We start from the raw sequence: 72,089 nt of genomic DNA, 5'->3' as shown, positions 1-72,089 counted from the left end.
AGTTAGCATTTATCAAAAGACTTGTCTGTTATTAGCATCTAGGTGACATGATTTGGTTCAAGTTATCTTTCATTGTTTAGTCAGCCTGATCAGAAATCAACATGGACGCCAGTGGTGAAGCGCCAGCTTCCCAGGGTGTAAGTAATCATATATTAGACATATTTATTTTTGTTAAAATAACAATCTAAATTCATATATTGAATTAGGACATTTGTCTTAACATGCTGATGAAAAAAAAAAAAATCCATCTGTGTTTGTGGGTTTTTTAGCAGAATTTGAAATGTATGTATCCCCAGAGATACGTTGCCTGCTTAGGGGGTAGAAATGTGGTCAATGTTCATTATTCTGAATTTTATTTAAAACTTGAAAGCATGTTGATAATGACTGCAGAACCATATATTATCATGAACAGTTGTGCCCATTACAACATTATTACTGTATTTCACTTTTAAAATGATCTTTCTATATTTATGTATACTTAGGGCAGTGCTGCCTGGAAGGCCCTATCCCTAACCGTTGGGGGAGGGGAGTGCCTTCCAGGCACAAAACACAAACTTAACTGCCCAGGGATGGCCAAAGCCACTGGCAGGGAAAGTAAGCTGCTGTTAATTAAATATATAATTTCCAGCTGGTGGCTGCTGGTCGTTGTAGGCGCACAGTGTAGCATCATGCCTGCATCGGCTTCAGAGGAGCCTCTGACGCACCTGTGGCAGCTGTTTGAAAGGATCAGGGTGCAGTGACTAATAGTCAATCCTGCTTAGTTACAGTTTGGCCTGTCATCCATTGCTTTCCTTGGGCACTGCTTTCCACAAAGGGAGCCATTAAACTGGTACACAAGTAGGACACCGTGCCAGGTTCATGCACACGGCACCATAAAGTCCCTACATTCCTGTTGGACGGCCTCCATTTCACTGCCTTCGTGGACCACAAGCCGTATACTAAGCTGGTGGGTGTTACATTTGTCTGGCCCCGCCTCAGGAGTGATGTAAAGACCTGGGCTAGCTTCAGTTTGGCCTGTCAGCGTGTTCAAGGTACACATGATACCAAAGCCCCCTTGGCGCCGATTCTGGTCCCCGAGAGGCATTTCGACCAGGTCAAAAAGGACCTGGTGGGCCCCCTGCCTTCCTCCCGTAGGTTCACTGACCTCCTCACCTTGGTGGACAGCACCACCAGGTAGCCGGAAGCCATTCCTCTGCATTCGCTGAGGTGGATTGGGCGTTCCTCAGGTCATAGGTAGCCCGTTTTGGTATGCCGGCTGACCTCACCTTGTACAGAGGCCCACAGTTCACATCCGAGCTGCATGGCTAAAGGGTCGCAACTGGGTTGACTGCCTCCTGTGGTTGTTGGCTTGTTTGGCTCTCTGCCCCTAAGGAGGACCTGTAGTTTTCATCTGCTGAATTGGTTTACAGACAGCCACTGGTGGTCCCATGAAAGTTCCTTCAGAACGCTGCGGTTCTGTGGATGGGCGCGTCACATTGGACTTTTGCCCTGGGCAACTCCAGCCCCTTCACTCAGGTCCCCCTGAAGACTCCCCTATGATGGGCCCTTCTGTGTCCTGGAGGCGGGGACCAAGAACTTTGTGGTGGACATGGGGGATAAGCTAGAGCGGGTCACTATGGACCGTCTCAAGCCTGCCCATCTGGATGTGGCTGATCCAGTTTGATGAAACTAGATTGGTTAAACTGAATAAAATGTACTTAAAAAGTAGTATTTGTAATTTAAATGGACAAGATAAACAACAATTTATAATTTCTGTTCATCAAATTAAAAATTTATATTTTTACCATTTCAGCTTTTTTTATACCTTAATAGGGCAACGTATCCTGGGAGATACAACTCGTAAAACCCAAAATATACAAAGTATAAAAAAATTTGATGTGGAAATATTTTTCTTTGGTCTTGAAGAGATGAGTGATAACATGAAAATATTTTTAGAAACTCATTTTCCACTGTTGCCTGTTTAAGGGTTAATGTTGTGTCCAGAAGAACTGTTATTTAGAATGCCTGATATTTATTATTTAATTGTGAAATGAATGACAACCATTAAATGAGACACCATTTCACTTCTTATACAGTTTAAAACAATTATATGTTGAACACATAATTTATAAATTATAACGGTATTCATGATGCAAAACCACATTAATAAATGTCATGTAGCTATACTGTTAAATTAATTTTTATTTGTATTAATTACAGTTTTCCCATGAAAGCATAATCAGTAAACATGTAAAGTAAGAGCTTAGAATATGGTACAGAAGGTAAAGAAGGAATTTATAAATTAACCAAGTAAAAATTAGAGTGCACTCATAACAGCATACCTTCAAGTGTACCTGTTTAAATCCTTATATATTTAATTAAGAAACAATATTATCTGATTATAGATAAAATCACACACAATCTTCAGGTGATTGCCAGTACAATACTTTTACAAACAACACAACACTAAACTAGTAATCTTAACCTTGGTCTGTGGCCTAATCATTTAACATATGTAGTGAAAATCTATCTTGGATTTTTGGGATGTCTGACAAATAACGAGGGAGTATATGTGACCTAATGTAAACAATAAGATTAATTTTTGAGTAGTGATCTGACTTTATTTAGTCTAATAAAAATCTCTATCTGAAACTGAAAACCATATTGTGTGATTGAGTGACACTAATGTGTTGTGTGGAGCTATGACTGCCAGACGTGTTCCAGGCTGCTGCATCTTAAGGATCTTCTCACAGGTTCTGAAAATGCAGAAGGACCACAGTGCAGTGAAGAACCAGCTGGGCTCTCTCCTGCAGTCTTTAGTTATCTGGAGTCTGTCTCCCTGAGCGAGTCCTCCAGGGCCAAGGTGCTACATGACAGAAATCATGTAAAAATCTATTTAGTGATAATATAGTAACACATGATGTATAATATTTTGCGATTAGCTGAAGCTGCTCACTGTAACTGCGATGGCTTGACAGGGTGCCAGGATAACATTCTAGGTTCCTCTCATATTCCATTCATTTTTAAAATGCATGACAGCAAAGATGAGTCTGTGGAAAGGCAGATTGTGTATATCAAAAGTTGAACATATAAGTTATCCCTGACAAGAACAAACAGCATGTAAGCATTTGTAAAACATAATATACTGTGTGAAGTGAAACGCTGCCACAATGTGGAAGAAAATTACCATTAGCTGTTAAAATGAAAAAGTATGAAAATACAATTCAGGTTTGGATTGATTAAGATCACACAGATAAACACAACTGCAGTATTATGACAACATGTATTTAATTAACTTCTTAGGGGTTATCGTATTGTTAGTCTTTTTAAAAAAAAAGACTTGGTTGATGTTTTTCAGGCCTGAAACAGCAATACAAATCATTCTCATACAGTCATGTGCAACAGTTTGTGAACCCCTTGAACATTTTCGAATTTTATTTATTTTTACCATTAATAATTCATTTTTTTCCAAACCAGTATTTTTTATATGAAATAACATGTTTGTTTATCAATTGAACATTTTCCTTTCCCAGAAATCAATTGTTAAAACAGATAAAACAAATTATTTGACAAGTGTTGTATGTGCAAAAGTCTGTGAACCCTGAGCTGCATTGCTTACATCACAATCAGATCACAACACAATCCAGGGTTCCCGCGGATCCTTAAAAAGTCTTAAAAAGTCTTAAATCCATAAATCCAAAAAAAAGGCCTTAATTAGCATTAAAAAGTCTTAAATCCATCTTTCTCAAGTCTTAAATTTTAACACGTCGTGGTCAGTAGGATTTTGTGATTGCACTTTGTCTCAAATCTAAAAATAATGGGAAACATTTTTTTTTTTTTTATAAATTGCCGAATTTCAGTTATGTCGCAAAATCACGAGAGCGGAACCAACAATTTGCGGCCGTGACTCTGAGCAGGTGCACGTCGTTAAACTAGCAGTAGCAGCATGAGTAGCAGTCGGCCCGCATCATGGGAAAGTGTAAATTCAACGAGATGTGGCTATCCAACAATGATTTTTCTGCCTGGCTGAAACCGGTACCCGGCAATGTATATGAGGCACGGTGTATTTTGTGCAAGAAATGTTTCAAGCTCGGCACGATGGGAATCAAAGCAGTGGAGTCCCACATGCACAGCGCGAAACACAAAGCCTCAACCTCAAGCTGTCAACAAACGCCAGGTATTTCCCAGTTCTGTTCTGCTCTCGTCTCTACCGTGCCACCCCCACCCCCATCTCCGATATCAACAGCCGGGACAGCAGCACCAAGTCTCCGGACAACGTTTGGATGCACGCCGACCATGAAAGCAGAGTTACTATGGTGTCTGAACACCGTTACAAGACACCAATCATTTAAGTCAAATGAGGGAATTGGGGACTTGTTTCGGGCGATGTACCCAGATTCTGAAGTGGCCCACTCGTTCGCATGCGGTCCCGATAAAACGGCATACATTACAAAGTTTGGAATAGCCCCTTACATTTTCGAGCAGCTTGTTGCCGAGGCCAACAAGGATGCGTTTGTTTTAATGTTCGACGAGAGCCTCAACCGGACAACTAAAACCAAACAGCTGGATCTTCATGTCCGCTACTGGAGCAACGACCACGTCCAGTCCCGATATGCGGGGTCGCAGTTCCTGGGACATGGAACAGCCAAGGATTTAATACGCCATTTCAAAGTAAGTAGTCGACACAGCACACATAGAACCCTTTAGTGCATAATGTTGTTGAGGAAACAATTAATAATTTGTCTTTATCTCAATGTTAATAAAACGCTGTAAAATCTAATCCATATTTCACTGTTTAGTTGTAAGAAGAATCGGCTTTCACTTTAGTTTGAACAAATAGTTGATGACATTAAATGGCAAGGAAATCCTAGTCAGAAATATATTAACTGAACTGTTTTTATATTGGGTTATACACAGAAAATAGCCTAATAGTTGGATTTGTTAAGTCTTGTTTTCCAATCAAGTATTTTTTTTAGTACTCTGTGATTGTGCATATACTAAAAAGCCCCATTTGCAAGTTTTCTTGACCTTTTTTCCGAATATTTCCATTAATTTTAAGCAATACAAAAATCTAGTTTTATTCTATTAAAGTAGCCTAATAATTCATGCAATAGAGGGTTAAGGAAGCTGAAAATTAGAATAAATAATTCTGCCCATCGCATTTATGTAAATGTGGTGACCAAAACGTTCAATATAATGCAGTCCAGTTCAACACCACTGCTAATTATAACATCAGTAATTAGGTGAAAATATTTCTGACAGTGTCAATCAAAACGGAACATTATTATATTTGTTAAGGTACAAGTTATGGCACAGCTGTTGTATTGGATCACATTATATTGTACAAGTGTTCTGAATGAAGTGGCTGGCGAGTTTATATTGTACGGACTTCAGCTTTGACTTGTTAAGGTGTATAAATATTATTATTGATTCCTTTTCTGTGTCAGCCTTCCATCCACAAAGATAATATGCTGTATGACAGTTTGCTAAATTTGTACTATATTAATCCATCATGTTTCATTATTGTTTATTCTCAGCAAGGTGCCAAGGACCTGGATATGCGTAAGCTGTTGTCCGTCTCCATGGACGGCCCAAACGTAAATTGGAAGTTCCATGAGTTACTGCAGCAAGAACAGGCAGAGCAATATGGCGGCGCTCAACTGATTGTGGTAGGAAGCTGTGGCCTCCACACCTTACATAATGCTTGCAAAGGTGGCTTCATCATGTGGCAAATGGACAAAGTTCTGAGGTCCATGCACTATCTCTTCCATAACACACCTGCAAGGAGGGAGGACTTCACAGTTCTTACAAAAAACACAAAATTCCCACTGCCATTCTGTGGCCACCGTTGGCTTGAGAATTTACCAGCTGTGGAGAGGGCTATAGAGGTATGGCCTTCATTGACCATGTATGTGGATGCAGTCAGGGCCAAGGGCCTACCAAATCCAGGAACCTCATCTTTTGACACCCTTGAAGCGGCACAAAAAGATCCTCTCATCATGGCAAAACTGTACTTCTACATGTTTATCATCAGGACCTTCAGCCCCTTCCTGACCACATATCAGACAGATGTGCCAATGATGCCATTCCTTGCGAACGATTTGGCAGAATTGATGAAGGTAATTAAAGAGTTTTGTGTTTACTTCTTATTTATACGTCATATGATTTGACAATTATATTATATCATGTTGACAAAAATCTGAAAGAAGAAAGCAAAGCAGTGTTGACATTGTCCAGTCAATATGGTTGTAATTATATGGGTTATATTTTTAGCTTTTCTGTTCACAGTGTATTTTGAGGCATTTCATCAAGAGGGAGGTCCTTCAGGAAATCAGTCCACTCCAGTTAGCCAGACTGGATGTTGGTGACAAAAAGAATTGGGTCCGTCCTAAGGAAGTGAACGTCGGCTTGGGTGCAGAATCAACCCTGAAGGTAGTGAATTAGGTTATTGTTTAAAATATTACCAGGATCCAGAAAATGGATTTACTAGTTCTTACATAGGTCACTCTCATTATCCCTGTCAGGAACTTCAAAGACAGAAAAAGATAGGAGAACTCACAGTCCTAGAGTTTAAGATGGACTGCATCAAGGTGATGTCAACTATCCTGCAGAAAGTGCAAGACAAGAGCCCCTTAAAATATCCCACTGTGAGGCAGCTGGCGTGTTTGGACCCTAGAAAGATGTTCTCTGATCCAGAATGGTGCCAGGGAAAGCTAAGGATGCTCGTCCAGAGGTTTCTGCACGATAAGCAGTTGTCAGGAGGTGTAACAGCCGGTATGAGAGAATAGAGCAGTTAAAGTTTTCTTTTTGCATTCATTATGATGTCTGTCTCTAAATGTAAAATAAACTAAGAGTGATGTAAATAGTATCTAAAGAAGTGTTAGGTATTCAGAAAGCGTAGATTATTACTATGAATTTGCCTTGTTCTTATCTAGTACCTAGTGTGACTGTAAAATAAAGTGGTTGCTTTTTTAATTGAATTTTGCCTGTGGCTCTGTATTGTATCTTGCAGGTGACGTGATTACACAGCAGTTCTGTGATTTCTTAGCTGTTGAGGCTAGAAATGACACCTTCCTATCCTACCGACCCACTGTGACAAGGGTGGATGTCTTCCTCCATCAAGCTTTCCAGGGCAAATGCTACTCTGAGCTGTGGGAGTTTTGTAAGAAGCTTCTTCTCCTCTCACATGGCCAGGCAACAGTTGAGAGAGGCTTCTCAATAAACAAAGAGGTTGAAACTTGCAACATGCTAGAAGAAACAATGGTCTCCCAACGACTGATCTGTGACTATGTCACCGCTTGTGGGGGTGTCCTGAAGGTCCCCATCACCAAGGAGCTGCTGTCCTCAGTTGCATCGGCTAGGTCAAGGTATAGGATGTACCTAGATGAGGAAAAGAAAAAGAAAATGACTGAAATGGCAAGACAGAGCCAAAGGGCAGCTGTGGAGCACATTGAGGAACTTAAGAAGAAGAAAAAATGTCTGTCTGAGGTGGCAAAGGTTCTGCTGGATGATGCTGATCAGCTCGCCACACAAGCTGAGGGAAAGGCTGGCACCCTGATGGCACAGCTCATCACCAAATCCAACACGCTACGGAAGCGGTACAAAGACAAAATGGCAGAATTGCAACAGGTGGAGGAGGAACTGAAGTCGAAAGCCTGCAGCTCCATGCCATAGCTGGAAAGTTTTGTGTTTTTCAAAACTTTTTTCACTGGACCAAAAAGTCATGTTTTTATGTTCAAATACATTTTTCCATTTTTCTTTTTGTGTTGATGGTCTTAACTTTCATTTCAAGCGCCCTGATGAAATTAAGCTGTCCACTGTTGTTTACATTATTTATATTATCCTCTTGCATTTCATCATTTGTGTTTTACCAAATAGTCACCACAATGTGGCAGACTAAAGACAGTATTTTCTGTTGAGTTGTATCGGTTTCATCTTCCCTGTACTCTACAGCATAATGTGCGCAAGAGGTCATTTGTTTCTTTCCAAAAAGCCTACTGATAGTGGAAATATGTTTAAATAAATTTTCCATTTGTTTAACATATGTCATTGGTCTTAAATTTCATTTCAAGTGGCATTAAAAAGGTCTTAAAAAGTCTTAAATTTAACTTGCATTAAGCTGTAGGAACCATGCAATCAGATGGGCCAAATTGAGTCATGAAATGGACCAATGTAGTGAGAGATCTTTAGGGAAGAAATTGAGCAATACTAGATACAACAGAGATAAAACCAGGTCAGTTTAGGCTCACCAAAGTGATCTCTGGAAAAGAAAAATGTTGAATTGCTAAACAATCATCTGTTATTTCATATAAAAATACTGATATTGATAACAAAGAATTGATAATGGTTAAAATAAATACAATTCCAAAAGGCTCAAGGGGTACACAAACTTTCGCACAGCACTGTATATGATGGAGCACAATAGGCTATAGCCTATCTCATGTTAAAAACATATATTTCTTATCTGCTTTATGGGGAACTCATCTACGGGGTCTGTATTACCAACGACAACATGAAAACATGTCAGTGGACGTGCAGGGTCAATAGGTGCTCACAATTATTTATTTGGATCTTGATTATTTACTAGCAAGCAGAATATGCTACATACAGGTTCGAAACAGGCTAACATTACATCCTGATGTAACACTGGTAGGATGGTGATAATGTCCCAACATATAGAAATAGAGCCAAAGCGTGTGTGATGTCACTTTTTACTTCATGATTTATCAAAATATTTTGCAGACTAATTGTCCCCCGACACCGCAAATGGTTTAAACTGATTAACGGAAGGAGTTATTAGTCAGCCATTGTATTTGAGGTTAACAGTTAATTATTCCCATGCCGAATATTGCATTATGGCTTATGAAATGGCCCATTTAACAAAAAAGGATGCTAACAAACATCATTTCTCTGCCGCATATGAGGAGCCTCACAGAAACCGTGGAATACATTCCTTCAAAAGCTGGATTAGACTATAGCTCCCCTTTACTGAAATGTGACATAATGTAAAACTACAGAAAAAAATAAGAAGACACTAAATGTCACATATTCTACTGTCTGCTAAAAACTACTGCCTGGACGTGGATTAATTCACATTCAGTCAGTGTCAACCAAATGCAAAGTTATATTACGCGTTTTACGTGGGAGGTTAAAAAAAAACTAAAAAACCTGTGTAATATAGCCTGATACTTGACTTGTACATTGATTTTAAATGAGTACATGTCATTTCTTGTAATCTATTGCAATTTAACATGTGATTTGATTTTTCTCTGGACTAAGTAAAAAAACCCGAATGTGATTATATTCTGTTATTTCATAAAGAGGAAATGGTTGAATAATTCAGCACAATGTTTGATAATAACCTGTCATTTACTTTTTAACATTATACTTGCTATAAAAAAAAAAAAAACTTTTTTATCTTATAACCATTACTGAATCTGAAAAAAACACACAAATGGGTTTAGCTTGTCTGTCAGCTGTGGATATAAACCTAAACCCAACATATTGTGTTAACACAACATCCTGTAACCAACTTCTTTGGTTGCCTTCATCCAATCAATATATAGCATTAACCAACTGTTTTGTTTTATGTTTTTGGACAGTTGGGGAAAAAGTCTTGGAACAAAAATAATTTCCCTGGCTGTTTTACATTTTTCATACTTTTCAAATCCTGGAAAATACTAGAATTAAATTTCATACTGTGCAGGGACCTTGCTAAATGTAGACTAGATCACTAAAGCAGATTACATTTAATGAATATATCAATATTTCTCGCAACAAACTAGAACCTGAATCATTCATTGCAAATTGGAATATCTATGAAATTATTTAAATGACAGTATAATAAAAATAAGTGCATTTTAAAGATTTGAACATGAATTTTAATGAATAAACAAAAGTGAAAAAAACATAGATATAATATAAGAATATAATACTAAATTACAAGTTAAAATGACTGATACAATGACCGAATAAATGACTGTAAATTAGAGGAAAATATAAATTATAAAACTCCAAACAAGAATAAAATCAAGTAAAATATATATTTATGGTTAAATTAAATCAAAACTAAAAAACAGGTGTTATTTTACATATATAACCATATCTATGTTCTTAAGCACCATTTAGTAAATGGTGTGGGTATGTCAGTCTTATTGGCAAAGGCATTGTTACGTTCCTCAAGGGATAAAAAAAAAAGAAGACAAGTTACAGCAGTGACAAAAAATATTCAAAATGGCTTGTCTTAGTATAAAGCCCTATCACCGCGACAAGGTGCAAGCCACGAGAGGGAACATTTAAGACGGGACAAACATTGAAAAATTAAAAGCCCAAGACAAGACAAGACAATAAGACATACACAGCATCTCCTCCAATACAGCATGACCTTTAGGGACATAATAAGAACAACAACAAAAACAATAACAGTATGATTTTTTTGCAAAAAGTATAATGAGTACTTATACATGGGCCTGGTAGCAGCAGCAAGATTCCACAGGTACAATTCCAACCCAGCTAACCTATCAGGAAAAAAAGCAAAGAAAACAACTCCGGGGAAGAAGCAACGTTAAAATAAAAGTATTAATTGGACATTACATCGAAACTATCAACTCAAAGATATACTTGTATACAATCAACATTTTAATATCAACTAATACAAACCTGAAATCAAAAGCATACATATATTCATTATAAACACTTCAAATATAGATATACAAACCTGTTGACCTGTAAAAGGAAATTTCTGCTAAATAAATATAAACCCCTCTTGATGAAATTACTATAACGCCTGATTTCCAGTTATGACAGCCCAATGAGGAAAACGGACTAGTTCCATACTCAGAACAGACTGCCTAATATTAATAACTGGTAACTAAATGATATTACTATAAAGCCTGATTTCCAGTTATGACAGCCCAATGAGGAAAACGGACTAGTTCCATACTCAGAACAGACTGCCTAATATTAATAACTGGTAACTAAATGATATTACTATAAAGCCTGATTTCCAGTTATGACAGCCCAATGAGGAAAACGGACTAGTTCCATACTCAGAACAGACTGCCTAACGTTAACTGGTAACTAAATGAAAACTACTTTGAAACAACTATGACACCTACAAACCAGTTTGGCACCTCAACAGGATTTAGCCCCAGTCCTGTCCCAGTGCCTTACTCACCGAGTCTTCTACATTTAAAATGACAAGAAACACCCTCATGGTTGCTAAAATATGTTGGTACCACATTACTCTCTATATCATATGATACGGTTTTAACATAGACATGATCTATTAGTGTTCCCTTCTCTGTAGTAGCCTGGGTAACACATTGTACATACCCCTTGTCTGTAATGAATTTACAAATTGTTGATGATTTCAAAATATCATCATTGAAATCTCCCATGACAATAACCGTTTCACTTTTTGGATTAAGCCAATCAAGTAACTTACCAAGGTTATCTTTAAATAAACGCAACGGATATGACGGAGGCCGATAAATGACAGCTAACACTATGTCAAATGTTGTCCAGTGGTGAACTACACATTCTAAATCCACTTGTGGGATTTCAATAACATGGTCAGATGAACCCTCTACCGTATACAGGCCTACGCCACCATGTTGTTGACCTTGCAAAGCAACCAGCGCTGGGCTGTTGCTACTGTAAGCTACACTTCGTGGAAAACTATGAAAGCTATACCCATCTATCTTTACACTTTCCAATGAGGAATCTTCATGTAGCCAACTTTCTGTAACAGCAATACAGTTAAGCTGAAGGTGCTGTGTACACAATGTCAAGTCTGCCAAATGAGTAGTTAAACCCTGAACATTCATGAGAAACAAATTAAATGTATCCGGGTTCAACGGATGCCTTTCTATATCTTCAGTCAAGAATAGAGGCATTGTCTGTATTGCATCCTCAACACCATTCTTGCAATAAATCGCTTTATCTACAAAGTCTTTAATAACTAACCCTGACAAATTTGTAACACGACTTAACGCTACATATGCCTGTCCTGCAGCAAATATTTTCTCAAGGCAAACAACTGCGCTGTCTACTGTAATGCCTTGTACTTTATGAACAGTGCATGCCCATGCAAGTTTAAGAGGAAACTGTCTGCGCATTCCACCCTTCTTAACAACCCTGTCTTCTTCTGGCAATATTGCTGTAGAGTCAACTAAATTAGCTGCAACAGATGCAGATTGTCTTCTACGCTGGGCACCGACTAGCTTATCATCAAACTGTACATAAACTGTCTGAGGAAACGTCTTCCCTGTTGGAATAACTATGTGTGTCACAGTGCCACACGGCAACATCAACATTTTTAATTAACATTACGCGAGCACTTACTCCCAAAATCAACTTTTGAACCAAAGACGTATTGTAAGTCTTGGCGTGATGGCCAAGTTTTAACTCTAGCTTCCCTGTTTTTTTACTGTTAACATAATCCTGAGCATTGATTTCTACATAATCAGTGCATATCTTTACCAGCTGCTGAACATTATGCTCATTCACCTGTCTGTTTGTAGGAAATATGTGTAAGACTGAGCTGTCCTCACCTGTTTCACATTGTCTCAATGTCATTAAATCACTCTCTAGCAATGGGCTACCTTTAGAACGATTTCTTAACCTATTCAACAACTGTGCAAAAACAGCATCTTTCTGCCTAACAATAGTTTTCAGCTCTACAACCTTAAAAAGGCTTGACCACAAATCAAACCCTACATTTTCTTCATATAATGCTTTGCCCTTTACCGGAGGCAACTGGAAAAAATCACCGACGCAAACCAGACTAACGTTACCAAACGGGGAAAAGTCACCTGTCTGTTTAATCTGTCTCAACCTACCATGAATAGAAGCCAACAGTCTGTGATCTACCATAGATATCTCATCAATTATCAATAGTTTTAAACTGCTATATTTGGCACGCAAAGTGTTTAGCTTTTCTTCACCCAGGGGGGTGTACGGTAAACTTACATCTATACCAATGCTAAACGTACTGTGAATAGTTCCAGCATTTAAATTATATGCTGCAATCCCTGTTGGAGCTGTTAACAAGACACTAATGTCGTCAGGATGACGACACACTGGAGACAATACCCTCATTGCTTCATACTGAATAGCCTTAATTAAATGACTTTTACCTGTACCCGCACCACCTGTAATAAAAACATGAAACGGCTCTGGCTTTTTCCCTGTTGCCAACTCTAAACACCACTGTCTTATCCGGTAGAAAATGGACATCTGTGTCTCATTCAAAGACCTAACTAATGCTAAACCGTCGCTTCGGCACAGGATGTTATTCCTCTTTTCTATATGCACAACCTGTTGAGCATTAACCGCCAAATCCGGGATATTTCCTACATCTTCATCCGTATGAGTCGTTTCACTACGGAGCTCTTCACATTCTAACCGCTCCAATTCCTGCTCAGGACACAACTGACACCACGCATCCTCTAACACTTCATCTGTATTGATGCTATTTTGGATATTGTCCAATTCTTCCGCATCTATTTCAAAAAGGCGCCTGTTATTGCCAACTACTGCTTTGACTAAATGTGTTGACCCATCACTAAACCTAACATGCCCATTCATAGAGAACTGCTGAAAGGTTTCAAACCCTGCTGGTTTTAACTCGAGATCTATGCGGTACGGCAAAAACAACTGCATACCACTCTGATAATATAACTCTGGATTCTTGGTTTGAGAAAAACGCGCATAGCGAACGACTGCCGGTTGTGTTCTGGTTCTTTTTGTAACGAAACCAAAATCATTTTTTAACTTAATTTTGTTTCTAGCATTTTCATTTTTAGACACAATACGATATTGCGAAGCAAATGTAGCCAAACACATGTCACTGAAAACGTCATCTTCCGGTCTATTTTTATACCGATCAACTATACTTGTCATCCACATGTCTTCTGATGTAAGATCATGCGATGATGCTTTCTGCTTCAACACACACAGAGGCAAACTCATTCTAACGACGTTCTCACCTGTTGGTACAAATTGAACTTTCCGCGAACACTCCTTTAAATGTTTATTAGTTATCCTATAAACTGCCTCTTGAGCGCATACGTCCCTGTTGTGTAAATACACGCTTCCTAGTTTTTTCATTGCCTCTTTTGCACTAAGATTACCTTCTTTACTTGCTTCTCTCTGAGCATTCCCCAACAACAAACCCATCTCCCTTTCTGCCTTTGAAATATAGGAAATGATGTATACTACACATGTGTATGCGTCCACAACATACTGAATGTCCATGTTAGCATTCCAGCATTTCAACAACTTCTTACTATACTGATTAACCCACACCTCATCAAGCTGTCGTTTTAAGACAATGTGTGTATTCCGCGCCAAACGTTTGTATGCTTCCTCAAATGTTATCTGATGAAAGCTCATAGTCTCATCCGTCAGGGCTTTTTTAATGGCTGTCATGATGTCCGATGCATGCTCTTTTCTCATTGTATTGGGATCCTGTCCGAGAGCACAACTACATGGCACAGAGCCATCTGCCTTATCTACATTACAGACGCAAGTTTTGGCAACTTCCTCATGTTTACGAGAAATAAATGTCCGAGAAGACGGCGGTTTAGGAAAATCAAAGCGACAAACGGTGCTTTTCTTTCTACAAGTTTTTGAATGTCGTTTTGAATGCTGCTGCACAGATGTGACTATTTCTGATAAGGCTTCATCCTCTGAAGGCAATTCACATGTTACATACTTATCAATAAACTCAATTACCTCCTCATCTGTGTTTTTATCAATTAGAGGGGCGTCCTCAACCCAAAAAAGACAGTGTACATGTGGCGACCCCCTCTGCTGGAATTCTGTTCTAAAAAAATAGTCTTTTATCTTTCCAATCGGATTGGATGGAGACATAAGGACCTCCCTCAGAAAAACATGCCAGCGAAAGTCAAACATCAAAGCGGCACATACCGGATTTCTCCTTAACAAATTACACCTGTCTGCCCATTCAAGTTGTTCGGCTGTTTCTGTTCTGCCCTCGCGTTTCAATATACTACTCAGAAGGTTTTTCCAACGCAAATCAGCAGAGGAAAAGGAGCAAAACCACGTAGGAATAGATAATTGTCTAACGCACGACATTAAATCACGTTGAGCCGCCTGCCAGAACGCCGGTGTACCTCTAATAGGTCTAAGGAACCGATAGCCATCATCAGACTGTAACAAATTCCTCAAAGCATCCTCGTTATTTAAAACATCAGTACTAACTTGTTGAGATGCACCGCCTCCTTTACCTTTAGGCAAAGCTATAGAAACATTCGACACAACCTGTTGTACTTCCGACATATACTGAGCGAAAAAGATATACTCTACGTTGTGCGCGAATCTACCGTCAGCATGTAATATTCTGTTATTAAAATAACGTGACAAGGTTAACCTATGCGATCTGTCTTCATGATAAGTATTCAATCCCTGTGGAAACAATACTGGAAAGCATTTGGCTTCATTTGTATGATCTGAAAGCAACTGGACGGGACTATTTCCTTCAGCCGGTGCCAGATTCAAGGTACTATCACAATACTGATCCAGCGTTTCTTGACCAATATCTACAGGCATCAGACATGTATCTTGAAACATACAATGTTGCTGTCTGTCATGTAAAAGCTCATCCTCATTATCATCTATGGTTGTTTCACCACCCTCTACATTAGCGTCACTCTCCTCTGCGGAAGTAGCATTATCTTCTTCCCTACAAAGCTCATTTAGCCACTCTTTATTAAACTCTATATCCTTATAAAGCTCGTGATTTTGTTTTAACCATAGTAACGCCTGCCGTACATGCATTGTATCAACAAACTCATAATCATAATGACCTTTGTAAGTCAGTTTACGTTTAAGTTTGATAGGTAGCAAAGACCCTTCCATATTAGGCCGAGGCAGCAAATTAGTCGTTTGCACAATGTTGGCAGGCACGCAAGTCGTCGGACCGTGACATCCCGCTTGAGAACCCTTCGGTAGGGCCAACATCTTCATAAATGGAATATTTAAAGCAACTAAATGCTGTTCTAAAGTATTCAAACGTGCCAATTCCTCTGGAATGGGGTAAACTTGCAAATTATTTAGCGCACTCTCAGGTGGCATTTGACCTCTATTGATTTTATAATGACATGTGTAGCAGATCCACAACTTACTTCTGACTGTCAGCTGGCACGGCATAACACAGTCATCGCGACATTTATGCAAATAGTCTTCAGTAATGCATTTCTCAGCAATCGACGCAACTACCGCGCTCTTTTTGTCATAATACTCCCTCTTGCAATGTAGAACCTGATTTTTAAACAAGAGCCTATTGCAAACGCAACATACAAAGTCCGGCCCATCTTTAACCTTATCCAGGAACTTCTCCATTACAATATCAAACTCTTTTGTTTCATCCTTTATTTTCTGCCGTTTAAGTTTGTTATTAGCTGCAAGACGTTTTTTATACTCGCTGTCTTCTAGATACTTTCTTGTCATCATCGCATTTACATTTTGTCTATGCAAAGCATTTAATTTATATTTGGTTCTACTCGTTTGCTTTTTTCTTTCTTTAAGCAAAACATCATTTCTGTAATTCAACATACTCAATTGCTTCAATTTTTCTCTATAATTTATTTTATTTTTATACTTCTTGAATAACGATAGCTTCAATCTTTTTCTATGCTCTGGATTATTTTTGTATTTATTGATACTCAGTTGCTTCATTCTCTCTTTATGCTCTGAATTGTTTTTGTATTTATTGATACTCAGTTGCTTCATTCTCTCTTTATGCTCTGGATTATTTTTGTATTTACAGATACTCTGTTGCTTCTTTCTCTCTTTAAATTTTGGATTATTTTTGTACTTCAGGATATCAAGTTGCTTCGATCTTTGTTTGTTTTCATTATCAGAATAATTCTTCTGAGAAGCTTCGTTTATCTTTTGTTTATAACCAATATTTGTCTTATAAAGTATTTTCAAATGCGATGTCCAATTACTTTTAACAAACTTTGATGGTGAATTAATTGTACTTGAACTGCAACTATCCATCCCTGCCTCCACATCTAAATTATCCTCTCTTTTACGTTTACACCTCAACTGTGTAGGTAAAGAAGTACTGACCTTGCACAAACCAAAGCAACTCTGCTTAACATTACGAATGACACAAACAACTGGCTCAAAATTATTACTGTCCGACTGTTTCAAATAAATCCCTTCATTTGATATTAGTGATGTCTTGCTAGTATATTTAACCCATTTGTCAGCACCGTTTACATAAATGTCCACTCCGAAAGCATTAGCTGCTACTTGAATTTCTATTTTTGTGGCAGAATTGCCAACATACTTCATTTTACATTTCTGAACATAATCTGTCACTGAAACATATTTCTTGTCTAAATAAGTCATATGTTCGGCACTATGTTTTTCCATATGCTTTACAACAGCACGTCTAATTTTGATGTGACCTTTCTGAGAGCCACTGACAACCTGAGAAAATGATTTAAAAAAACTGTTCCCATCGTCTGCAATTGTCTCCGTTTTACACACAGCACCTGACGACTGATATACTTTGTGGACCTCTACATCCAGTTTCTCAAACTCCAGATTATTTTGACTACATAATGTTTTAGCGTTCTCTGTGCTTAGAGGGCTAAAGTTAAACAAGATTTTAGTCTCCTCACCTTTACTGGCAGCACCTTGCGTCTGTTGTTTGTTGGCATTTAAACGACTACTTTTTCTCTGCTTCTGCAGTTGGTCCTCTTTTAAACCACTACTTTTGCTCTGCTTCTGCAGTTGGTCATCTTTTAAACCACTACTTTTGCTCTGTTGGTCCTCTTTTAAACCACTACTTTTGCTCTGCTTCTGCAGTTGGTCATCTTTTAAACCACTACTTTTGCTCCTCTGTTGCCTTACATTGTAACCGCTGCTGGTAGATGTGTCCATTTTACAATAACCATAACAATTATTCAGCTCTGGCTGATTAACACAAACTACAGTTTCATAATGAATACCATTGCAATGCTCGAGGTAGATTCCCTGTTTTGATAAACCTGTATTTTTTTAACTATACTCTAGCCATCTGCCATTAGAATACGTAAAAATGCTGACTCCTAACAAATCAGCAGCGACCTGGATTTCTACTTCTGTTGCCCAATTACCAGTTAACCGCATTTTAGACTTGCTAACGTATTCCTCCACTGAAGAATATCCTCGCCTTAAATTGTTCTTATATCCCTCAGCATTATCTTTTAGATGTTTAACAACAGCATGTCTGAATTTAAGGTGATACTTCTGAGTACCACAGACAGCTTGAGAAACCGCTCTAAAGAAACAGTTGCCATCGCCCTCTATAGTGTCGTTTTTACATGGTGAACCCAAGTCACAATCAACTGTTGGCACCTCCACATCAGGTTTCTGAAACTCTAACTTTAATTTTTTACACAAACCTTGAGCAACCTCATTACATATAGGACTAAACGTCTGCTTTGTGGATGTATCACTTACAAACTCCACATCCGAGTTGCTTGCATCATCATTAATTTTAAATTTCTCAGAAGTGGAGGGTTGAGCTGGACTTGTCGGCTTTGGATCTATATTTACTGTCACATCAGAAGTGGAGGGTTGAGCTGAACTTGTAGGCTTTGAATCTGTATTTATTGTCACATCAGAATGACTTGGAGTGACACCTTTTTTAAATCTCTTTGGGACACCTTTTTTAGCCGTCTTTGATGTTCCTGTAGAACTTTTACGTTTTGAACCTCTGTAACCTGCACCTGCACTGCTGTTCGTCACTGTTGTTGGGGCAGTAGTGTGCCTGACAGAAACACCAGTAATCTCAAAGAGTGTTTGAGTTCTACCTAGAGATTTAGCCAAGTTACAAATGTGAGTGTGCACGTCATCTAGGCTTCTAAGATAAACAACCACACTTGTACCACAACCATCTACTGTGCCAGCCGAATTGCGGGCATGCGGATCCACTACAGCATACTGTCCATTTTCCCTTACAATGGCACAAGTGGTCCCTTTCACTGTCAAAAGACACGTGTCATACTGCGTACACATCTTTTTCAACCCGTCTAATAGACTAATGTGAACACCTGCCTGAATCAGCTCCCCAGCTAATGTATCCACGCAACCCGAGACAAAGTCTGAACCATACTCAAACTCAAATTGATTTCCCTCTACATCTGTCTCTTTGGGAAGATCAGGAACACAGAGAAACTTTGAAGCACCACTTATGCTCTTGCTATCATACAATGAGGTATACAGCTTGTCACCAGATACAACCGTCGTATCAAGGTCCTCAGACGTCCATTGAAAAACACTGTTACCCGAATGCTTAGCTAATGCAACTAAGCTTACTGCCATACACTGGCGACCAGCATGTTTAAACCTTGCATCGCCTTGGTGAAATGTTCCCCTTACAGCAGTAGTGCACAACTCGTCAAAAGTACTGTCTGCTACATGATCTGCAACATCAATGTCTCCACAATCCATAGTGTCTTGCAGTTGAATTACTGACCCTTGTGTTGAAGCCACATGACATTTAGGTCTATCTGTGCCAACTGTGGCACCTCCCACATCTCCAAAGTCTAAAGTGTCTTGCATTGCTGACCACTGTGTTAAATCCACATGACATGTAGGTCCAACTGCCATGCCACCATTATCACATTCCATTTCAGACTCATCCTGAATCACCTTCACAGAAAGCCAGTTGATGTGAAATCTTGTTGTACCTATTGACTGGATGAGATTGGAAATGTGAAGCATCAGGTCGTTAAAGGACGTGTTGAATACTGCCACGGGCCTGCCGAAATTGGAAGACATCATGCCACTTGCATCGCGTGCCACACTATCCACAAAGACAAAATAGTCTTCATGCTGAAAAACTGCACTGAAAGAACCTCCTACGTTAAAAAGGCACGTTTGATCCTGCAAAAGATACTCCTGGATTGTCTCGTACAACTGGCTACCTTCTGTCAACAGACCAGTGTGTTGGACCTTTGACTCTCCAACACGAATGTCGCACTTTCGGTTAAAAATACGGTGACGTAGAATTGATGCACGTGCATTGTGTTTCCCCTTATTTTGTTTCTCTTTAATGAGATGACCTTTGAGTTTTGTACCTTCTGCACGCACATCTTCAAAATCGGTCTCTCTCCATGTGCATATGGGATCGAATGTATTTTTCACAAGTGCTGCTACACTACAATGCATGGAGATCTTAGCATCAATAGAGGATGCAGCCCAAAGTGAGCCGGCAACTACAGCGTTTGGCGCATACTCTGTACACTCACAAAAGTCACAATTTACATCCCTACTTTTAGGAGGTTTAGGCGTATGCTTGCCGTTGAAGCCCCTGTCTTTTGGCGTCCTGCGCATGTTAGCTCCTTTCTTTCGTGGCATCTGATGGGAACAGTGAAAAAGAAATAATTCCATCAACCACCATTTTAAGAAAAATAACAAAATACATTATATGAAACAAAATTCATGAGCTTTATTTTCACTTCAGTGATTTCATTTAATTGTCATGGCATACTTTTATGAGAGTAAATTGGGTTTGTATGTTTGGTTTCTTTGGTTTAATCAAGGGGAACTCAGCCTTTAGCCTACTATTAAATCAGTTAGACGGGTTTAGAACCAATCAAAATTACTCACCGTGAGCAGATTAGGCTGTTCCGGCTGCGTTTGGTTCCGTTGACTATAGCAGCTTCAGTGGTCCTCGGGCTGAAAAAAAAAAACATCCAAACATTAAAAATCTTATGTAAATTATGTGGTGTGTTCAATAGGACAGGATAGCATTTCACTTTTTACATTGTAATGTATTCGCCAAAGAGGTTTGATTTTATCAATAAGCTGTCTCGCTGACTTCACCTTTAATGCTGAAAATGCAAAAATAATTGTGCGCTGTGGCAAGCAACACCAAGAACAAAATCTTTTTTTCGCATCACCAGCTGAAAGTCATTGCATACTGTTACTATATCAATCACTTTAAAAAAAATCACACACACACACACACACACACACTATCTTTGATTATAAAAAAGGCACAAATTCACTCCAAGAGTGAGACACACACACACAAATGTGCTGTTTGCATCACCAGCTGAAAGTCTTAGCATACTGAAAGTATATCAATCACATTAAAAAAGTTATTCATAGTCAGTAATTGCTGACAATTCACTTTGTCAAAATCAGTAATCTCTTTACAATCTGCTACCCGTCTCTACTGTGCTTAAAAAAAATCACCTGTAGCAGTCAATCAGAAAAGGCTCCCCACACACACACAATATTTGAATATAAAAAGGGACAAATTCACTCCAAGAGACACACACACACACACACACACACACACACACACACACACACGAATGTGCTGTTTGCATCACCAGCTGAAAGTCTTTGCATACTGAAAACTGAAAGTATATCAATCACATTAAAAAAATAATCCAGAGTCAGTAATTGCTGACAATTCCCTTTGTCAAAATTGGTTATCTCTTTACAATCTGCAACCTGTCTCTACTGTGCTTAAAAAAAATCACCTGTAGCAGTCAATCAGAAAAGGCTCTGCCTACGCACACTAGGGTTGCCGCGGTAGTAGGTGTTACCGGTGTTACTCGGTGTTGAGGCTCACACCGGTGGGAGCCTCAACACCGAGCAACACCGGATAGTCTAGGCATAGATGCCTATTAAAAAAAAAATAGACATAAAAGCCAATTGGTTCAATTTTGCGTGACGGCGGCAGTTCATTCGGCTAAATAAAAAACTAGTATGTCTAAGGCTACTCTAAATTCTAAGTTATAATAAGGCTACTCAGAAAACAATGAAACTGAAAGTGTCTGCTCCACTCCGTGCTGCGCAGAGCCGCGTCACAGCAGCGGAGTCTCCCGTAGAGTTTATAAGACGATGGCGGAGGACTTGGCTTCAAAGCCCAAAGCAAACGCGCCTATTTGGCAATATTTTTGATGAAACCCTATTACTAGGGAACCTGAAAACGTAGGCTAAACTAGGTAGTCTGCAAACTGTTGAAGATTCAGCAACGGGAGGTAACCGGAGGTAACACACACACACTCACACACCCCCGCCTACACAGCGGCAGGCTGTCTGTGTGCTGCTGCTCCGTGTCGATGACAGCTTGCGGTGAAAAAAGTATTAATTGTAAAGTGTGTGGGGGGGGGGGGAACATGTTAAGTCCCCAGTGGAAATCACGCCGCAAATATAGGCCTATCCGTGGTAGCTTCACTCAAAACATTTGGAGCTAAAGCCCCGGTAAAATGACGTCGCGTCACCGACACACCTCAAAGTGCACGACAACAGTTATTGACAACACTGTAGAAAGTTCATATGGGTTGGTATGAGTCAAGGATCACACCGAGTTTAAACGAGTGAATTTAATCCAAGCATTCAATAAACTGCGCTCCGATCATGGCTCTGATAGCCTACAGACAGGTAAAAGTGAAGTAGCCCACCAGTCATTCTGATTCGATGAGGCAACACAGTACGGTGGCTCTGGTGGCTCATATTGAACAAATTGCATAATAATTTAACCAAATGATCTACAAACACTAAGCATTTGTTTTGTTCAAGAATAAATTGCGCGATCTAATGTTTAAGATCAAAGTAAGCGCCTACAGAGCCGACGGACCGTCTTCTCTTGAAATCTGCGGTGAAGCCTAATAATTTTTTTTATTTATTTATTTTTTTAAAGACCCTGTCTGGTGGTGTAACCGGTAACACCGGTGTTGACGCACGTGTATTACTCGGTATGAAAATGTCCACACCGCGGCAACCCTAACGCACACACACCATCGTTGAATATAAAAAGGCACAAATTAATGCACACCAAGCGAGAGAGAGATATAGACACGCACATGGTCACAGGACACACACACACAAGCTCAAAGATAACTGAATCAATCACTTTTTTTTTAAACAAATAATGGAAAAAACATAGCCTTCAGTCTCTAAACCCCATAGTTAATCCACTGTTAAAGAGATGTATATACACACATTCCAATGAAGCTCAAACTATTTCAAGCATTATTTATACACTGCATTTTGAAAAAGCATGGTCACAGGACACACACACACACACACACACACAAAGATAACTGAATCAATCACTTTTTTTTAAACAAATAAGAATGGAAAAAACATAGCCTTCAGTCTCTAACCCCATAGTTAATCCACTGTTAAAGAGATATATATATACACACATTCCAATGAAGCTCAAACTATTTCAAGCATTATTCATACACTGCATTTTGAAAAAGCATGGTCACAGGACACACACACACACACACACACAGACCATTTAAAATCACCGCCATGACCGGTGCACTAACACGTAGCAGTAAATGTATCAATACACAGCATGGACGAGAGGACCATGCCATAGACACGTTGTCACACTATAAGCTTAGCCTACTACAATATCTCAACATGAATATACACACATACATAGAAGTGCACAGCGGCACAATAAAACAGCAATTGAAAATACAATAATATATTAAGCAGTAAACAGAGACTACAAACCATTGTATAAGAGGCCCACTTAGCACCGTTAGCCTAAAGTCCACTAGCTTAATGCTACGCCATTGATGCGCTAGCCAATTAGCATTTTTCTCGATGAAATGCAAAACAACACATTAAATATAAATCATGGACTTATTAAGAGCTATTCAACTTAACCAGCACACGTGGAGAAACGCCAACACACACACGCACACGCAGCTTCACACATGGCATGGCCGTTAGCAAGCATTTTTTTCACGTGCATTTCAGCAGAGATGGGGGTAAGTCACTAATGTGCAAGTCACAAGCAAGTCTCAAGTCATAACCTTCAAGTCTCAAGCAAGTCCAAGTCACTGTGGTGAGAATCAAGCAAGTCACAAGTCAAGTCATTGCTCAGGTCAAGCAAGTCACAAGTCAAGTCATACAAAAATCATATTATCTAACCCAGTTTCTACATTTAAAAGACCTGCATTTCACAGTTCTCTTCTTCATACCGTCATCGACAACATCATCCTTGAACTACAATTGAATTATTCTTGGTCTGACCGAGGGGTCTTCAACTAAAATTGAAATGGGTCCAGTTGACAACATTTTCTTACAGCAAAGGTCCGAATCTCATAATGTCTGCATCCAATAGCGACCCCTTATCTATCACATATGATCAACACCGCACATTTCCTTTTCTTTCAATCACATTTAGGCTACTTTCAATTTTCAAGTAGCTTACTTTTAACATGGAAAACAAGAAAGGCAAATAGTAACAGATAGCCTACTACTTAGGCTACACAAAACAGACACTTAAACCTGCAGTGTGTAGAATTTTGGGTTTTATTTCCTAGCAGATTTTGTAGAAAGTAATTATAATATCCATAAGTACATTTAATTTAGTGCATAATAGCTGAAAAAAATGTTTTGAATTATTTATTTTTCTCTTAGAAAGGGTCTCATATATGTCCATATTTCTGCATATTTTGGACCAAGGCCTAGTGCCGCCATCTTGAAAGTGTCATAGTTGGAATGTCATCAGGTGCATTGTTTAAAATTTAGAATTGTTCTTGTCCTTGAAGGCCACTGTAGCTTCTGTTATTATTCGAAAGGGTTGGGGTTACCCAGGGAGCGTTGCATTCTAGAACTTTCTTAATGATGTCATATTACACACTGCACCTTTAATCCCCATAATGCATTTAGAATAAAACAGGGCAAGGATCTGCGCTATGGCAAAAATATCATATCACCTTTTATTTTATGGCAGGATCACATTTTGATTTATCCCGATTAATTAATTTTTCATACTGGGGGGCGAACTGTCATAACGGGCAGTTTGCTGTGCTGTCGGTGCGGGTGCGGCGGCTGTGAGCTGTCGGAAGGAGCCGGTGAACGTGGAAGGTTGAACTGCATCATATTAATAACCGCTGTTTTGTCTCACAGAGATGCTTAAACCCTACAGTCCGTGGAGGTAGGGCGCTCGATAAGGAAGCGTGCGTTATCAAGGCAGCAGCGCTGCAGGAAACACTCGTTATTTTCGTTTTCTTTTACAAGACTTCCCGGGGCCGTTACAACGTGAAAAGGGAAGGGAAGAAGGCGCTACATATTTACTGTGATAAGCGTGTGGGAGGCTCACGTGAATTACTCTTGGTCTAGCCCATGGACATATAAAGAAAGGTCTAGCCGCCTCCATGACTGCTGCTCCTGTGTTGACCTGCTGACGCTGTTTGTCCGTGCAGCGCGCTGCGTGCATTGCACTGTAAAATCACCCGATCATGTTTCAAAATAAAACATAATTTCTAACTTTTAAAAATTCAAGTCATTTCGAGTCTTCTGTCCCAAGTCTAAGTCAAGTCTCAAGTCATGAAGACCAAGTCAAAGTCAAGTCGAGTCTTTTATCAGTGTTATTCAAGCAAGTCTCAAGTCCTCAAATTTGCGACTCGAGTCTGACTCGAGTCAAGTCATGTGACTCGAGTCCCCCATGTCTGCATTTCAGTGTCAAACATATAAAAAAAGACTCACATTCAACTGCTTTGCTGGATGGTCAAGTTCTTCTGGTCCTCGGTTGTCTGTAGCTGTCGATAAATCCGTATCTCTCCTTCAAAATTCTCTAGAAGCTTGTATGAATGATATTTTCTCTCTCAGTAGTACGCACGGGTAGCACCTGTTCAGGTTCTGGAAGGAGCGACCGTCGTGCAAGCAGTATAATTCGTCAGGAAAACAGGAAATGACATCACGCATTTTTTGAAAATGATTCAAATATTGAAAATGTTTATTTTAATTAAACTACTTCCACATTTATAGTAGTCTGTTTTTATATTTAATATGCAATATTTTGTAGTATATAAAATTAAATATTTAACTGTAGCAACTTTCAAATTCCCCTTTATTTTTTTCCCCTTTATTTAACATGCTAGGTTACACAAAGGGCTTTAGATAAGTCAAGTTATGGCAGGTTGTGCGAATGCATATTTTTATTAACATGTCCGTGAAAATACGACTGAAAAATGATATGAAAACTTTATCTGAAACCGTCATGGACCTATAAAGAATTGTCTGATACTTCTGATTCTCCTGTTTCAGGGTCTCGCGATACTGTCAGTTCCTTGCAGGCTTGGTAAACTACGCGAGAAGCGAGCCTCGCAACACCTATTTCCCCAGCAGTGTGCGTAACTACTTGCACTATTGGTTGGATCTGCTTGTCTTTCAATATTTGCTAAACGAAACCCACCAATCAGCACTAAGTAAAAACACTAAGGACATACCCTATTACCATTGTAGGCTACTTTCTTTTTTTTTTTTTACTGATTAACTAGAATAATTCAGTGTAAACAATTGCGATAAAAAAGATGCACCTAAAAGCCCAATGTAGCCACACTTAATGAACAAAGGTTTAAGATATGTTGCGCAATATTAGACAACGAACTGATGTTGGTATTACTCCACTATATTATGCAGTATCTGACCAGAATTTTACATGGTGGAAGTCACTGAGGAAAAACCAAAAACGCACTCATGTTAGATATATAAATGGTGAGAGCACCCCCTGCTGTAATAACTAAAACGAACACATTTTCACCAACTAGTATTCAAAACTTGGATCAGATCACAATCATATATTTGTCTCTTTTCTCACAGTGCGGATAGGCTACACATCTTTTAATATTTTATTGTATTATTTTATTTAATTATTTCTTCAACTGCTTCGCATATATTGTTTTATTGTATGGGTTTTTTAAACACATTGACTATATCTACGTACTGGTTAAAAATGAAATGCTCCCTGAAATAAAGTTGCCCTATATACACAATGATATATTTAACAATTACTTAATTTTAAGGTTATATTTTGCTAAGAACTGTCTGAATAATTCTCTACTATATTTTTTATTTATTTCCTCAATTTTAAATTAGCAACATATTGTTACATATTGGCCTAGTATCTGTACAGGTTTGCCCACTAGAGATAACAATTGGGGTGAATTTTCTTTATATCTGAGGGTGTATGAAACGCTTATTCATGTATTTGTTTATAAGAATGTAATATCCATTATCCATGCAATACAATATTAGAGAGACAAACCGTGCGTTTTTAGTTTATACTATGGTTAGGAGAACTACATGTTGAACAATAAAAACTTTTTGGTAATGATGAAATGATGATGAAATTTTAACACAGGTTTATTAGACAACAATGGAACGTGATTATAAAATTATTTTAAACAAACAAATGAAAACTGATTGGAAGAACATGATTGGTATATTAAAAAATTGTGGGTGAAGCGGGGGCAGCAGTGGGTGGAGCAGGAGCCAAAGCGGGGGCAGAAGTGGGTGACGCAGGGGCAGAAGTGGGTGAGGCGGGGGAAGATGTGGGTGTGGCGTGCAGGGGGGACAGCGGCTCCTCCTCTGTATTTGTTGCTGCTTCCACGCAGACAGCCGTGGTCTCAGCATCGGTCGCTGTTGCTACATGTTCCACAGAGACCACGGCTGTCTGCATGGCGCCTTTCTGGAAACACAAACAAGAAAACATGTAAGCCCCTTTTACACGGCCAGTGAAAACCGCTTGGTAGCAATTGAAGGCAAGTGTTTAACATTAACAACAGCGGCCTGATGTCCCGTACAAATCACCAAATAAAAGAATAGCGTTGGCAAATCAAATGTGCAATAGGAATTGTATTGAAAGTGTACACCTTCATTTGAAGGTGTACAGGTACAGGTCCAATACTCCAAATATAAATTAACTCAACTCTGTGCATGGGAAATACTCATTTTTCTCATATCTTACATTAGCTCAATGCATTGTATTACAGCGTAGACTATAATAGCAAAGCGCAGAGTTGGGATTTGAAGCCTGGGCAAAAGAAACATAATGTTCAAATTGAAACCATCAAACCTGCATAATGTTGTTTAGATGAGTGTTAGTGAGCAGATAAGATTGACTTGTATCTGGTCATATGTGTTGGCTTCATTTGTTGATATCATTTTGTATCGTTGAAGTTTCAAAAGTAGGCCCACATTAGGGCAACTTACCCTATGGTGAGTTATTCTAATTTAGAACAATTATGAACAATATTAACATATGATGCCATTGCATTTGACCTATATACTGATGCATTCACAAATCCCCAAGATGCTGGCTAATTAAAACAGAAGTAAAGATTCAGATATCACAGTAAGACAAGAAATGGCACATACATTGGTAGTCCATTTGCACAATTGCTAAAGCAAAGATGTCGACTATTCTGGAACAGTCTGTATTATGCATAACACACTATACACTAATTATTCCCATCTTTAATGCGTATTACCTATAATTTGCAGGAAAAGATTATTGATCCTAAAATAATAAACTCACCATCACGTAGGAAGGCCTCGTTGACCTCCCTGTCGGCTTCCTTCTTACGGGCCGCATCGAGCTGCCCCCTAACCACCGTCAACTCCTGACGGAGGGCACGCTCGATGCGGCCGGCACGCTCGAAGACCCCCTTTGCCTCATTCCAGAGGGCATGTAGGCGGGCTGGCAATGCTTCTCTCTTGATTGAATAATCTATGCATTGGTACTAAATACAAAACACAAAGATAACCATCATTAATTATATAAGTGAAACCGGAAAAACACATGGTAATAACTTCCAACAGATTTCATACTTACACCAAACAGCTGAAATTTGGGCACCAGCTCGTTCACTTCAACATCTGCTGATTCGAGTCGTACAATCTTGCTCGGCGATGCCATTTCTCTGTATGATCAGCAATAAAAATGACACGCTGGTTTAAAAAAATAGCTCAAAATAAATAACATTCCAGGAATAAACATAAGATCTTTCATTTTCATTTATTTATCCTCAAAAGATCAATTAAGGGGTGAACCTCTATTACAATGACGTCGAGACAACATATACACAATATACTGTGTGAATACGCAACAAGCTTACAAAGAGACAACAATATTTATAGCATTCAAATCAATTGAATGAAGCAGAACTATAGCCTAATTAAGACAGTTACAAGTGGAGTGGGGCTGATTCATAATAAACTATTAAAATTAAATAACAGTTATAAGTGTATTTATTTTTATTTGATGTTGTTGGCTGTTCCAGGTGTCAGGGGCACTGTGACTAAAATAAGTTTAACCATGGTCTGACCGGAACATATAACATGAGCATGTCAGTTGAGCGGGTTTGATATAGACCTTCTGAAATTTGCAGCATTTCTGACAAAAAGAGAGGTAGCTTTCCGGTCGTGGCTTTACATATATAATATGCAAATGTGCATCTCGTCTCTCCTTAAGAGAGGACATCCCAACCGTTTCAAATAAAAAGCAATGGTGTGTGTAAAAGCAGACTTATCAAACCCATTAAAAAAAAACATTAAGTAAGCCTAGCCTAGACTACTTCACACTATAACCGCTGGGGGGAACATTTTAACCGTGGATTCTTCTCAATTGACATGGCGCTCTTTTTATGAAAGAATTTTGTAACTTTAACTGGTAACTTTGCTTTCCAAATAATGATATGCTAAACAATTAGGCCAACAGCTTACTTCAAATATAAGTGTGCCAGGATTTTACCTAATGCTGCTTTGACCTTGGGACTTCATTGATATATTGGCGATATTATCTGCTTTCAGATTTGATTACTGACCTGGCACATTAATTAACGAGAACAGTGTTTTCTAAAGATAGGTCCTACTTAGATTAAGCCAATATAAAAGAGGTCTGGAACAGAATTGATAAAAACAAGCTATTTGTTGGGTGTTCAGCTAATGCTGCGGTATTTTAGATAATGCTGATTATAGCTAATGCTGCTTTGACCTCATGATTCCATTAACATCTTGGCGATATTATATCTACATTCGAGTTTGATTACTGACCTGGCACATTAACGATATTGTGTTTTTAAAGATTAATGATAGGGCCTACTTCAATTAGGCCTATACAAAAGAGGTCTATAACACAATTGATACAACAAATTTTTGGAATACTTTAGCATACTCACGCGGATGGATGTAGAAGAGACATAAGATGGACACCGTCACTTCTTTTATAGTACTGTTTTAAAGCCACGCCCACTGACCTTTCTGATGGTTCCATCATATGTTAAACCTGACAGAGAAAAATATGAAAAGAGATTATGTAGGCCTACATGGAGTTTATCTATTCTAGTTTTTCTTTCCAGATAATAAAGAACCCATGTCTAAAAAAGAAATATATTATAGCGTAATAGGTTATTATAATTAGCCTATAATCAATAATAACTTAAAGCATAGGAAGCCGTGTATCTTCCGATCAATCCATATCCGCTTGAAAGTGTACACTAGTAAAACGAAAAGTGACTTGTTTTTTAATAATCATCCTCTCAACTACATTATATATAATTCGATTAACTCGTTAAATATGGCACTTGATGGTAGCCTATGACAGACAATTACAGCAGCTTCTGGCAACCGGCCAAATTTTGCTTCCCCCTCGAAGATTAAGCTTTTGAATTGTTCCGTTTGGATCTGGATCAACAGCTGTTACCGACAAGATGCTTTAGCCTACTTATAAGACGGTGATAGCCACGGTCAGATAACAGGCTATGGATTAGAGCCATCACGGCGCTGCCCGCACATAGCTCGTGTCGTTGTGGCATCGTGACACAGCCCGCTGAGTAAAATAATTGATTATTTGAAACTTCTAGAATGAAAATGCAGATTTTATCTTTTTTGTCTCTTTCCCATGTCTTATGTAAAGGACAGTGTACTGAACGTATGTATTTCTGGCTGATGAACGTTATGGCGAACGCCTTCTTTCTGGCGTTTGAGAACGGCGCTCTTACAGTAGTTCAATCGTTCATCGGGTGCCAGTTTTCCATAGAAAACCCCGCTAAAAGACAGTGTAAACAGCCCTTAATGTGTAGCTGTAAAACACCCAATCTGGCAACACCAGCGTCGCACCGCAGAAACGTCATCAAAATGCGAAACACCGCGGAAACATAACAAAACAAATGAATGCAGCTGCACTTACTCTGATAATGGTCCTTGCCTCTGGCTTTACACTCTTCTTCGTATGATTGTTACCTACCACCGATTGAATTTGTGTTAATAATTGTGTCACATCTTCTACTGTTATTAACCGTATACTGCAGTTTGGTAGGGTCTCCTTGAGGGTTGTACTATTTTAAATATATTTTTCCAGTACTGCTTTCTTTGAATTACATTTTATGTGAATTCTTTCCAAGTTTGGAAAATTATAAAAAAGTTAAAACATTCGCACCTTTACCGTTTTTGTTTGAATAATTCCTCACTAAAAGCTCCATTCATACTTCAACTTTTTCCTCATGTTTTTGAGAATATACTGTAGGGGTCATAGCTGCAGCTGGCTTCTAGTGTGTTGTTGAAATAATTTCTATCTGTGTACCCTGGTAATATTTAACACCACATCACTAAAACAAATTACATTTAATGAGAGTGTCTATGTTAATAATTATCTCAATATAGTAGAACCTGATTAATTCATTGCATTTTGACAGAAATATGAAATCAAATAAAAGACAGTAAAGTCAAAGGTAGTACTTTATTTATATACATATACTTCCCTCTATTCTTAGACACCGTTTAGGAAATAAATACCACAGAAATAGTTTAAAGGGGGAAAATTATTTGAAAGAAACTTCAGGAAGCGCAAATAAGGCATGCCTCTTCCAGGACGGATGCGTTTATAAAATATATACTGTATTGCTATTACATAATAATTGTGTATGTGAATGCAGGCTAATGTTAAGTTGACTGTAGGAGCGTCCATAGATTGATTCACAGCCACACCAACTCATCTTCAGCGAGGAGACCTGGAAAAAAGACAGACCAGCAATTAATCAGGTATAAAGAGCTGAAAGAGTGACACAGACAGGCTAATGTGAGGACGTTTTACCTGCACTGATTAGCAGACTTGCTCCCAAAGGCAGGTCCACTCTGACAGATCCCAGCAGTGGTTGGAGACTCTGGGACATAGATGAATGATGCTCCATCCAGAAGTACCTGAATAAAAACAGGATGGATAGAGAAAAACAATTAGATTAGGTAAGAATTTATATAGATGCAGTCTGAAAGAGTGAGACAGACGAGAAGAGGAAGGTCTTTACCAACCACCTATTACAAGGAGACAACTACCATGACAGAGCAAACAGAACCGTTTACACATTTGTAAACGAGTTGATTTTTGTGTGAGGGAGAGAGCGAGAGGATTTTGAGAAAGACTATATTCCATGTTGTGCTATTATATATAGACAAATATTTACTGCATATAAGATCGATTTATTTGTAAGCACTAAATCATTTCATAACAAATAATATTACCTTGTATGAAGCAGGATAAGATGCTCTGTGACCAGTCCCAGAAGCGGCTTAGCCCAGGTGTGTGGGTATGTCAGTCTTATTGGCAAAGGCATTGTTACTTTCCTCAAGGGATAAAAAAAAAAGAAGACAAGTTACAGCAGTGACAAAAAATATTCAAAATGGCTTGTCTTAGTATAAAGCCCTATCACCGCGACAAGGTGCAAGCCACGAAAGGGAACATTTAAGACGGGACAAACATTGAAAAATTAAAAGCACAAGACAAGACAAGACAATAAGACATACACAGCATCTCCTCCAATACAGCGTGACCTTTAGGGACATAATAAGAACAACAACAAAGACAGTAACAGTATGATTTTTTTTTAGCATATCGTTGTATGTAGTGGGCTCCTAGCTGCACCTGGTAGCAGCAGCACGATTAACCAACCCATTCTCCGACCTATCGGGAAAAGAACAAACAAAAACTCCAGGGAAGAAGCATCATTAAAATAAAAGTATAAATATGACATTATTGATACAGCAAAGCTATCAACTCAAAGATATACATGTATACATTCAATATGAACTTATAAAAACCTGATAACAGCTACATTAGTCGTTGAACTGAACTGAACTGATAAACACTACTAATATAGACATTGAACTGATATTTCTGCTGAATAAATATAAACCCCTCTTGATGAAATTACTATAAAGCCTGATTTCCAGTTTTGACAGCCCAATGAGAAAACGGACTAGTTCCATACTCAGAACAGACTGCCTAATTTTAATAACTGGTAACTAAAAAATAACAATTTTGAGGCTAATATGACACCTGCAAACTTAGAGCCTACTCGTGATTGCAGAAATGCCACACAAAGTTTTTGAAAAACTTAAATAGTACGGCCTTCCCTTCAGGGCTAAGGTGAAGCCTGTCAGCACAGAACAGCTTGACGATTGGTTGGCCATACTTAATGAAGGGCTTGTTCGATTTTAGAAAATAGAGGTTCTCCTCTGAGTCACAGAAGGCCTTGAGCAGATCATTGGCCTTCATCACGATTACCTTCGTCCTGTCATTGTCCACTAACCTTGGCAGGATGGAGGAGATCGCGATATGGAGTCGCACTGGACGGCTGCCCTGGATCCGCCGAACAAGTGTCTCCATCTGTCCAACGATGTCCTCTGGCGACAGTCCGGAGGCAACACATTGGGTCATTCGACCCAATGTGAAGGACCACCAAAGCCTCTCCAGTGACCCGGTCAAATTTGCGTGCGTGCTGATCGATGCTACGCTGCAGAAACGTGCCGGGGTGAATGTATGCCGTTGCATTGGGCAGGTCCTCTTTCTAACCCTTGCATATTGAGTCGGTCAGGAAGTAGACCGGGATCCCTATATGTAAAGGAAAATATTTAGAATTATATTATCAGATACATCTTTTCATGCAGAAGTAGCTCAAACTGAAAAATTGAAAAACAGATAGAAAATCAGCAAATAGAATCAAGGGAAGAAAATGACCACAGGACAACTCCCCCCCCCAACAGCCAGTACAAAGACAACTCCATGTCTGGTAGGCAAACAAAAAGAATAAAGATTCAAGTGCTCTGAAGAGAACTGCTTAAAAATAATGCTTTAAACATAAACAGAATAAAAATCAATTAAAAGCCTGGTTAAAAAGGTGTTGCTTAAGCCTCTTTTTAAAAAGTTCAACAATGTGACTGTGGAACAGCCTGTTTCAGTATCTCAGGGTCAGATAATGTAAACATAATAAGCGGCAATTTTTGTAAATATACCTTTTGTGACAAGGACCACTTTTCCAGCGCCACCGAATTTCTTTTGGTTTCCTAAAAAAAGAAGGAAAGAAAATTATTTCCTCTCACTCACATCACGAGGGGGAGAAGCACTCACACACACACAACACGGGGTGGATGGGGAGAAACACACACACACACACACACACAACACGAGGGGGAGGGAGGCACACACACACTCACAGCGTTAGTGCACCCAACTTTCCAAACATTACGTTCTCTAACCATTCCATAGATATCACCAACTCCTCCAACATTTCCGCTTTGGTGTTAAATAAAGCATGCCCCGCTATTTTCATTTTTATAGTTGATAAACACAGCCGCGGCGGTGAAGCTAATTTCAGTTAGCATATCAATAGCCGTTTCCATTTTAACGGTCACGATAGCTTTGCAATACATTTGCTTTCACATGTTTTAAACACCTAAACGTGCTACAGACTATGTAAGATGCAAAGATACCCAACATTTAGTTAGCAATATGTGCTGCTGAATTCTACCTGCAATTACCAATATAGATTACAACACAACACGCTGCTTACCTGAAGTCGCCATATTCAATCTGTGATGTAAAGATGAAGCTGCTTTCTCTTGTAAGGTTAAGGTAGAGCTTAACCCCGCCCTTTCAACGCCGGACTCAGCGAATCAAAACCCACTAATTCAAAAAATAGCCTCGTTCGTCATTCCCAGGTCTGAGCAAAACCTGCGCAACAACAAAAAATATGCTAAAATGCTGTGCGCTCAGCAGGCCGAGCGTCATGATTGCGCCGGTCTTAGCAAGTCGGCGACATCTCGAACGAGGCTTAATCATGAGCTTGATCCATGTGCTTAATGTTTCTATCCTTCAGGGCGGACATTTTGTGTTGGTCATGTGAAACTAAATAGACCGAAAAAGAGTTAGGCTGCTTCGTTTGTGTTGTTTATGTTGTTTTGGGGATTTACTAGTATTCACCTGCCTTGCATTGTGGTGGAACATCAACATTACTTTTATTACTTATATACTTATAACCCAATAATAGCCTTATAAACTAAAACACTTTCTTGATAGAGAACCCACATGTGCTGTTTTTCCTTAATTCTCTAATGTATTAATCAAACTGAAAAAAAGGAACTTTTGTTATGACCGATACATGTTTATCTAAAGGGGCGCTGAAAACTCTTAAAGTTATTTAAGAAAGCAAGCAGGGGGAGAAGAAGAGATAAGTCATATTTACTAGATCCAGCTGCCCACTAGATGGCAGTATTGCATTACATATAGAGGGACTGTGGTCTTCTCAAAGCCTTTCATGGTGTGAAATGTAATGGTAAATGCAATAGGACTTTATTTCTCTAACTGTGGAGATAAGCCAAACGTCTTCTAATGTTTTAAATGATGGTTTTATTAAATAAAAGTCTTTAGCTAGCCTACATGTCCCACGCGCTCCAGACTTCACCCGCCTGCTAAGAGCCCAGGCCCGTGGTCGTCCTCGCATCCGCATCAAGCGCGTCGCTGCAACTTCCGCGCTTCCGGCGACTGGTATCGCTGTGCCGCGCGCTCCGAAGAGGAGGATACCGCGGCGCGTTCTCTCACGCGGTCGCCCGGAGCGCTGAGGACGGCCGGGACGGCGAGCAGCACGGAGGTGCGAGGGCCCGGTCATCACTGCTCGCAGTTTTAATTAGGGCCCGAGCACCGAGTGGTGCGAAGCCCTATTGAAACCGCTAGGATTTTTATTCTTTTTATTCTTATTATTATTCCGGAGTTTTTGGCACTTTTCACCCCCTTCCCGTCATGCATAACTTGAAAAACTTTGCGTACCCATCAGACCTGCAAACAATTGCAATGTATCAGTGGTTCAGGATTTGATCTCAAAAACGGCGCCCCCTATGGCCAAAAACTGTTTTTCAGGAAATGCATGCTCAAAAATTGGGCTAGAAGCCTGAAATTTTAGGACAACATGTAATGGCCCAAGGCACACATGAATGCAATTGTATGTCATTAGCCAAAATCAACAGGAAGTCGGCCATGTTGGATTTAGTGCCTAAAATTGCCCAAACCATAATTTCGCATTTCGACGAACTGGTCCCAGAGTTTTTACACCAGGAACGTCGAACCACTTCTCAAATACTCAAGACGCTTGCCCGATGGTAAATTGCGAAAAGATTTCTACAATTCCATAGTACCAGTGATCTATTGGGGGTCAAAGTTCGCGTAAATACGCACCTCATGAAACTTTAATTCATCATAACTCAGGCTGTGTTATACCTAGCAGCACCAAATTTATACCCCAAATGTATCTTTGCAGGCCCGCCCCAAAATCAACAGGAAGTCTTTAAATGGGAAATATGTGAATTTATGACTCGAAACTCATCAAAATGTTCAAAAATTAATAACTCCTAGCAGGAACATATTTAGAAAAACGACCACTGTATGGACACTCATATATCATGGAATATACACCACAAAATTTTTTGTTTGATTCCGAATAACTATGACGAGATGGGAGCCGATATTCGCCAAAATGGCGCCAAATGTCAGAACTCCACATTACTCTGCAGGATTGCAGAGCAAAGTGGACTCATAACAACTTTTTGTGCAAAAACAAATATGATAGGGTATGTCCTCCGACATGGAAGATGATATACCCGAAAGCTTGTTTTATCCGGAATAACCGTCTTGCAGAACGGGCGCCACATTCGCCAAAAAACATCAAAAATTAACCTGATGAACCCTTTGAATGATCATAACTCAGGCTGTGTTATACTTAGATGCACCAAATTTCATACAGCAATGTACAATCCCAGTACGAACAAAAAAGCCTCTTGACGCCCCGCTCCAAAATCAACAGGAAGTGTTCTATTTTGAAATATTCGCCAAAAAAACAGGAAGTTGGCCTAACTCCACCATACTGTCTCATCTTCTCCAAATTTTTTATGGTTAATGAGACCCAAGGCCTGATGAGGTCCACACGCTAATATTCATATAAAGTGAGAGCGCCACCTGCTGGGCAAAGTAAACATTGCACGTTGTTGATTTACCTCCACGTCCTACACACTTGATCAAATCAACCTCAAAGCAGCTCAGGGAGGTCTGGAGACATCCACCATGATAACACGGGAAGCTGGTTCAATCGGCTGAGACTCTTTTGCCATAACTTGGTTTCTTCGCCACAAATACTCATTCTTCTTTAACAACACTCTAGGATAAACTACACCTTTTAAATTATGAAGCATTGCAGTAAGTTATAATATTATAACACAATGTATGCTTATATAGAGTCTGTACAATTACAAATAAAATCATTTTCATGTTGTCACCTCTATCCACAGAATGTCTGCTATCTTTCAACTTTTCTCTACTTATTTACAGGCCCACTAGATGGCAGTATTACATTACAAGTAGGAAGACTGACGAATGGAATTGGTGATTCAAAAGAAATGGGATATCTAAAAGACAGGACGCAAGCTTTCCTTATGCTCTGATAGGGAGATAGTGAATGCTTTTGACTAAAAACCAGGCAGGCTAAGTTCTAATCCTGGGTGAGAAAATGATAGCATTTTGAATATTTGTTTTTCTCACAGTGGAGATAAGCCACACATCCTCAAATAGTTTATTTCTATTGTTTTACTTGATCATCTGTTCAAGGATATTGCCTATATTGTTTTATTGTATGTGTTGTTCAAACACATTGACTATATTTAAATAGTTCAAATGACTTTCACCCTGTAATAAAGTTGCCTATGAATTTTGATAATTATTTAATGTATAGGTTATATTTTTGTCGGAGAAGATGAAAGGTCGAGATAGAATTCCAGTACATCGTTGAATTATTTTTCTCAACATTAAAATAGACGTACAGGCCTGCCCACTAGATATCAGTATTACATTACAAATGGAGAGGACATATCTGTGAGTGGATGAAATCCTTAAGCCTATATATTTTGTATTGTATTTGTTTAAACAAATTCATTATACAAATACTATTTGAATTTTTGTTATGGTATAAATGACCAATATCCCTTCAATATAACTAGTACAGGAGAGAAAACAGATCTTTAGTTTATAATAAGGTTACAACTACATCCAGAGCAATACAATCCTTTTGGATTAATGATAAAATGAAGCCATAATCTTATTGTAATGGTGTTTTTCTTTAAATGTACAATTTAACACCTGTTAGGTAGACCTATTGTTGACTGATGATTGTTTTTTCAATGACATGTTTGTACGTGTTAGAAACGGCCTCAGATTATGTGCATTACAGAGTAGACTAAAGATTTCAAGGAAATGTAACTAAAACTAAATGGAACACAAAGCCACTATGTAGTACATCAATTAGTAAGGTCAACAAATCACGGATTTGTCCTGTGGTGGTTTGAAGGTGGCAAAAGCAAACAAACAAGATGCAAGCAGAGCTTTTATAGCCCAACAGCTGAGGTGATCTCCATCAGATGACGAATCTCCCAGGTCAGTTAACAATCCAGAGAAGTGGCAGAGGAAATTGTCCAGGACAGTGTGGAGGTGTCACAGAATGAATTATAATAAACAAAGACTAAATGACCACACACATGAAAGTCTGTTATTTCGTGCTTGATTATGACTATGGGGAATTTACTATAGTTGCCAACAGCAAATATACAAGTGTGAAATAGGTGCTTTTCACACCAGCTTTACAAATCCTACCTCTAATTCAGTCAGATTTTTTTTAAATTAAACCCCATGTATTCAAATTCATCAATGGACCATTTACATGTACTATTTAAATTTAAAACACAGCAGTCATATAGTAAAGTTATCAAGTCATGTAACATTTATTTCCACAGCTCATACAGTACTAGTCTATAAACAATGACTGAATAATAATCAATATATTATATTCAATAAAACAGGAAGTGAAGAAATGATATCCCAAAGACTTTGAGGATGAACTTTTAATGAATAAATAAAAGTGCAAAATACATTATTGTAAAATCAATTAAAATATAAAAGACTGATGAAAAGACTGAATAAATGACCTTAAAATATAATATAATCAAATAAAAACAATAAAATCAGGTAAAGGAAGATATGATTAAGATTACATTGAAATCCAAACTAAAAAGGTGTGTCTTATTTTAAATACATTAACATTATTACCCCATTTAGGAAAAAACTACCACAAATCCTTTAAACGGTGGAGGGAAAGGGGAATATATATATATATATATATATATATATATATATATATATATATATATATATATATATATATATATATATATATATATATATATATATATATATATATATATATATATATATATAAACGACAAATCATGACAAATCATGTGAATGTGGAGGCAGGCTGATGTTAAAATGATTGTAGAAGCTTCCAAAGGTTGAGTCAGAGCCACACCAACTCATCTTCAGCAAGGAGACCTGGGAAGAAGACAGACAGACCAGCAATTAATCAGGCGTAAAGAGCAGAAAGAGTGACACAGGCTAATGTGAGGAAGTTTTACCTGCACTGATTAGCAGACGACAGGTTGATTCCCAAAAGGCAGGTCCACTCTGACAGATCACAGCAGGGGATGGGGGACTCTGGTACAGAGGTGATTGATGCTCCATCAAGAAGAACCTGAGTAAAAACAAAGAGGATGGATAGAGACTAACAATTAGGTAAGGTCAAAATGTATATTGATTAGAGCTGCAACGATTAATCGATGAATCGATTATTAATCGATTATTAAAATAATCGCCAACTATTTTTATAATCGATTAATCGTCTTGAGTAATTTTTGAATAAAAAATGTCCAAATTCTCTGATTTCAGCTTCTCAAATGTGAATTTTTTCTGGTTTCTTTAATCCTATTATGACAGTAAACTGAAATATCCGTGTGTGTTGGACATTACAATACATTTGAGGACGTCAACATGGGCTTTGGAAAATGTATCAAAATGTTTCACCATTTTCTAACATTTTACGGACCAAAACACTAATCGATTAATAATCGATTAATCGAGAAAATAATTGACAGATTAATCGATTATCAGAATAATCGTTAGTTGCAGCCCTAATATTGATGCAGACTGAAAGAGTGAGACAGACAAGAAGAGGATGGAAAGAGGTTAGAGGATAAGGCTTGTTACCAGTAGACCAGTGACAGAGCGTATGTCAAACCAGTAATGACCATTACAATAGGAACTTCAGGTGATTGGTACTGTTGTGTCAATAGCAACCACAAGGAGACAACTACCAAGACAGAGCAAACAGAACCATATACACAGTAGTACACAAGTTGATTTTTGTGTGAGTGAGTGTATGAGAGGGAGAGAGAGAGAGAGAGCAAGTGTGAGAGGATTTTGAAAAAACTAAATTATATTTTGTGCTATTATAAAAGACAAATATTTACTGCAGATATGATTGATTTATTTGTAAGCACTAAATAATTTCTTAACCAGTAAAATTACCTTGTATAAAGCAGGATAAGATGCTCAGTGACCAGACCCAGAAGCGGCTTACCCCAGGTGTGTGGGTATGTCAGTCTTATTGGCAAAGGCATTGTTACTTTCCTCAAGGAATAAAAAAAGAAGACAAGTTACAGCAGTGACAGAAAACATTCAGAATGGCTTGTCTTAGTAAAAAGCCCAATCACCAACGACAAGGTGCAAGCCACGAGAGGGAACATTTAAGACGGGACAAACATTGAAAAATTAAAAGCACATGACAATAAGACATACACAGCATCTCCTCCAATAAAGCATGGCCTTTAGGGACATAATAAGAACAACAACAAAAACAATAACAGTATGATTTTTTTACAAAAAGTATTATGAGTACTTATACTTGGGCCTGGTAGCAGCAGCAAGATTCCACAGGAACAATTCCAACCCAGCTAACCTATCAGGAAAAAAAGCAAAAAAAAACAACTCCGGGGAAGAAGCAACGTTAAAATAAAAGTATTAATTGGACATTATTGATACATCGAAACTATCAACTCAAAGATATACATGTATACAATCAACATTTTAATATCAACTTATACAAACCTGAAATCAAAAGCATACATATATTCATTATAAACACTTCAAATATAGATATACAAACCTGTTGACCTGTAAAAGGAAATTTCTGCTAAATAAATATAAACCCCTCTTGATGAAATTACTATAAAGCCTGATTCCAGTTATGACAGCCCAATGAGGAAACGGACTAGTTCCATACTCAGAACAAACTGCCTAATATTAATAACTGATAACTAAATGATAATACTACAAAGCCTGATTCCAGTTATGACAGCCCAATGAGGAAACGGACTAGTTCCATACTCAGAACAAACTGCCTAATATTAATAACTGGTAACTAAATGATAATACTACAAGGCCTGATTCCAGTTATGACAGCCCAATGAGGAAACGGACTAGTTCCATACTCAGAACAAACTGCCTAATATTAATAACTGGTAACTAAATGATAATACTACAAAGCCTGATTCCAGTTATGACAGCCCAATGAGGAAACGGACTAGTTCCACACTCAGAACAGACTGCCTAATATTAATAACTGATAACTAAATGATAATACTACAAAGCCTGATTCCAGTTATGACAGCCCAATGAGGAAACGGACTAGTTCCATACTCAGAACAAACTGCCTAATATTAACAACTGGTAACTAAATGATAATACTACAAAGCCTGATTCCAGTTATGACAGCCCAATGAGGAAACGGACTAGTTCCATACTCAGAACAGACTGCCTAATATTAATAACTGGTAACTAAATGATAATACTACAAAGCCTGATTCCAGTTATGACAGCCCAATGAGGAAACGGACTAGTTCCATACTCAGAACAGACTGCCTAACGTTAACTGGTAACTAAATGAAAACTATTTTGAAACTACTATGACACCTGCACACCAGTTTGGCACCTCAACAGGATTTAGCCCCAGTCCTGTCCCAGTGCCTTACTCACTGAGTCTTCTACATTTAAAATGACAAGAAACACCCTCATGGTCGCTAAAATATGTTGGTACCACATTACTCTCTATATCATATGATACGGTTTTAACATAAACATGATCTATTAGTGTTCCCTTCTCTGTAGTAGCCTGGGTAACACATTGTACATACCCCTTGTCTGTAATGAATTTACAAATTGTTGATGATTTCAAAATATCATCATTGAAATCTCCCATGACAATAACCGTTTCACTTTTTGGATTAAGCCAATCAAGTAATTTACCAAGGTTATCTTTAAATAAACGCAACGGATATGACGGAGGCCGATAAACGACAGCTAACACTATGTCCAATGTTGTCCAGTGGTGAACTACACATTCTAAATCCACTTGTGGGAGTTCAATAACATGGTCAGATGATCCCTCTACAGTATACAGGCCGACGCCACCATGTTGTTGACCTTGCAAAGCAACCAGCGCTGGGCTGTTGCTACTGTAAGCTACACTTCGTGGAAAACTATGAAAGCTATACCCATCTATCTTTACACTTTCCAATGAGGAATCTTCATGTAGCCAACTTTCTGTAACAGCAATACAGTTAAGCTGACGGTGCTGTGTACACAATGTCAGGTCTGCCAAATGAGAAGTTAAACCCTGAACATTCATGAGAAACAAATTAAATGTATCCGGGTTCAACGGATGCCTTTCTATATCTTCAGTCAAGAATAGAGGCATCGTCTGTATTGCATCCTCAACACCATTCTTGCAATAAATCGCCTTATCTACAAAGTCTTTAATAACTAACCCTGACAAATTTGTAACACGACTTAAGGCTACATATGCCTGACCTGCAGCAAATATTTTCTCAAGGCAAACAACTGCGCTGTTTACTGTAATGCCTTGAACTTTATGAACAGTGCATGCCCATGCAAGTTTAAGAGGAAACTGTCTGCGCATTCCACCCTTCTTAACAACCCTGTCTTCTTCTGGCAATATTACTGTAGAGTCAACTAAATTAGCTGCAACAGATGCAGATTGTCTTCTACGCTGGGCACCAACTAGCTTATCATCAAACTGTACATAAACTGTCTGAGGAAACGTCTTCCCTGTTGGAATAACTATGTGTGTCACAGTGCCACACACGCCATTAACTAAGCCATCGGCAACATCAACATTTTTAATTAACATTACGCGAGCACTTACTCCCAAAATCAACTTTTGAACCAAAGACGTATTGTAAGTCTTGGCGTGATGGCCAAGTTTTAACTCTAGCTTCCCTGTTTTTTTATTGTTAACAAAATCCTGAGCATTGATTTCGACATAATCAGCGCATATCTTTAACAGCTGCTGAACATTATGCTCATTCACCTGTCTGTTTGTAGGAAATATGTGTAAGACTGAGCTTTCCTCACCTGTTTCACATTGTCTCAATGTCATTAAATCACTCTCTAGCAATGGGCTACCTTTAGAACGATTTCTTAACCTATTCAACAACTGTGCAAAAACAGCATCCTTCTGTCTAACAATAGTTTTGAGCTCCACCACCTTAAAAAGGCTTGACCACAAATCTACACCTACATTTTCTTCATATAATGCTTTGCCCTTTACCGGAGGCAACTGGAAAAAATCACCGACGCAAACCAGACTAACGTTACCAAACGGGGAAAAGTCACCCGTCTGTTTAATCTGTCTCAACCTACCATGAATATAAGCCAACAGTCTGTGATCTACCATAGATATCTCATCAATTATCAATAGTTTTAAACTGCAATATTTGGCACGCAAAGTGTTTAGCTTTTCTTCACCCAGGGGGGTGTACGGTAAACTTACATCTATACCAATGCTAAACGTACTGTGAATAGTTCCAGCATTTAAATTATATGCTGCAATCCCTGTTGGAGCTGTTAACAAGACACTAATGTCATCAGGATGACGACACACTGGAGACAATACCCTCATTGCCTCATACTGAATAGCCTTAATTAAATGACTTTTACCTGTACCCGCACCACCTGTAATAAAAACATGAAACGGCTCTGGCTTTTTCCCTGTTGCCAACTCTAAACACCACTGTCTTATCCGGTAGAAAATGGACATCTGTGTCTCATTCAAAGACCTAACTAATGCTAAACCGTCGCTTCGGCACAGGATGTTATTCCTCTTTTCTATATGCGCAACCTGTTGAGCATTAACCGCCAAATCCGGGATATTTCCTACATCTTCATCCATATGAGTCGTTTCACTACGGAGCTCTTCACATTCTAACCGCTCCAATTCCTGCTCAGGACACAACTGACACCACGCATCCTCTAACACTTCATCTGCATTGATGCTATTTTGGATATTGTCCAATTCTTCCGCATCTATTTCAAAAAGGCGCCTGTTATTGCCAACTACTGCTTTGACTAAATGTGTTGACCCATCACTAAACCTGACATGCCCATTCATAGAGAACTGCTGAAAGGTTTCAAACCCTGCTGGTTTTAACTCGAGATCTATGCGGTACGGCAAAAACAACTGCATACCACTCTGATAATATAACTCTGGATTCTTGGTTTGAGAAAAACGCGCATAGCGAACGACTGCCGGTTGTGTTCTGGTTCTTTTTGTAACGAAACCGAAATCATTTTTTAACTTAATTTTGTTTCTAGCATTTTCATTTTTAGACACAATACGATATTGCGATGCAAATGTAGCCAAACACATGTCACTGAAAACGTCATCTTCCGGTCTATTTTTATACCGATCAACTATACTTTTCATCCACATGTCTTCTGATGTAAGATCATGCGATGATGCTTTCTGCTTCAACACACACAGAGGCAAACTCATTCTAACGACGTTCTCACCTGTTGGTACAAATTGAACTTTCCGCGAACACTCCTTTAAATGTTTATTAGTTAACCTATAAACTGCCTCTTGAGCGCATACGTCCCTGTTGTGTAAATACACGCTTCCTAGTTTTTTCATTGCCTCTTTTGCACTAAGATTACCTTCTTTACTTGCTTCTCTCTGAGCATTCCCTAACAACAAACCCATCTCCCTTTCTGCCTTTGAAATATAGGAAATGATGTATACCACACATGCGTAAGCGTCGACAACATACTGAATGTCCATGTTAGCATTCCAGCATTTCAACAACTTCTTACTATATTGATTAACCCACACTTCATCAAGCTGTCGTTTTAAGACAATGTGTGTATTCCGTGCCAAACGTTTGTATGCTTCCTCAAATGTTATCTGATTTATATTTAACTTTGCAAACAAATCCTCTACACTGTCAAAGCTCATAGTCTCATCCGTCAGAGCTTTTTTAATGGCTGTCATGATGTCCGATGCATGCTCTTTTCTCATTGTATTGGGATCCTGTCCGAGAGCACAACTACATGGCACAGAGCCATCTGCCTTATCTACATTACAGACGCAAGTTTTAGCAAGTTCCTCATGTTTACGAGAAATAAATGTCAGAGAAGACGGCGGTTTAGGAAAATTAAAGCGACAAACGGTGCTTTTCTTTCTACAAGTTTTTGAATGTCGTTTTGAATGCTGCTGCACAGATGTGACTATTTCTGATAAGGCTTCATCCTCTGAAGGCAATTCACATGTTACATATTTATCAATAAACTCAATTACCTCCTCATCTGTGTTTTTATCAATTAGAGGGGCGTCCTCAACCCAAAAAAGACAGTGTACATGTGGCGACCCCCTCTGCTGGAATTCTGTTCTAAAAAAATAGTCTTTTATCTTTCCAATCGGATTGGATGGAGACATAAGGACCTCCCTCAGAAAAACATGCCAGCGAAAGTCAAACATCAAAGCGGCACATACCGGATTTCTCCTTAACAAATTACACCTGTCTGCCCATTCAAGTTGTTCGGCTGTTTCTGTTCTGCCCTCGCGTTTCAATATACTACTCAGAAGGTTTTTCCAACGCAAATCAGCAGAGGAAAAGGAGCAAAACCACGTAGGAATCGATAATTGTCTAACGCACGACATTAGGTCACGTTGAGCCGCTTGCCAGAACGCGGGTGTACCTCTAATAGGTCTAAGGAACCGATAGCCATCGTCAGACTGTAACAAATTCCTCAAAGCGTCCTCGTTATTTAAAACATCAGTACTAACTTGTTGAGATGCACCGCCTCCTTTACCTTTACGCAAAGCTATAGAAACATTCGACACAACCTGTTGTACTTCCGACATATACTGAGCGAAAAAGATATACTCTACGTTGTGCGCGAATCTACCGTCAGCATGTAATATTCTGTTATTAAAATAACGTGACAAGGTTAACCTATGCGATCTGTCTTCATGATAAGTATTTAATCCCTGTGGAAACAATACTGGGAAGCATTTGGCTTCATTTGTATGATCTGAAAGCAACTGGACGGGACTATTTCCTTCAGCCGGTGCCAGATTCAAGGTACTATCACAATACTGATCCAGCGTTTCTTGACCAATATCTACAGGCATGAGACATGTATCTTGAAACATACAATGTTGCTGTCTGTCATGTAAAAGCTCATCCTCATTATCATCTATGGTTGTTTCACCACCCTCTACATTAGCGTCACTCTCCTCTGCGGAAGTAGCATTATCTTCTTCCCTACAAAGCTCATTTAGCCACTCTTTATTAAACTCTATATCCATATAAAGCTTGTGATTTTGTTTTAACCATAGTATCGCCTGCCGTACATGCATTGTATCAACAAACTCATAATCATAATGACCTTTGTAAGTCAGTTTACGTTTAAGTTTGATAGGTAGCAAAGACCCTTCCATATTAGATCGAGGCAGCAAATTAGTCGTTTGCACAATGTTGGAAGGCACGCAAGTCGTTGGACCGTGACATCCCGCTTGAGAACCCTTCGGTAGGGCCAACATCTTCATAAATGGAATATTTAAAGCAACTAAATGCTGTTCTAAAGTATTCAAACGTGCCAATTCCTCTGGAATGGGGTAAACTTGCAAATTATTTAGCGCACTCTCAGGTGGCATTTGACCTCTATTGATTTTATAATGACATGTGTAACAGATCCACAACTTACTTCTGACTGTCAGCTGGCACGGCATTACACAGTCATCGCGACATTTATGCAAATAGTCTTCAGTAATGCATTTCTCAGCAATCGACGCAACTACCGCGCTCTTTTTGTCATAGTACTCCCTCTTGCAATGTAGAACCTGATTTTTAAACAAGAGCCTATTGCAAACGCAACATACAAAGTCCGGCCCATCTTTAACCTTATCCAGGAACTTCTCCATTACAATATCAAACTCTTTTGTTTCATCCTTTATTTTCTGCCGTTTAAGTTTGTTATTAGCTGCAAGACGTTTTTTATACTCGCTGTCTTCTTGATACTTTCTTGTCATCATCGCATTTACATTTTGTCTATGCAAAGCATTTAATTTATATTTGGTTCTACTCGATTGCTTTTTTCTTTCTTTAAGCAAAACATCATTTCTGTAATTCAACATACTCAATTGCTTCAATTTTTCTCTATAATTTATTTTATTTTTATACTTCTTGAATAACGATAGCTTCAATCTTTTTCTATGCTCTGGATTATTATTGTATTTACAGATACTCAGTTGCTTCTTTCTCTCTTTATGCTCTGGATTATTTTTGTATTTAGAGAAACTCAGTTGCTTCATTCTCTCTTTATGCTCTGGATTATTTTTGTATTTACCGATACTCAGTTGCTTATTTCTCTCTTTATGCTCTGGATTATTTTTGTATTTACAGATACTCAGTTGCTTCATTCTCTCTTTATGCTCTGGATTATTTTTGTATTTACAGATACTCTGTTGCTTCTTTCTCTCTTTAAATTTTGGATTATTTTTGTACTTCAGGATATCAAGTTTCTTCGATCTTTGTTTGTTTTCATTATCAGAATAATTCTTCTGAGAAGCTTCGTTTATCTTTTGTTTATAACCAATATTTGTCTTATAAAGTATTTTCAAATGCGATGTCCAATTACTTTTAACAAACGTTGATGGTGAATTAACTGTACTTGAACTGCAACTATCCATCCCTGCCTCCTCATCTAAATTGTCCTCTCTTTTACGTTTACACCTCAACTGTGTAGGTAAAGAAGTACTGACCTTGCACAAACCAAAGCAACTCTGCTTAACATTATGAATGACACAAACAACTGGCTCAAAATGATTACTGTCCGACTGTTTCAAATAAATCCCTTCATCTGATATTAGTGAAGTCTTGCTGGTATATTTAACCCATTTGTCAGCACTGTTTACATAAATGTCCACTCCGAAAGCATTAGCTGCTACTTGAATTTCAAATTTTGTGGCCGAATTGCCAACATACTTCATTTTACTTTTCTGAACATAATCTGTCACTGAAACATATTTCTTGTCTAAATAAGTCATATGTTCGACGCTATGTTTTACCATATGCTTTACAACAGCACGTCTAATTTTGATGTGACCTTTCTGAGAGCCACTGACAACCTGAGAAAATGATTTAAAAAAACTGTTCCCATCGTCTGCAATTGTCTCTGTTTTACACACAGCACCTGAAGACTGATATACTTTGTGGACCTCTACAGCCAGTTTCTCAAACTCCAGATTATTTTTACTACATAATGTTTTAGCGTTCTCTGTGCTTAGTGGGCTAAAGTTAAACAAGATTTTAGTCTCCTCACCTTTACTGGCAGCACCTTGCATCTGCTGTTTGTTGGCATTTAAACGACTACTTTTTCTCTGCTTCTGCAGTTGGTCATCATTTAAACCACTACTTTTGCTCTGCTTCTGCAGTTGGTCATCTTCTAAACCACTACTTTTGCTCTGCTTCTGTAGTTGGTCATCTTCTAAACCACTACTTTTGCTCTGCTTCTGCAGTTGGTCATCTTTTAAACCACTACTTTTACTCTGTTGCCTTACATTGTAACCACTGCTGGTAGATGTGTCCATTTTACAATAACCATAACAATTATTCAGCTCTGGCTGATTAACACAAACTACAGTTTCATAATGAATACCATTGCAATGCTCTAAGTAGATTCCCTGTTTTGATAAACCTGTATTTTTTGAAATATACTCTAGCCATCTGCCATTAGAATACGTAAAAATGCTGACTCCTAACAAATCAGCAGCGACCTGGATTTCTACTTCTGTAGCCCATTTACCAGTTAACCGCATTTTAGACTTGCTAATGTATTCCTCCACTGAAGAATATCCTTGCCTTAAATTGTTCTTATACCCCTCAGCATTATCTTTTAGATGTTTAACAACTGCATGTCTGAATTTAAGGTGATACTTCTGAGTACCACAAACAGCCTGAGAAACCGCTCTAAAGAAACAGTTGCCATCGCCCTCTATAGTGTCGTTTTTACATGGTGAACCCAAGTCACAATCAACTGTAGGCACCTCCACATCAGGTTTCTGAAACTCTAACTTTAATTTTTTACACAAACCTTGAGCAACCTCATTACAAATAGGATTATACGTCTGCTGTGTAGACATATCACTTACAAACTCCACATCTGAGTTGCTTGCATCATCATTAATTTTAAATCTCTCAGAAGTGGAGGGTTGAGCTGGACTCGTAGGCTTTGGATCTGTATTTATTGTCAAATCAGAAGTGGAGGGTTGAGCTGAACTTGTACGCTTTGATTCTGTATTTATTGTCACATCAGAATGACTTGGAGTGACACCTTTTTTATGTCTCTTTGGGACACCTTTTTTAGCCGTCTTTGATGTTCCTGTTGAACTTTTACGTTTTGAACCTCTGTTACCTGCACTGCTGTTCGTCACTGTTGTTGGGGCAGTAGTGTGCCTGACAGAAACACCAGCAATCTCAAAGAGTGTTTGAGTTCTACCTAGAGATTTAGCCAAATTACAAATGTGAGAGTGCAAGTCATCCAGGCTTCTAAGATAGACAACCACACTTGTACCACAACCATCTACTGTGCCAGCGGAATTGCGGGCATGCGGATCCACTACAGCATACTGACCATTTTCCCTTACAATGGCACAAGTGGTCCCTTTCACTGTCAAAAGACACGTGTCATACTGCGTACACATCTTTTTCAACCCGTCTAATAGACTAGTGTGAACACCTGCCTGAATCAGCTCCCCAGCTAATGTATCCACGTAACCCGAGACAAAGTCTGAACCATACTCAAACTCAAATCGATGTCCCTCAACATCTGTCTCTTTGGGAAGATCAGGAACACAGAGAAACTTTGAAGCACCACTTATGCTCTTGCTATCATACAACGAGGTATACAGCTTGTCACCAGATACAACCGTCGTATCAAGGTCCTCAGACGTCCATTGAAAAACACTGTTTCCCGAATGCTTAGCTAATGCAACTAAGCTTACTGCCATACACTGGCGACCAGCATGTTTAAACCTAGCATCGCCTTGGTGAAATGATCCCCTTACAGCAGTAGTGCACAACTCGTCAAAAGTACTGTCTGCTACATGATCTGCTACATCAATGTCTCCACAATCCATAGTGTCTTGCAGTTGAATTACTGACCCTTGTGTTGAAGCCACATGACATTTAGGTCCATCTGTGCTTACTGTGGCACCTCCCACATCTCCAAAGTCTAAAGTGTCTTGCATTGCTGACCACTGTGTTAAATCCACATGACATGTAGGTCCAACTGCCATGCCACCATTATCACATTCCATTTCAGACTCATCCTGAATCACCTTCACAGAAAGCCAGTTGATGTGAAATCTCGTTGCACCTATTGACTGGATGAGATTGGAAATGTGAAGCATCAGGTCGTTAAAGGACGTGTTGAATACTGCCACGGGCCTGCCAAAATTGGAAGACATCATGCCACTTGCATCGCGTGTCACACTATCCACAAAGACAAAATAGTCTTCATGCTGAAAAACTGCACTGAAAGAACCTCCTATGTTAAAAAGGCACGTTTGATCCTGCAAAAGATACTCCTGGATTGTCTCATACAACTGGCTACCTTCTGTCAACAGACCAGTGTGTTGGACCTTTGACTCTCCAACACGAATGTCGCACTTTCGGTTAAAAATACGGTGACGTAGAATGGATGCTCGTGCATTGTATTTCCCCCTATTTTGTTTCTCTTTAATGAGATGATCTTGGAGTTTTGTACCTTCTGCACGCACATCATCAAAATCGGTCCCTCTCCATGTGCATATGGGATCGAATGTATTTTTCACAAGTGCTGCTACACTACAATGCATGGAGATCTGGGCATCAATAGAGGATGCAGCCCGCAGTGAGCCGGCAACTACAGCGTTTGGCGCATACTCTGTACACTCACAAAAGTCACAATTTACATCCCTACTTTTAGGAGGTTTAGGCGTATGCTTGCCGTTGAAGCCCCTGTCTTTTGGCGTCCTGCGCATGTTAGCTCCTTTCTTTCGTGGCATCTGATGGGAACAGTGAAAAAGAAATAATTCCATCAACCACCATTTTAAGAAAAATAACAAAATACATTATATGAAACAAAATTCTTGAGCTTTATTTTCACTTCAGTGATTTCATTGAATTGTCATGGCATACATTTATGAGAGTAAATTGGGTTTGTATGTTTGGTTTCTTTGGTTTAATCAAGGGGAACTCAGCCTTTAGCCTACTATTAAATCAGTTAGACGGGTTTAGAACCTATCAAAATTACTCACCGTGAGCAGATTAGGCTGTTCCGGCTGCGTTTGATTCCGTTGACTATAGCAGCTTCAGTGGTCCTCAGGCTGAAAAAAAAAAAAAAAACATCCAAACATTAAAAATCTTATGTAAATAATGTGGTGTGTTCAATAGGACAGGATAGCACTTCACTTTTTACATTGTAATGTATTCGCCTAAGAGGTTTGATTTTATCAACAAGCTGTCTCGCTGACTTCACCTTTAATGCAGAAAATGCAAAAATAATTGTGCGCTGTGGCAAGCAACACCAAGAACAAATTATTTTTTTCGCATCACCAGCTGAAAGTCTTTGCATACTGTAACTATATCAATCACTTTAAAAAAATATTACACACACACACACACACACACACACACACACAATCTTTGATTATAAAAAAGGCACAAATTCACTCCAAGAGTGAGACACACACACACACACACACACACACACAAATGTGCTGTTTGCATCACCAGCTGAAAGTCTTAACATACTGAAAGTATATCAATCTCTTTAAAAAAGTTATTCATAGTCAGTAATTGCTGACAATTCACTTTGTCAAAATCAGTAATCTCTTTACAATCTGCTACCCGTCTCTACTGTGCTTAAAAAAAAATCACCTGTAGCAGTCAATCAGAAAAGGCTCCCCTCACACACACACAATATTTGAATATAAAAAGGCACAAATTCACACACACAATATTTGAATATAAAAAGGCACAAATTCACTCCAAGAGACACACACACACACACACACACACACACACACACACACGAATGTGCTGTTTGCATCTCCAGCTGAAAGTCTTTGCATACTGAAAACTGAAACTATATCCATCACATTAAAAAAATAATCCATAATCAATAATTGCTGACAATTCACTTTGTCAAAATCGGTAATCTCTCTACAATCTGCTACCTGTCTCTACTGTGCTTAAAAACAAATCACCTGGAGCAGTCAATCACACACCATCTTTAAATATAAAAAGGCACACATTTTGAGAGAGAGAGAGAGACACAGACAGAGAGAGAGAGACACACAGACAGAGAGAGAGAGACACACAGACAGAGAGAGACAGACAGAGACACACAGACAGAGAGAGAGAGACACACACAGACACACACACACACACACACACACAATAATGTGCTGTTTGCAACACCAGCTGAAAGTATTTGCATACTGAAAACTGAAACTATATCAATCACATTAATAAAAAAATCCATAGTCTGTAATTGGAGAATGATTGCTGACAGTTCACTTTGTCAAAATCGGTAATCTCTTTACAATCTGCTACACACACACACACACACACACCATCTTTGAATATAAAAAGGCACTAATGCACACCAAGAGAGAGAGAGACACACACACACACACTTTGCAACACTAGCTAAAAGAAGACTGAATCAGTCACTTTTTTTTAAACAAATAAAGATGGAAAAAACATAGCCTTCAGTCTCTAACCCCATAGTTAATCCACTGTTAAAGAGATATATACATTCCAATAAAGCTCAAACTACTTCAAGCTTTATTCATACACTGCATTTTGAAAAAGCATGGTCACAGGACAAGGCTCCCACACACACACACACACACACACACACACACACTCTCTCTCTCTAAATTAATTGGATTTCAAATGTATGTTATAAAACGTCCCAAAGAACCACCGTCAATAACATTGACAAAATAAACCACTGTGATATTGCTATCCTCTGATACACACAGGTAAATCGAATTTCCCCTCATTAACCTGGACTATTGAAGAATGACCATTTAAAATCAACGCCATGACCGGTGCACAAACAGGCAGCAGTTAATGTTTCAATACACAGCATGGACGAGAGGACACGTTGTCACACTATAAGCTTAGCCTACTACAATATCTCTTCATGAATATACACACATACATAGAAGTGCACAGCGGCACAATGAAACAGCAATTGAAAATACAATAATATATTAAACAGTAAACAGCGACTACAAACCATTGTATAAAAGGCCCACTTAGCACCGTTAGCCTAAAGTCCACTAGCTTAATGCTACGCCATTGATGCGCTAACCAATTAGCATTTTTCTCGATGAAATGAATAACAACACATTAAATATAAATCATGGACATATTAAGAGCTATTCATCCTAAGCAGCACACGTGGAGAAACGCCAACACACACACGCAGCTACACACACACACACACACACACACGCAGCTTCACACATGGCATGGCCGTTAGCAAGCATTTTTTTTCACATGCATTTCAGTGTCAAACATATAAAAAAAGACTCACATTCAACTGCTTTGCTGGATGGTAAAGTTCTTCTGGTCCTCGGTTGTCTGTAGCTGTCGATAAAATCCGTATCTCTCCTTTAAAATTCTCTGGAAGCTTGTATGAATGATATTTTCTCTCTCAGTAGTACGCACGGGTAGCACCTGTTAAGGTTCTGGAAGGAGCGACCGTCGTGCAAGCAGTATAATTCGTCAGGAAAACAGGAAATGACATCATGCATTTTTTGAAAATGATTTAAAAAATGAAAATGTTTATTTTAATTATACTACTTCCTCATTTTTAGTGGTCTATCTTTATGTTTAATTTGCAATATTTTGTAGTATATAAAATAAAAAGTTTAACTGAAGCAACTTTGAAATTCCCCTTAATTTTTTTTTTTTACCTTTCCTTAACATGCTAGGTTACACAAAGGCCTTTGAGAAAGTCAAGTTATGGCAGGTTGTGCGAATGCATATTTTTATTAACATGTCCGTGAAAATACGACTGAAAAATGATATGAACACTTTATCTGAAACCGTCATGGACCTATAAAGAATTGTCTGAAACTTCTGATTCTCATGTTTCAGGGTCTCTCGATACTGTCCGTTCCTTACAGGCTTGAAAAACTACGCGAGAAGCGAGCCTCGCAACACCAATTTTCCCAGCAGTGTGCGTAACTACTTGCACTATTGGTTGAATCTGCTTGTCTTTCAATATTTGCTAAAAGAAACCCACCTATCAGCACTAAGTAAAACACTAAGGACATACCCTTTTACCATAGTTGGCTACCTTTTATTTAATTTTTTTTACTGAATAACAAGAATAATTCAGTGAAAACAATTGCGATTAAAAAGTTGCACCAAAAAGTCCAATGTAGCCACACTTAATGAACAATGGTTTAAGATCTGTTGCGCAATATTAGACAACAAATTGATGTTGGTATAGCTCCACTATATTATGCAGTATCTGACCAGAATTTTACATGGTGGAAGTCACTGAGGAAAAACCAAAAACCCACTCATGTTAGATATATAAAAGGTGAGAGCACCCCCTGCTGGAATAAATAAAACGAACACATTTTCACCAACAAGTATTCAAAACTTGGATCAGATCACAATCAAATATGTCTCTTTTCTCACAGTGCAGATAGGCTACACATCTTTTAATATTTTATTGTATTATTTTATTGAATTATTTCTTCATTTGCTTCGCATATATTCTTTTATAGTATGTGTTATATATATATATATATCTCTACGTACTGGTTAAAAATGAAATGCACCCTGAAATAAAGTTGCCCTATATACACAATGATATATTTAACAATTACTTAATTTTAAGGTTATATTTTGCTAAGAACTGTCTGAATAATTCTCTACCATATTTTTTATTTATTTCCTCAATTTTAAATTAGCAACATATTGTTACATATTGGCCTAGTATCTGTACAGGTTTGCCCACTAGAGATAACAATTGGGGTGAATTTTCTTTATATCTGAGGGTGTATGAAACGCTTATTCATGTATTTGTTTATAAGAGTGTAATATCCATAATCCATGCAATACAATTTTAGAGAGACAATCCGTGCGTTTTTAGTTTATACTATGGTTAGGAGAACTACATGTTGAACAATAAAAACTTTTTGGTAATGATGAAATGATGATGAAATTTTAACACAGGTTTATTACAAAACAATAGAACGTGATTATACAATTATTTTAAACGAAAAAAATGAAAACTGATTATTTGAACAAAAAATAATAATAAAATATTATTTTAAAAAATTGTGGGTGAGGCGGGGCTGGCAGGGGCCAAAGGGGGTGGAGTGGGGGAAGAAGTGGGTGACTCAGGAGCAGAGGTGGGTGAGGCGGGGGAAGCAGGGGCCAAAGGGGGTGGAGTGGGGGAAGAAGTGGGTGACTCAGGAGCAGAGGTGGGTGAGGCGGGGGAAGCAGGGGCCAAAGGGGGTGGAGTGGGGGAAGAAGTGGGTGTATCGTGCAGCAGCGGCTCCTCCACTTGTGTGGCGGCTTCCACACAGACAGCCGTGGTCTCAACATCAGTGGATGTTCCCACATGGTCCACAGAGACCACGGCTGTCTGGGTCTCTGTATGGCGCCTTTCTGGAAACACAAACAAGAAAACATGTAAGCCCCTTTTACACAGCCAGTGAAAACCGCTTGGTAGCAATTGAAGGCAAGTGTTTAACATTAACAACAGCGGCCTGATGTCCCGTACAAATCACCAAATAAAAGAATAGCGTAGGAAAATCAAATGTGCGATAGGAATTGTATTGAAAGTGTACTCCTTCATTTGAAGGTGTACAGGTACAGGTCCAATACTCCAAATATCAATTAACTCAACTCTGTGCATGGGAAATACTCATTTTTCTCATATCTTACATTAGCTCAATGCATTGTATTACAGCGTAGACTATAATAGCAAAGTGCAGAGTTGGGATTTGAAGCCTGGCCAAAAGAAACATAATGTTCAAATTGAAACCATCAAACCTGCATAATGTTGTTTAGATGAGTGTTAGTGAGCAGATAAGATTGACTTGTATTAGTTAAGGGGATATGTTTTTTCTGCATAAAACAGAATGTCCCAGATTAGAGCAAACACATTTTCTTGAGCTGTTTTGCACATGGACCACTAATATACAGTATGTGCCATTTCCACACCGGGTATGATATGAGAATTATTTCTGCTGTTCTAATTAGCCAACGACTTAAGGATTTCAGAATGGTAACAGGTATGGGTCAGATGTGTTGGCTTCATTTGTTGATATCATTTTGTATCGTTGAAGTTTCAAAAGTAGGCCCACATTAGGGCAACTTACCCTATGGTGAGTTATTCTAATTTAGAACAATTATGAACAATATTAACATATGATGCCATTGCATTTGACCGATATACTGATGCATTCACAAATCCCCAAGATGCTGGCTAATTAAAACAGAAGTAAAGATTCAGATATCACAGTAAGACAAGAAATGGCACATACATTGGTAGTCCATTTGCACAATTGCTAAAGCAAAGGTGTCGACTATTCTGGAACAGTCTGTATTATGCATAACACACAAATTATTCCCATCTTTAATGCGTATTACCTATAATTTGCAGGAAAAGATTATTGATCCTAAAATAATAAACTCACCATCACGGAGGAAGGCCTCATTCACCTCCCTCTCCGCTTCCTTCTGTCGGGCCGCATCGAGCTGCCCCCTAACCGCCGTCAATTCCTGACGGAGGGCACGCTCGATGCGGCCCGCACGGTCGAACACCCCCTTGGCCTCGTTCCACAGATCATTAAGGCGTGCCGGCAGGACTTCCCTCCTCACACCGAGATCAATGCATTGGTACTAAATACAAAACACAAAGATAACCATCATTAATTATATAAGTGAAACCGGAAAAACACATGGTAATAACTTCCAACAGATTTCATACTTACGCCAAAGAGCTGAAATTTTGGCACCAGCTCGTTTACCTCTTGAGGTGCTGTCTCGAGGCGTGAGATTTTGGATGGTGATGCCATTTCTCTGTATGATCAGCAATAAAAATGACAAGCTGGTTTAAGAAAATAGCTCAAAATAAATAACATTCCAGGAATAAACATAAGAACATTAATTTTCATTTATTTTTCCTCAAGAAAGCTTTACATATATAATATGCAAATGTGCATCACGTCTCTCCTTAAGCGAGGACAACCCATCCGTTTCATATACAATGGTGTGTGTAAAAGCAGACTTATCAAACCCTTAAAAAAAAAACATTAAAAAGGCCTAGCCTAGACTACTTCACACTATAACCGCTGGGGGGGAACATTTTAACCGCGGAATCTTCTCAATTGGCATGGCGTTCTTTTTATGAAAGAATTTTGTAACTTTAACTGGTAACTTTGCTTTCCAAATAATGATATGCTAAAAAATTAGGCCAACAGCTTACTTAAAATATATGTGTGCCAGGATGTTACCTAATGCTGCTTTGACCTTGGGATATCATTGATATATTGGCGATATTATCTACTTTCAGGTTTGATTACTGACCTGGCACTTTAATTAACGAGTACAGTGTTTTTAAAGATTAAGGATAGGACCTACTTAGATTATGCCTATATAAAAGAGGTCTGGAACACAATTGATAAAAACAAGCTAATTGTTGGGTGTTCAGCTAATGCTGCGGGATCTTAGCTAATGCTGATTATAGCTAATGCTGTTTTGACCTCATGGTTCCATTAATTTCTTGTCGATATTATATCTACATTCAAGTTTGATTACTGACCTGGCACTTTAACGAGATTGTGTTTTTAAAGATTAAAGATAGGGCCTACTTCAATTAGGCCTATACAAAAGAGGTCTGTAACACAATTGATACAACACATTTTTGGAATACATTAGCGTACTCACGCGGCTGGATGTAGAAGAGACATAAGATGGACACCCTCACTGTTTTATAGTAATGTATTAAAGCCACGCCCACTGACCTTTCTGATGGTTCCATCCAATGGAATATATGGAAAACCTGTGACAGAGAAAAATATGAAAAGATATGATGTAGGCCTACATGGAGTTTATCTATTCTAGTTTTTCTTTCCAGAAAATAAAGAAACCATGACTAAAAACAAATATATTATAGCGTAATAGGTTATTATAATTAGCCTATAATCAATAATAACTTTAAGCATAGGATTTCGTGTATCTTCCGATCAATCCATATCCGCTTGGAAGTGAACACTAGAAAAACGAAAAGTGACTTGTTTTTTAATAATCATCCTCTCAACTACATTATATATAATACGATAAACTCGTTACATAAGGCACTTGATGGTAGCCTATGACATCAATTACAGCAGCTTCTGGCAACCAGACAAATTTTGATTCCCCCTCTAAGATTGAACATTTGAATTGTTCCGTTTGGATCTGGATCAACTGCTGTTACCGACAAGATGCTTTAGCCTACTTATAACGGAGATAGCCACGGTCAGATAACAGGCTATGGATTAGAGCCATCACGGCGCTGCCCGCACATAGCTCGTGTCGTTGTGGCATCGTGACACAGCCCGCTGAGTAAAATAATTGATTATTTGAAACTTCTAAGATGAAAATGCGGGTATTTTCTTTTTTATCTCTTTCCCATTGTCTTATGTAAAGGACAGTGTACTGAACGTATGTATTTCTGGCTGATGAACGTTATGGCGAACACCTTCTTTCTGGCGTTTGAGAACGGCACTCACAGTCATAGACATTATAAAGGCATCTATAATGTCTATGCTCACAGTAGTTCAATCGTTCATCGGGTGCCAGTTTTCCATTGAAAACCCCGCTAAAAGACAGCGTAAACAGCCCATAATGTGTAGCTGTAAAACACCCGATCTGGCAACACCGGCGTCGCGCCGCAGAAACGTCATCAAAATGCGAAACCCCGCGGAAACATAACAAAAACAAATGAATGCAGCTGCACCATGGCTGCACTTACTCAGATAATGGTCCTTGTCTCTGGCTTTACCCTCTTCTTCGTATGATTGTTACCTACCACCGATTGAGTTTGTGTTAAAAAGTGTCACATCTTCTGGACTGTTATTAACCGTATACTGCAGTTTAGTAGGGTCTCCTTGAGGGTTGTACTATTTTAAATATTTTTTCCAGTATTGCTTTCTTTGAATTACAATTTATGTGAATTGTTTCCAGGTTTAGAAAATTATAAAAAAGTGAAAACATTCGCACCTTTACCGTTTTTGTTTGAATAATTCCTCACAAAAAGCTCCATTCAAACAGCAACTTTTTTTCTCATGTTTTTGAGCATATGCTGTAGGAGTAATAGCTGCAGCTGGCTTCTAGTGTGTTGTTGAAATAATTTCTATCTGTGTACCCTGGTAATATTTAGCACCACATCACTAAAACAGATTACATTTAATGAGAGTATCAATGTTACTAATTATCTCAATATAGTAAAACCTGAATCATTCATTGCATTTTGACAAAAATATGAAATTAAATAAAAGACAGTAAAGTAAAAAGTAGTACTTTATTTATATACATCCCTCTATTCTTAGACACCATTTAGGAAATAAATACCACAAAAATAGTTTAAAGGGGGAAAAAAAATTGGACAGAAACTTCAGGAAGCGCAGATAAGGCATGCCTCTTCCAGGACGGATGTGTTTTAAAAAAAGATATACTGTATTGCTATTACATAATACTTGTGAATGTGGATGCAGGCTAATGTTAAGTTGACTGTAGAAGCGTCCATAGGTTGATTCAAAGCCACACCAACTCATCTTCAGCGAGGAGACCTGGGAAAAAGACAGACCAGCAATTAATCAGGTGTAAAGAGCTGAAAGAGTGACACAGGCAGGCTAATGTGAGGACGTTTTACCTGCACTGATTAGCAGACTTGCTCCCAAAGGCAGGTCCACTCTGACAAATCCCAGCAGAGGATGGAGACTCTGGGACATAGATGAATGATACTCCACCCAGAAGTTCCTGAATGAAAACAGGATGGATAGGGACAAACAATTAGATATGGTAAGAATATATATAGATGCAGTCTGAAAGAGTGAGACAGACGAGAAGAGGAAGGTCTTTACCAACCACCTATTACAAGGAGACAAGTAGCATGACAGCGCAAACAGAACCGTTTACACATTTGTAAACGAGTTGATTTTTGTGAGGGAGAGAGCGAGAGGATTTTGAGAAAGACTATATTCCATGTTGTGCTATATATAAAGACAAATATTTACTGCAGATATGATTGATTTATTTGTAAGCACAAAATAATTTCTTAACAAGTAAAATTACCTTGTATGAAGCAGAATAAGATGCTCGGTGACCAGTCCCAGAAGCGGCTTAGCCCAGGTGTGTGGGTATGTCAGTCTTATTGGCAAAGGCATTGTTACTTTCCTCGAGGAAAGTAGACAAGTTACAGCAGTGACAAAAAATATTCAAAATGGCTTGTCTTAGTATAAAGCCCTATCACCGCGACAAGGTGCAAGCCACGAAAGGGAACATTTAAGACGGGACAAACATTGAAAAATTAAAAGCACAAGACAAGACAAGACAATAAGACATACACAGCATCTCCTCCAATACAGCGTGACCTTTAGGGACATAATAAGAACAACAACAAAGACAGTAACAGTATGATTTTTTTTTAGCATATCATTGTATGTAGTGGGCTCCTTGCTGCACCTGGTAGCAGCAGCACGATTACCCAACCCATTCTCCAACCTATCGGGAAAAGAACAAACAAAAACTCCAGGGAAGAAGCATCATTAAAATAAAAGTATAAATATGACATTATTGATACAGCAAAGCTATCAACTCCAAGATATACATGTATACATTCAATATGAACTTATAAAAACCTGATAACAGCTACATTAGTCGTTGAACTGAACTGAACTGATAAACACTACTAATATAGACATTGAACTGATATTTCTGCTGAATAAATATAAACCCCTCTTGATGAAATTACTATAAAGCCTGATTTCCAGTTTTGACAGCCCAATGAGGTAAACGGACTAGTTCCATACTCAGAACAGACTGCCTAATATTAATAACTGGTAACTAAAAAATAACTATTTTGAGGCTAATATGACACCTGCAAACTTAGAGCCTACTCGTGATTGCAGAAATGCCACACAAAGTTTTTGAAAAACTTAAATAGTACGGCCTTCCCTTCAGGGCTAAGGTGAAGCCTGTCAGCACAGAACAGCTTGACGATTGGTTGGCCATACTTAATGAAGGGCTTGTTCGATTTTAGAAAATAGAGGTTCTCCTCTGAGTCACAGAAGGCCTTGAGCAGATCATTGGCCTTCATCACGATTACCTTCGTCCTGTCGTTGTCCACTAACCTTGGCAGGATGGAGGAGATCGCGATATGGAGTCGCACTGGACGGCTGCCCTGGATCCGCCGAACAAGTGTCTCCATCTGTCCAACGATGTCCTCTGGCGACAGTCCGGAGGCAATGTCATTCGACCCAATGTGAAGGACCACCAAAGCCTCTCCAGTGACCCGGTCAAATTTGCGTGCGTGCTGATCGATGCTACGCTGCAGAAACGTGCCGGGGTGAATGTATGCCGTTGCATTGGGCAGGTCCTCTTTCAAACCCTTGCATATTGAGTCGGTCAGGAAGTAGACCGGGATCCCTATATGTAAAGGAAAATATTTAGATTTATATTATCAGATACTTTTTTTTTTATATCACACTTTTCATGCAGAAGTAGCTCAAACTGAAAAATTGAAAAACAGATAGAAAATCAGCAAATAGAATCAAGGGAAGAAAATGACCACAGGACAACTCCCCCCCCCCCCCCCCCCCCAACAGCCAGTACAAAGACAACTCCATGTCTGGTAGGCAAACAAAAAGAATAAAGATTCAAGTGCTCTGAAGAGAACTGCTTAAAAATAATGCTTTAAACATAAACAGAATAAAAATCAATTAAAAGCCTGGTTAAAAAGGTGTTGCTTAAGCCTCTTTTTAAAAAGTTCAACAATGTGACTGTGGAACAGCCTGTTTCAGTATCTCAGGGTCAGATCATGTAAACATAATAGGCGGTAATTTTTGTAAATATACCTTTTGTGACAAGGACCACTTTTCCAGCGCCACCGAATTTCTTTTGGTTTCCTAAAAAAAGAAGGAAAGAAAATTATTTCCTCTCACTCACATCACGAGGGGGAGAAGCACTCACACACACACAACACGGGGTGGATGGGGAGAAACACACACACACACACACACAACACGAGGGGGAGGGACGCACACACACACACACACTCACAGCGTTAGTGCACCCAACTTTCCAAACATTACGTTCTCTAACCGTTCCATAGATTTCACCAACTCCTCCAACATTTCCGCTTTGGTGTTAAATAAAGCATGCCCCGCTATTTTCATTTTTATAGTTGATAAACACAGCCGCGGCGGTGAAGCTAATTTCAGTTAGCATATCAATAGCCGTTTCCATTTTAACGGTCACGATAGCTTTGCTAACGCTGAGTTTAAATACATTTGCTTACACATGTTTTATACACCTAAACGTGCTACAGACTATGCAAGATGCAAAGATACCCAACATTTAGTTAGCAATATGTGCTGCTGAATTCTACCTGCAATTACCAATATAGATTACAACACAACACGCTGCTTACCTGAAGTCGCCATCTTCAATCTGTGATGTAAAGATGAAGCTGCTTTCTCTTGTAAGGTTAAGGTAGAGCTTAGCCCCGCCCTTTCAACGCCGGACTCAGCGAATCAAAACCCACTAATTCAAAAAATAGCCTCGTTCGTCATTCCCATGTCTGAGCATAACCTGCGCAACAACAAAAAAGATGCTAAAATGCTGCGCGCTCAGCAGGCCGAGCGTCATGATTGCGCCGGTCTTAGCAAGTCGGCGACATCTCGAACGAGGCTTAATCATGAGCTTGATCCATGGCCGTGTCTGAACTGCCATACTAGCGTCCTACATCCTACATACTCACCATCTATATACTGCATACTCTCTACTCAAAGATCGATTGTGTATGCGAGCTGCGTCTAAAACGTTCTCAGTTGAAGTATACTCAAGCAATGAAGAATTTCTTCTTCTTCTTATAAGATTCAGGCAGTTTAGACACTGTTAAGCTTATAACCGCCCTATACAGGTTAGATATTGAACTAGATTTTTACAGTCCTGTGTTCTTCATCTGTGTTTTAGACCTCTTATTTTATAATAATGATGTTTTGAGGCGGAGGATCCCTCCGACGCTCTCCGTCCGAGCTGGACGAGCCGCGGTGTGTGGAACAGCGATCTATTCTGATCTCTCTCCACAATCAAACTCACAACACTCATTTCACTTAGTGACTCTAATCTTGTTAGGTATTTATCTTCATCTCTTATCTATTGTAAGAGTTTATGAATGACTGCACGTACAGTTGTCAGATCGCGGAACCCCAAACAATGTTGTTGCCTAGCAACTTGCTCGAAAATATTTCATTTTCCTGGGCGGGTAGAATTGACCCAGTGCATTGTGGGACGGTTGAGTAGGAAAAGTATACGATCGATTCATACCCAAAATCTTCCCGGAAGTTAGTACTCATCCGGGAATTTCTCACATACCCATACTCGCATACCCAACCGTCACATACTCAAATTGAAGTCAAAATGAGTATGAGTAGGACGTTAGTATGGCAGTTCAGACACGGCCTACGTGCTTAATGCTTCTATCTTTCAGGGCGGACATTTTGTGTTGGTCATGTGAAACTAAATAGACCGAAAAAGAGTTAGGCTTCTTCGTTTGTGTTGTTTATGTTGTTTTGGGGATTTACTAGTATTCACCTGCCTTGCATTGTGGTGGAACATCAACATTACTTTTATTACTTATTTACTTATAACCCAATAATAGCCTTATAAACTAAAACACTTTCTTGATAGAGAACCCACATGTGCTGTTTTCCCTTAATTCTCTAATGTATTAATCAATCTGAAAAAAAGGAACTTTTGTTATGACCGATACATGTTTATCTAAAGGGGCGCTGAAAACTCATAAAGTTATTAAAGAAAGCAAGCAGGGGGAGAAGAAGAGATAAATCATATTTACTAGATCCAGCTGCCCACTAGATGGCAGTATTGCATTACATATAGAGGGACTGTGGTCTTCTCAAAGCCTTTCATGGTGTGAAATGTAATGGTAAATGCAATAGGACTTTATTTCTCTAACTGTGGAGATAGGCCAAACGTCTTCTAATATTTTAAATTATGGTTTTATTAAATAAAAGTCTTTAGCTAGCCTACATGTCCCACGCGCTCCAGACTTCACCCGCCTGCTAAGAGCCCAGGCCCGTGGTCGTCCTCGCATCCGCATCAAGCGCGTCGCTGCAACTTCCGCGCTTCCGGCGACTGGTATCGCTGTGCCGCGCGCTCCGAAGAGGAGGAGACCGCGGCGCGTTCTGTCACGCGGTCGCCCGGAGCGCCGAGGACTGCCGGGACGGCGAGCAGCACGGAGGTGCGAGGGCCCGGTCATCACTGCTCGCAGTTTTAATTATTATTATTCTTCTTAGTCATTTTTGGCACTTTTCACCCCCTTCCCGTCATGCATAATTTGAAAAACTTTGCGTACCCATCAGACCTGCAAAAAATTGCAATGTATCAGTTGTTCAGGATTTGATCTCAAAAACGGCGCCCCCTATGGCCAAAAACTGTTTTTCAGGAAATGCATGCTCAAAAATTGGGCTAGAAGCCTGAAATTTTAGGACAACATGTAATGGCCCAAGGCGCACATAAATGCAATTGTATGTCATTAGCCAAAATCAACAGGAAGTCGGCCATGTTGGATTTAGTGCCTAAAATCGCCAAAAAACATCATTTCGCATTTCGACGAACTGGTCCTAGAGTTTTTACGTCAGGGACGTCAAACCACTGCTCAAGTACTCAAAACGCTTGCCCGATGTTAAATTGCGAAAAGATTTCAACAGCACAGAAGTACCAGTGATCTATTGGGGGTCAAAGTTGACGTAAACATCATAATTAACAAACCTCATGAAACTTTAATTCATCATAACTCAGGCTGTGTTATACCTAGCTGCACCAAATTAATGACCCAAATGTATCTTTGCAGGCCCCACAAAAAAGCCTCTTGAAGCCCCGCCCCAAAATCAACAGGAAGTCTTTTAATTTGAAATATGTGAATTTCTGACTCGAAAATCATCAAAATGTTCAAAAATGAATAACACCTAGCAGGAACATATTTAGAAAAACGACCACTGTAGGGACACTCATCTATCATGGAATATACACCACAAAAACTTTTGTTTGATTCCGAATAACTATGACGAGATGGGAGCCGATATTCGCCAAAATGGCGCCTAAAGTCAGAACTCCACATTACGCTGCAGGATTGCAGAGCAAAGTGGACTCATAACAACTTTTTGTGCAAAAAAAAATATGATAGGGTACGTCCTCCGACATGGAAGATGATATACCCGAAAGCTTGTTTTATCCGGAATAACCGTCTTGCAGAACGAGCGCCCCATTCGCCAAAAAACATCAAAAATGAACCTGATGAACCCTTTGAATGATAATAACTCAGGCTGTGTTATACTTAGAACAACACAATTTTATACAGCAATGTACAATCCCAGTACAAACAAAAAAGCCTCTTGACGCCCCGCCCGAAAATCAACAGGAAGTGTTCTTTTTAGCAATATTCGCCAAAAAAACAGTGAAGTTGGTTGCTCACTAGAATACAGATGGCACTCTCTTCCTACATTAAGTAGGAAGAGAGTGCCATCTGCTGGATATCTTTTACCTACACATCCTACTCCCACTAGATGGCAGTGTTGCATTACAAATAGAGGGACTGAAGACTTCTCTTAACCTTTCATACCTTTCATACTAACTCCTCCATACTCAGGTTGCGTTCCGAATCGCATACTCTTTCTTTTTTCTATTCTACATACTACATCCGACGATAAAAATAATCTAGTTAGGATGCAGTAGACATACTATTGGGACGTACTTTTCTCTCTTATTTCATCATAACATTGCGCCTTGATCTTGCCTCTTGCTTTTATATCCGTCGCATCCCCGTTTGTTTTCATAACATGGACCTATAGGCTTCGTCGATGTTACGTCACTTCACGTGCGCACTGGCTTGTGGGTCAGAATCGCCCAAATAGGATGCACTTTTCAACACTAACAATCTTGGCCGCATGAAGTAGACCATCCGGGTATTCTAACCATCCTAAATCTGGCCACAAGAATCGGGACATCCTAAATCTTTTTTCTACATACTATATAGTAGAAAGTATGCGATTCGAAACGCAACCTCAGTCTCATGTTCTCCAAATTTCTTATGGTCAATGACACCCAAGGCCTGAGGAAGCCCGCACGCTAATATTCATATAAGGTGAGAGCGCCAACTGCTGGGTCAAGTAAATATCGCGGGGCTTATTAACAAATTGGCCATAACTCCTTAACCATAGGTCCTATCATCATCAAACTTGCTGGGTATGTGCAGAAGTCATGTGGTAGCATGTCCCTCGAAGCTTATCGCGATTAACCCATAGGGGGCGCCACAAAAATCACCCGACTCTGATTGACTTGAAATTGATTACACATGTACAGCTCATGGTGCTCTACAATATAGCCTCTCGGAATTTTTTTTAAATTTCCGCTAGGGGGCGCTGTTATTAAGCCCCGACTGAAGAAAGGTTTAGAGGCCGCGCCCCGCACACCGTAAGTCTGATTGACTTGAAATTTCTCACACAGGTGTATTTTAGGGTGCTCTACAAAAAAGCCTCTTGGACCATAAGAGTCAACCTGGAAATGCTTTCGGCTAATTAGCATAAACTGAAAAACAGGGTTTTATCCACAACTTTTTCAAGTTTTACTCTATCAACACCAAATGTCTCACGAAGCCCCGGGGGACTATGACGCACGTCTCCGAAAAATATTAGTAGGATAGCTTCAAAAACATGGCCGCCAGTGACTAAAACGTTTACGCAGGGGCGGGGCTTAATAACACGTTGGCCATAACTCATTGACCATAGGTCCTATCATCATGAAACTTGCAGGATATGTGCAGAAGACATGTGGTTGCGTGGCCCTCTAAGCTTGTCGAGGTTAACCCATAGGGGGCGCCACAAATGCGAAAAACTTAATTCACCAATGCAATGTTTGACAGGCCACGCCCCTTTCCCCCTGACTCCGATTGACTTATCATTTGTCAGACATGCACAGCTCGTGGTGCTCTACGATAAAGTCTCCCGGACCACAGGGGTCAGCCGTGATTTTTTTCTTCCCCGGTTTACACGGGCGGCTTGTACTTTCAAAATCTCCGCGGGATTTTCTAGTTTCGCTCTGCGCTGTCCCACGCGCTCCAAACTTCACCCGCCTGGTAAGAGGCCAGGCCTGAGGTCGTCCTCGCATCCGCATCAAGCGCGCCGCGGCAACTTCCGCGCTTCCGGCGACAGGTATCGCTGTGCCGCGCGCCCCGAAGAGGAGGAGACCGCGGCGCGTTCTCTCACGCGGTCGCCCGGAGCGCCGAGGACGGCCAGGACGGCGAGCAGCACGGAGGTGCGAGGGCCCGGTCATCACTGCTTGCAGTTTTAATTCTTTTTATTCTTTTTATTTGTAGTCATTTTTGGCACTTTTCACCCCCTTCCCATCGAAAAAAACGAAAAAACTTTGCAGACAGGTCAGACCTGCAAAAAATTGCAACTTATCAGTGGTTTCGGTATTTGTGCATTAAAATTGCGCCCCCTATGGCCACAAACAGTTTTTCAGGAAATGCATGCTCAAAAATTGGGCTAGAAGCCTGAAATTTTAGGACAACATGTAATGGCCCAAGGCGCACATAAATGCAGTTTTATGTCATTAGCCAAAATCAACAGGAAGTCGGCCATGTTGGATTTGGTGCCTAAAATCGCCAAAACCATAATTTCGCATTTCGACGAACTGGTCCTAGAGTTTTTACGCCAGGGACGTCAAACCACTGCTCAAGTACTCAAAACGCTTGCCCGATGTTAGATTGCGAAAAGATTTCAAGATCACAGTAGTACCAGTGATCTATTGGGGGTCAAAGTTGACGTAAACATCATAATTAACGAACCTCATGAAACTTTAATTCATCATAACTCAGGCTGTGTTATACCTAGCTGCACCAAATTAATAACCCAAATGTATCTTTGCAGGCTCCACAAAAAAGCCTCTTGAAGCCCCGCCCCAAAATCAACAGGAATTTTTTTTAAGTGAAATATGTGAATTTCTGGCTCTCAAATCATCAAAGTGTTCAAAAATTAATAACTCCTAGCAGGAACATATTTAGAAAAACGACCACTGTAGGGACACTCATCTATCATGGAATATACACCACAAAAAATGTTGTTTGATTCCGAATAACTATGACGAGATGGGAGCCGATATTCGCCAAAATGGCGCCAAAAGTCAGAGCTCCACATTACTCTGCAGGATTGCAGAGTAAAGTGCACACATAACAACTTTTTGTGCAGAAGAAAATATGATAGGGTATGTCCTCCGACATGGAAGATGATATACCCGAAAGCTCGTTTTAATCGGAACCACCGTCTTGCAGCACCGGCGCCTGATTAGCCAAAAAACATCAAAAACGGACGCCATGAACCCTTTGATTGATCATAACTCAGGCTGTGTTGTACGTAGAACCACACAATTTCATACAGCAATGTACAATCCCAGTACGAACAAAAAAGCCTCTTGACGCCCCGCCCCAAAATCAACAGGAAGTCTTTTATTTTGAAGTATTCGCCCAAAAAACAGGAAGTAGGCCTAACTCCACCATACTCTGTCTCATCTTCTCCAAATGTTTTATGGTTAATGAGACCCAAGGCCTGAGGAGTCCCACACGCAAATATTTATATAAAGTGAGAGCGCCACCTGCTGGGCAAAGTAAATATTGCATGCTACTTATTTACCTCCACGTCCTACACACTTGATCAAATCAACCTCAAAGCAGCTCAGGGAGGTCCAGAGACAACGATGACACAGGAAGCCGGTTCTATCGGCTCCGTGGCCTTCGTAGTTTCTCGCCGTCGTCGCCACGAAGCAGGAAGTCGCTGTAATTTCGCTCTGCGCTGTCCCACGCGCTCCAAACTTCACCCGCCTGGTAAGAGGCCAGGCCCGAGGTCGTCCTCGCATCCGCATCAAGCGCGCTGCGGCAACTTCCGCGCTTCCGGCGACAGGTATCGCTGTGCCGCGCGCCCCGAAGAGGAGGAGACCGCGGCGCGTTCTCTCACGCGGTCGCCCGGAGCGCCGAGGACGGCCAGGACGGCGAGCAGCACGGAGGTGCGAGGGCCCGGTCATCACTGCTTGCAGTTTTAATTTTGTATTGTTTTTAAGACTTTCTCTTGCCTAAATTCAGTATCCTCTGCATATCTTTTTTTTATGTCTTTTGTCCTTCTCAGTATGTTTGCGTGGTGAAATTACAACACTTTCCGACATTGCGTGATGCATTTGACTAAAGGTAGTCAAACTTAACACATGTAATAGAGTTTATTTCTTTGACACATGCAATTTGTTCATAATGACATTCATTGCAGTGTTTCAGATATATTGCTTTTCTTATACTTTGCTCAATGTTCGCCGTAAACTTTATCCATTTATTTTGACTGTACGTGTAAATATCGACAGAGAGAAAATCTGCCGAAGCTTGTATTTCTAACTCTGTTGCCCATGATCCAACATATTTCATTTTTGAGTCCCTGAGATATTGTTCCACGGATAAAAATTATTGTCTCAGACAAGTACTGTAAATACGCGGATTATTTTCTATTTGCTTGACTACAGCCTTTCTAAAGGCCTTGTGATTATTCTCTATACCACTAAATACCGACGAAAGAGAGCGAAAGAAGCAATTGCCATCGCCTTCAATGGGTGTGGTTTTGCATTGTTGGGGCTGTTCCATTACAAATGATTGTACAACAATATTTTTATCTAAACTAGGTACGATATTAAGTTTAGTGCATATTCTGTTTTTTTCGCCTAATGTCAATCCTTTGAATGTGATATTAGGGCTATCTGTTACAGAAAGTAAACAGACATCTGAATCGTCGGTGTTTACATTAGTGTCACATGTGGAAGTGTTGGCTACAGGCTCCACAGTGACAGGGGCGATAGACGCGTTTACTGCAAGATTAGTTTTATCCGTTACGGATATTAGACAAACATCTGAGTCACTGTCAGTGTCAACAGTAGTGTCACATGTAGAAGTGATGGCTATAGACTCCTCAGTGACCCGGGGAACATTTGTGTTTACTGCGAGATTAGTATCATCTGTTACGGAAGGTAGAGAGACATCCGAGTCACTGTCGGTATCAGAAGCGGATAATGACGCGTTTACTTGAACAGCTTTCACAGCTGTGACTTCGAAAGATTTGTTTGGGACATTTGGATCGTCTGCGTATAAGGAGTTGACGAGGTTCTTGATATGGTTATACAACTCGGTCAAAGTATCATAGCGCGCTACTATGCTGGTTCCATCCGGTGCAACCGAACCCCAGGTACTACGGGAATGTGGGTCAAAGACTGCAAAAGCAGAGTCCACTTTGAAAACTGCGCATACGTTTCGTTTTACGTTTAGCAAGAATGTGTCTGCTTCCAGCAGTGCCATCTGAACAGCAACGTCCAAAGGCATGGCTATGTCTTTTAAAGTAGCGTCATAATCCTCAACATCGATGTCTCCGGTGAAACTATCGGAATATTCCAAACTAAACTGTTTTCGGTTTAATACGCACTGTCTGGGTAGCTCGTCAATGAAAATATAGCCAGTGGTGTTGGCTGCACTGATAGTATTTTCTCCTATCATAGTTGTGTACAACCCATCCCCTTGTTTTAATACTCGATTAACTTGTTTTTTTTTCCATTTGAAAACGCTTTTTGTGACATTGGTCATAATCGCTGCGATACTATTCGTCGCACACTGCTTGCCTGCATTTTCTCCGAATCTATCGTCGCTCTGATCAAATGATCCTTTAGTACACCCGGGGTTGTCAAAACTCACGTGACCTGTTGTAGGAGGCCTGGCAGGGGCAACATCACATGGCTCCTGGAAACATAACAGAAAATGAGGAATATGTTCTTCTGTGGTTTCCTTAATAGTCAAGTTCAATAAAAGAAGGCCTTAACCAACAGTTTACATTGGGATAATGCAAGCCATTCATAAAAAGGGCACTTAGAATTGAAACATATCCATATTAATTTTGGTGGCAGTTGTCATCGCAGGTCCAGGCAAAAAATAAATCCATGGATTTTTCTCTCTTGAAAAAGTGAAGAAAACACTGTGCAACAGACTAAAATAGACATTTGATGCGTGTTGAAGTAACCAACCATGGACCAGAGCAAAACCCTTTTCACTTCAAGGAAAGCATGAGAAGGTTTTATACGTTCAAAGCAATGTATGGAAGGATACATTTTTTTCACATTCTTTTACAATTATTACCTCCATTTGAAGAACCGGCCACTTGTCACTCAGAGACTGGTCGTCCCCCTGAGGTTGGTTCAACTGTAATGACACAGAGTAAAAACATCTAATGATCAAACATTGTAATCAGTACACAACACATAGAACATAACATAAACACAGATCATTAACATGCTCCATCTTTCACCCAAATTTCCATACCACAAAAATATGTGCAGACAAACATGAATTTTTTAACGTAAAT

The sequence above is a fragment of the Ammodytes marinus genome (genome assembly GCF_949987685.1).
Source record: "Ammodytes marinus genome assembly, chromosome: 10".
NCBI lineage: Eukaryota > Metazoa > Chordata > Actinopteri > Uranoscopiformes > Ammodytidae > Ammodytes > Ammodytes marinus.
This window is presented reverse-complemented; position numbering follows the sequence as displayed.